This window comes from Thalassophryne amazonica, chromosome 17 (assembly GCF_902500255.1).
Source record: "Thalassophryne amazonica chromosome 17, fThaAma1.1, whole genome shotgun sequence".
NCBI lineage: Eukaryota > Metazoa > Chordata > Actinopteri > Batrachoidiformes > Batrachoididae > Thalassophryne > Thalassophryne amazonica.
Window position 1 is genome coordinate 45,930,547 of NC_047119.1, and position 72,089 is coordinate 46,002,635.

The 72,089-nt window shown below is 40.9% G+C and overlaps 1 long non-coding RNA gene across 1 annotated transcript; it reads left to right on the forward strand.

Annotated features, from left to right (window-relative positions):
- The first annotated feature begins 35,162 nt into the window (after window positions 1-35,162).
- On the forward strand, window positions 35,163-46,591 carry LOC117530066. Its single transcript, XR_004566176.1, has 3 exons — window positions 35,163-35,174; window positions 39,802-39,807; window positions 46,536-46,591. It is a non-coding gene; the product is annotated as an uncharacterized LOC117530066 (long non-coding RNA).
- Window positions 46,592-72,089: the final 25,498 nt, after the last annotated feature.

Genomic DNA, 72,089 nt, shown 5'->3' on the forward strand with positions numbered 1-72,089 from the left:
GATGTAGGAGAAGGGAAGCCTGTTTTCATCTTCTTTGGAATACTTTTTTTTTTAAATTTGAATGAGAACTAACATTGAGGAGGTACTGGAATAATGGAGTCCGTTGGGTGCGAGGAGGATTTCAGGCAGCCTTCTCTTGGTGTGGGATGTTTTAGTGAGACAACATGGCAGCTCGTGCCATGTTGCAGAACCTCTGTCAGCCTGGCTGCACTGTGCAGTGAGAGCACATCTGTTTTCACTCTGAACAATCAGCGCCGGCACTGCAGGCAGCTTGAGCCTGTTATTAAAGGCTTTCTGGGGCCTGCTGAGGGACGGCCCAGACACAGTGATTTATCCTCTCTTTGGTGAGTGGATGAGGATCGAGTGTGATGTATATTGACATGGAATTCCAATCACTCATCCTTTCCAGGACACCTACCCAGAAGGACTGATGAATCAAGCTTGTCTTCTGCAACAGGATGAAACTTTGCCCCAAATTTGCTCTTTAGAAAGAGAATTCACCAAACTTCTATATTTAGGTTGGTTTGTAGCTAACCTTGTAGAATCTTGCATCATTCAAATGTCAAACACACTCAGAATTGCACATTCAGATTTTATTGCAGCACATAATATTGCAAGGGATCAGAGCTGATCCGTGATCCCCTATTGCAGATTTGACATAATTACCTCCGCCAAGGAGGTTATGTTTTCGGTCGCGTCCGTTTGTTTGTTGGATGGTTAGTTGGTTTGTTAGCAGGATTACTCAAAAAAATCCTCAACAGATTTCAATGAAATTTTTACCAGGGGTGTATCTTGGCCTAACTTATAAGTTATTAAATTTTGGTAATGATCCGGAACACTATCCGGATCCAGTATTTTTTTAAGGATTCTTTATCATTGCAGGATAGGGCCAATTTCAACATTTTTGCATGTAACGTCATGAAGACGGGTCACAAAGGCTGAACAAAAATTAAGTTATGACACAACAATAATTTAACATTTGTTTCTCCTCATTGAATAAACTTATTAGAAAATAAAAAAACTTGTGTAGTTCATGCAGTTTCTCTTTTTTGCTGAAGATCTAAGGGTTTAAGCACTGAATCTGAAACATGATGGTAGATGCGTGAAACGACGTGGAATAAGTCTCTTTGCCAAAGGGTATTCCATGTGCGTCAGTGACCCTATGGCCTTGGCAGAGGTTTGCGCTCTCCAAGTGCTTCTAGTAAAATATGTTGTAGTGTTTTTAAAGTAATAATTGTATACATCTCAATGCAGGGTTGCACTGAAATCAAAGCAGAAGTGTGTTCACATGAATGAGGAAAAAATTTTTGCACTTTCACATGAGCAATGAATGTTAAAAGCAGACAGCCTCTGCCGTTTTGCATTTGGCTCCAGCTGAAGCAGTCTGGCGTAGTCTCTCTGCATGCCAGGACCCAAAAATGGTTACGTCAAAGTAAATGAATTTATATTTTGTACAAACTTAACATTTGAATTCTAAAATAAAATTTCAATGTAATAAAAATACTTCGCTGTGATTGCTTTGGAGTATTTCAATAATATGTGACTGCAGAGTTCATAAAACACTCATCTGCTTCTTTCTCCATAACATATTTCTAAGGGAAGACACTTTCCTAACACAAGGTGCAGAACACTAAGTTGAAAACAGCTCTTTAGTCCATTTTTGTGAAGAAAAAATAAAAATTGATAAAAATGACAACACAGTAACATATTAGTTTTGGCTAATTTGTTTACAACATACCACCACAAAATGCCATTCTTCAATGATGTATATAGTGGTGGCAAAACAAGACCTCATGATGAATTCGGCTTTTTTTCCCTTTGGCCATTAGATGGCAGTGTTCAGCCAAAAAAGTGTTCCAAGGAAACTGAAGCACTATGACCATCACAGAAACGTCCCAGTGCCCCACAATTCATGAAATTGTGATCAGATATGGAAACTACAGCAAACACCAAAAGACCACTGTTGAGGAAGAAATAATAACAATCATAATAATAAAAATAAAAAAAACCCTCTTTTGCTGTAAACGCCAACATGACAGGCCAAATCTAAGAGAGCCCCAAATTGGGCAGCCCTACCGTAGCAGAGATGAGTCTGACTCTTCCTGGATGGGATACCAGTCTGTCACAGGTTACCTCCTGAGCCAAGGCCAGAACCCATTTACAGTTGGGTGAACCCTGTCAATGTAGGAGAAGTGTCTTCTCTAAGTACACACAGATGGGTAGTTTGAACCACCATCCTATATATTGGTAGTCCAACCTCTATCCCAGAGCCACCTGCTCTAGTACTACTGAGTATGTGTCTCGATAAGTTAGCAGTATAGGTTGCCATATTTTGTCTGTGCTTTATTGTATGTAGAGATTCTGAATTAGAAGTACTTGTGATCTCCTGCACAGTATAAAATAATGTCCTGTATATTTTAAAAAGTCTTTTAACAGTTAAAAAGCTATGAAACCAAAATTACCTACCAAGAAAATCTTTAGAGCCGTCTTGTTCATCTGAATGCCATGTTTAAATAATTCTGGTGCAGTCTTATGGAGGCTGAATAATTCACTGCAGAGTGATGAAGGCTCTCGGCAGCTGGGTGCTCCATTAGCAGATTCACAACTCGACAGCTTTGCTGCCTGGCAGAGGTCGGCGGACGGAAAGAGAGCTGCAGCGATGAGTGCGTTTCTCTGAGCGGCAATCATCTGGTCCTCAGTCTGCCCACTTCAATTACATCAGCCAGAAGCTCTCAGAAGACACGTAGACAAGCATCCGTCCTCCATACTCGGGATGTGACAGACAGACATCTGTTTCACGGCAACCTCATAGAACCCATGTTCTGGACCGGATGAGGAAAGAATGAATAACACTTTGGAACAGCATGTACTCGTTATGACTAATTCGTACTGGCCACAGGTCCAGCCAAATTAAATGGGCACACTCTTGTCCAAGGACGTTTTCTCCAGGAGAGGCGAGTGTGAAATGCTGCCCTGCTGTGGCATTATCTCCTGCTCAGCACATCTAAGCTCCCTGCTGGCAGAAGAAACGGTGAAATGGCTGGACACAGCAGATCAAACGCGGCTTGGCTGTGACGAAATTCGACTTTCCTGCGAGGCATCAAAGCCAAACCGGATTTTCTCCCGAGGAGTATCTCATTGCTCACTCTCTGTCCCACATACTAATTATCTGTGATGGCTAATGACAGGGGATTGAAACATGAAACAAGCGTGGACCTGTCAGCGAGCTGAGATACAGTTTCACATCACAATCAGTTCCTGCAGTTTCTTCAAGCAGGATTTACGGCGGCACCTCGTTCCGCTGACGACGATCCATCATGTCCCTCCTGCATTTTCATATCAGATCCAGATATCACTCAGGTTAACCCTGTCTGCATTCCCAAGGCCCGTCTTCTTCCCCTGAGTGACGGTGCGGCCGCATTTACCTTGTGCCGCCTGCCAGCCTCATTCATAATATCGTCACCTTCACTTGGCCATGTCGCGCCATTTACGGGAGATGAATGTTTCCCACCCAAGGACAGCTGGGTAATGGTCCTCATCCTGACTTCAAGATGGGGTAGAATCACCTGTCATTCTCAATCTGTTTGCCAAAGAGGATGCTGTGGGTTTTCGCTGGAGGAAGGGACATGTCCTTTAGACTGCTGAGGAAAACCAGTACAGTCCATTACTCTCTTCTCATGCGCATTTTTACACACACACACGGGTGTGGTGCAGCACAATTAGCTCAGCGGCAAAAGAGTTGGGGGTTTTAATATGTAGACTCATTGTCAAGGATTGATTCCCAGTAACACTACCAGTCTGTGTCCTTGGACAAGATGTTTCTTCTGTATTGTCACAGTCCACCGAGAAGTAAATGGTATCAGCCTTTTTGAAACTGCTAGCTCATTTCATGATAAAGCATGGTCTGAAAAAAAAAGCCTAGATGGATCAAACTTTAAGGGAATATTACTTGGATCAATATCTAGAAGTGATTAGATTTCAGAGTAGTTTGGTCAAATGTCAATGAAAATACAGTCCAAAAACACCTTTTTTGAGCTATATCTTAACTACCAAGAAGCCTAGATGGATGATCTAAAGCATATGTTGATCAGAAAAATATTTGTGACTGATTGGTAAGAATGACTTCATAATGATGTTACACAGAAGGGTATGCATCAGCCCTCTGATGTCTTTCCTTATGTTATTCTATCCCTTACCCTAACCATAGCCCTAACGTGATTTTGAACAATAACTGGGAGATACACGTTGCACATGTGCATGGAAATTCATAGGGACATGCATGAAATATCACGCTTAACTTTTAGTACGATTTCATACAAAATGTGTCATGAGAATATGTTGGGAAGTAGCCTGCATTGGACTGGTATTCAATCCAGGGGAGTGTGCAATGGGCTTCAGAGCCTGTTTGACGCACACACACACACACACACACACACACACACACACACACACACACACACACACACACACACACACACACACACACACACACACACACACACACACACACACGCATGTTTTCATGACATATCAGGACATATGACAAAGAAGTGAAAAATGGGAGCATGCCTTGCCCAAGGTCCTGGAGGCCCAGGAATCAAACTCATTCTGACCCATACTTACAGGAACACGTCCATCTGTTGAGTTTTTGACTAGAGCTATATCTACCATTACTTCCTCATCACCTCTGTTCTTTTCACCAACATATCAAACCTGATTTTTATGCTACATATGAGGACACTATGTGACTTATGAGTAAAATAATATCAAACTGAAAGTGTGTGAAAAGTGTGTTAAGTTCCAAAACTGGCCACTAGGCAATGAATCTGAAGATGTGCAAAAACAACAAACACACTTATTTTTCAAAAATTGTGATTTTTACTAGGATATCAGAGATTTTTGGTCTGGGAGCTTGTTGGGGGGGGGGGTCTAGACTGTTTTAGAGTGTTTGGAAAAATGAAGACGTGGAAAATGTCCTCGTTTTTCCCCAGTGTCCTGATATTGAAGTTGTGTTATCACAAAAATCCCTGTTATCCCTGAGCCTGGTTCTGCTGGAGGTTTCTTCCTGTTAAAAGGGAGTTTTTCCTTCCCACTGTAGCCAAGTGCTTGTTGTGTGGGCCGCTGAAGAGGAGGTACTGCTGGCCCACCACCACAAGATGGCGCCCTGCTTGAAGTGCGGGCTTCAAGCACGAGAGGGCGTCGGCTTTGCTGGAGGTGACAGCTGTCATCAATCAACACAAGCTGTCACCCATCACCACCACTACAAAGACCGGACTGCAACTCCACCTCCTCGCCGAGAAATCAACTACCATTCTGGTAATTTCTCTGCTGACTGACACTTTGTGTGTAATAACCTGAACTTCTGTTGCAGCCGTTTTCCTGGAGTGTGTCCTTATCTGAGGGATTGGCGTTTGGTGTGACAGCGACGGCTTCGCCTCACACCCCAACCCAGATAAGTGGTTGACCAGGAGCTGCACGAGTGTGTGTGATTGGAGGTGGAAGTTTTCCCTCCTTTACTTAATACAGACTGTGGGATTACTGAGTGTGCAAACTCACACTCATCTGGACTGTCTCTGTTCTCTGCCAGCAGTACCGGGTCTGACTGCTGAAGACAGCGGCCACCTGGGGCGCAGGGCTTGGCGGCTCCGGTGTTCTTCAGCTCCGTTGGTGTTGGAAGCTGTGTGGGGATCCAGCTCTTCTCTCTCCAGGCGTCTTCTATCGTCGAGCCTGCCCACACGTCACCTGGTGTATGATTGACAGTCCACCATATTGTTATTGTCTGTACGTTGTTGTGCGATTCACAACATTAAATTGTTACTTTTTGGCTTATCCATTGTCCGTTCATTAACGCCCCCTGTTGTGGGTCCGTGTCACGACACTTTCACAACAGTGCTTGCTCACAGGGGGTCGTTTTGACCGTTGGGGTTTTACATAATTATTGTATGGCCTTGCCTTACAATATAAAGCGCCTTGGGGCAACTGTTTGTTGTGATTTGGTGCTATATATAAAAAAAAAATTGATTGATTGATTGATTGAAAAATGTCCTGAATTGTCATGAAAAACAGTACACACACACACACACACACACACACACACACACACACACACACACACACACACACACACACACACACACACACACACACACACACACACACACACACACACACACACACACACACTTTCAGTAATATTCTAATGAATCTTTGCATTTCAAATTACAGCCCTCTGCAGGACAGGGGGACCACATCAAGATATTACAGAAATATAAAAATATTCACTGAGGCAGCCATTGTGCTGTGTGTGTCAGCCTGATCCCACCACATCTCAGAATCTGGGGTCTGTTTAGTACTTGGATGGGAGACGTCTTCGGAACACCAGGGGCTGTGTGTATGAGTTGTGTCAAGAAGGGCATCCAGCGTAAAATTTGTGCCAAATACCAATGTGGATCTGGCTGTATCCGCTGCGGTGACAGCCAAACTAACGGGACCAGGCCAAAGGACAACAACATATAAATAAATAGGCACTGAGCCAAAGGATTCCAATATCAGTCTTGGGATTTTAAGAAACCATATTGCAGTGTTCAAGTTGAATCAAACAGAAAATGTATTTTTCCTCCCCACCACCACTCTGAAAGTCATCATTATTGGGGACCTTGGAGAAAATCAATGCTGAATAATTTACCTTAATTTCTTGGGTGCAGTGACCCCATGCAGACCTTTGTCTTCCTCGACAATCTCAGGCCTCTGTGCTATAAGTAAGTCTAGACCTCTCTGATTAAATTATCATCTGCCAAAGTTCTGTGAATCTTTAATTTTCCTCTGGGGTGCACCATGATGAGTCTACTGAACGCTAATGAACACATAATGAGCTACAAATAGCTCTCCAAATGTCTGGTTCCTTCGTTGCTTCCTGTGTCCTTAGGCTCATCCCAGCTCAGAAAAACAACAAAACAATGAAGCATAATCTTTAAGTTTATGCAGTTATTGATTATAATATAAAATGTCTCATTAAGATGGTGTTATTTGTATTGTATTTCAGATTGTTACCTCTCTGGTATAATCTAAAACTCTGCTCAGTGAGTCAAGTTGGCTGGAAATAAACTCGATGAGACATTGCTTTTCTTGCACAAAGAACAAAAATGTGACACACAATGGTAGGCTGTTTGAACAAATGCTTACTTTGTAAAATGCAGCCAAACCTTTGTGGATTTAATCCCTTATGTGTCTATTCATGAGGAGTGATGACAGCATATCCATGACTACGGGCATTTCCTCTTTGGGAGATTACTGTTAAAATCTCTTAATTTATCAGCAGTTTGCTGTTTTCTGAACACTCCTACAAGTGTTCTTTGCGTGAGGCATGAGGTTTTCTGGAGGTTTGAGCTTTCTGTGTTTGTGGGACACAGGTTGGAAAGGATGGAGAAATGACAAAGTATAAATATAGGACTGAGTGAAGGCTGTAATAATCTGGCAGTAAAGTATTTGGCTTCTCCTGCAAAGATCCTCTGTGCAAAAATATGATTTCATTTGTGCATTTTAAAGAGTACCTATAAAGCTTCAAGAAATGTATGTATTGTTGCAACATTTTCACTTGCTCAACAATGACAAATTGATATGCACAAAACGCTAAGAGCTTCAGTGATCTGGATTTGCTAATTCACCATTTCTGTAAATAATTAATTCTACGTCAACAGAAGTGGGCGATTTAGAATCATGGGTTTTCCAATCTCTTTCTATAGTCCCATAGTACCATCCTCTGGAGCAGTGGTTCCCAAATCTGTTCATCAAGGATCTTCAACATACAAATTTTTCATCTCTCCTGGCGTGACTTTAACACCAAATTACCTGTCCAGCAAACGTCACGGCTGAATTAAGCACTACTTCAGAAATACAACCCCGATTCCAGTGAAGTTGGGACGTTGTGTAAAATGTAAATAAAAACAGAATACAATGATGAACTAATGTGCACTTTCATCAAAAGCTGGCCAGAAAAATGGAATTCAACATCTGATATGGTATTCCAAAAACAGAAACAAGTGAGATTTTGAGATGTGAGACGGTAAATAGAACTTGATGACTGTATTATTGTTTTAACAGTAATACTTCAGATAAGTAAAATCTTATTTTGGAATTATTGTTTTTCATCTTTGTCATACAGGTCATAAGACAAATTAGTTCAGATACCACCTGAGAAGAGATTTACAATCCCCTGTCTTTGGTTGGCCATTTCTTATAGCAGTGTTTCTCAAACTTTTTCAGACCAAGAACCACTTTAAAAAAAAATTAATGGACTCTACAATTAGCCAAAAAGAATAATAATTTGAAAATGAGTTGAGTTAGTAATGAAAATAATGCATATATGCTACTATCTATTAGACTTTAGAGTAGCCTCTCAACAGTCTGTGAAACACTTACGGCCCCATCACACTTAGTATGAATAAGCAGGGATCAAGCCGAATCAGCCAGAATAGGAAAAAAAAATCCAAACTTTGAGGTGCAGTTGGGAGGGACAGAAATTCGGACAGCCATGTACGAATGCCTCTTGACTACTTAGAATGTGGGCGGATCACTCCTCGACTGATTTGTGCACATCCCACACATATGCTAAGGCAGATCAACTGCAGTTCGAACACAGTATGAATACCCAGAATGCAGTCAGAATGCAGTAAGAATAACAAGAATGCACTCGAATGCCATGCGGGTGCAGTCCGATCTCCAGCAGAAGTCTGGGTGAAAGACAAGCAAGGGGCGGGGGGTGGCAAAGCCAGTGCTGTGGTCTGCTATTTGTTGAAGCCATGCTATGTCTTCCTACCTGATGTCGGATGATATCCAACCTATAATCTGTGAACATGTAAACCAGGGTCCTCTGATGATTGCATAACTGTAGTGCATGGAATCTCATATGTTCGGAGTATTGCGGCCATCAGAACACCCACAACCGTTATTACCACTGCAGCCACCGGTAAAAGCTACCAGTCTGCAGTGTATCACAGTAAACCCATAATTAGGAGCCCTGGACTATGGACAGAAGGATTTGCCAGGATTTGCCATGCCTGACCATGGCGAATGTCTCTCGAGCGTGATCAGACTGTTCAGAATGCTGTTTTGATGCCGTGAGAATATTTAGAATGCAGTCAGATTACGGTCAGGCGGCACTTCGACTGCCATTCAATATAGTTCCACTTCGACTGTGCCATGATTGATTTGAACATGGGCAAAACATTCAGGGCAGCCGCACGACTGTGCCAGACTGTTTAGACTGCACTCAAAATGTTGTCTAGCAGTTGTGAATGCACCTCGACACTTCCCAAATGTGGGTCAAAATGTCATTCAGAGGGGATTCGGGCTCATACGGCCTCCAGTGTGATGAAGTATTAATTTAGAACATGATTTTAATTTAGAATGTGATTTTTTTACTAATACATTCTTGGACCATTAGAGGTCATTCAAGAAGCACCAGTGGTCCACACACCACTCTTTGGGAAAGGCTGTCTTATAGAGATGACGGTAAGCCACGTGGCTCAGTAAATGAAAGTTCTACCTTTATTTGTTACAAATACATCAATGTATCATCTACAAAGAAAAGACTTTAGCTGATGTACAGTAATGTACATCGTGTATATTATTTGAAAGTACAATAATAGACCAAAATAACTGATACAGGATTTATGGAAACCCTATGCATGTGGCTCACCCATTTCTGTTGCATAGAATTAATCGTGAAATTCAAAAATATTCAATTGGTACAAATATATTACAGCAATAGTTATATCCAGTAAATTAATTTTCCATCAATGGCGTTAATGGATTCATACATTCTTCAAGCAACGAGAAAAACGTGGGGTCATGCAGATGGGAGATAGAGATAAAAAAAAAAAAGAAATACCTTATTATCAACTAATTAGCACATGAAGGTCCAATGGTCTTTGAATGTTAATTTAAACATGTAAAATTGCTTGTCTTCACCTCACAAATTTTGTCAGAGTCAGGCAGTTTCATTCTGGGGTGCAGATTAAAGAACTAATGTGCACTTTCTTCAAAAGCTGTCCAGAAAAATGGAATTCATCATCTGATATGGTATTCCAAAAACAGAAACAAGTGAGCATTTTGAGATGATAAACAGAACTTGATGACTGTATTATTGTTTAACAGTACTACTTCAGATAAGTAAAATCTTATTTTGGAATTATTCTTTTTCATCTTTGTCATATATTGCATTTGTTACTGAATGCTTTTATTCAACACTGAAGCCATTGTATTATTAGGACTTTTTCCAAAAGCTTATTGAATGATTGGGTAAATTTTCCAAATTCTAAAACAAGATTCTTCAATATTCTCAATAATTTGATACGTTCTGTTGTTTTCATTCATTGTGACTAAGCATGCAAGTGAAACAATGTTCAAATGAGTAATGATGATGAATGTTCTCACTCTTCTTCAAGGACAACAATACGTCCGGCTGATGCAAATGTTTGGACATTAAACACTATATTGCATAAAAAATTAAGAGGAAACAATGTAAACTTATAAGAGATCAGTTCAGATAGAGGTGAATAAAATGTTTGTGGCTTACTTCAGGATTTAAATATTTATTGTGAGAGTGATAAATCGAAAGGGAATCATTTTGAAATGGAAGGAAACAGCAGACAGACACGGAATGGGATCAGAAAACGGTTGGACGAGCTTGAACAGGTGACGGCAGGTTCCACTGCTGAAAAGAACAGCTGCCAAGAAAAAAAAACAAAAACTTTAATTCCCACCAAGACACAGTGAGAGCTCAAAAGTGGCTGAAAAAACCCAAAACACAACAGGAATACAAAGTAAAGTGAGACAGCTGCCAAATGTTTTCTTTCATATTTCAACTCTCATTAGATCTTACATGAAAGCAGATAAAAATATTCCAGGAAGATAAAGAAAGAAGGAGACCAACTGCACGGTTACTTTCTTCTCATTCTAAGTCAATAAGAATTCATTCTTGTTCTTAATAGACATAACTGAAAAAGACAGCTGTTCAACATTTATATTTGAAATCACACATTCATTTTACAGAGTAAATTCAAGCAAAATACACCTAATAAATTAAAGTTATAAGATAACATAAGATGAACTTTATTCATCCCACAGTGGGGAAAATCACTTGTAGCAGCAAGAGTCGTGCAGTAGTAAAGAAAATGAAAAATATTTATATTAAAGAAAGGGGACTAAAGTACATTGCAATGTTTGCTCCTGCGACCGTGAGGCAGTCTGAGTCTGTGGACATTTTTAAGTCAAGACTCAAAACCTATTTTTATTCTCTTTCTTATGGATAGTTTTTATTTTTATTAGTTTTATTCTTTTACTTCTGTTTTTATTTATGTATTTGAATTTTTTATTCATTTTTAATTATTTATTCAATTTTATGTTGACTTGTTTTATGTAAGGCGCCTTGAGACAGCTTTTGCTGTGATTTGGCGCATTATAAGCTAATTAAATTAAATTAAATTAAATTGCTGGATGTACTTACACCATACTTATGAATTAGATTTTAAAAGATGGCTGGTGTATATATCTGCACATTAATGAGGAAGGTTATTTGCCTTATAAACAGAATAACAATAACAATACATATATGCATTGGCCTGAAGATTAAATAAACTAATGATATTTTAAGGCTGTTTAGTGAAAATATATCTGTATATTAATGAGGAACACTTACATCATATGTGTAAGAGGAGCAAATGAGCTGCTATGTTTTAAGGCTGTTTGTTGCATCTACACATTAATAAGGAAAAAACGGTATTTACATCACCTTTTTCAACCGATAGATAGATAGATAGATAGATAGATAGATAGATAGATAGATAGATAGATAGATAGATAGATAGATAGATAGATAGATAGATAGATAGATAGATAGATAGATAGATAGATAGATAGATAGATAGATAGATAGATAGATAGATAGATAGATAGATAGATAGATAGATAGATAGATAGATAGATAGATAGATAGATAGATAGATAGATAGATAGATAGATAGATAGATAGATAGATAGATAGATAGATAGATAGATAGATAGATAGATAGATAGATAGATAGATAGATAGATAGATAGATAGATAGATAGATAGATAGATAGATAGATAGATGATCGATCGATCTTAATAAGTCCCCAAAGGGAAATTTCAGTTGTGCGCTATGATAGACTTTATATTCAGAATGTTTATACTGTATGTTATGAGTAGAAACCATTTCAGAAGTAGTTTATGAAGTTGCTGATTTACAAGCAAAATATTGCAAATTACAATTCAAGTGCCTCTTTCATGTTTTTCTCAACACTGCTGTAACCCACACAAAAATCAAGCCCACCCGAAAGGTCTTTGTTGAAAATGTGGAATTTTGAATTGTGCTTTTTTGACATTTCCATCACTTAGGGGTCAGATTTGGATGAATCGCAGACAGTGATGCACAATGACTCATTCTGTTGAACAATCATTTTGCTTTTTCAGCTTTGTACAAACCTGCTAATGCCTCCCTTTATGCAACATTTTCTTTGCCTCAATAGTATAAAATACACTGAAAATGAAAATACACTGAAAATCACAGCGAAATACTTAAAAAAAAAGTTTGAATGGATTCATTGATACAGTTGCAGCAGGAAAATGTTATTCAAATCAAGGCTGTGGCATTAAACTTTACAAAACCTTTGCAGAAGTAGAATGTGTAAAAAGTTGTAATATATGTATAAAACCCCTGGAAAGATGATATTTGGCAGAAAGACATATGGACATGAATGGAAAGCAGCATGCGGTGTTGTACATAATAAAATAAAATAAAAATTCTCACCAGAAGTCATTACTGGATCTCTAAAATGTTGCTAAAATTCACTATCTCAATCATCCATTCATTTTCTGCCACTCATCTGGTTCCAGGTTGTGGTGGCAGCAGACTAAGCAGCTCATACCACACTTCCCTATCCTGTTGCTAGGTATTGTGGTGACTGTCGTGTTGTAACAGAAATTAATCCTGGTTTAGAAATGATGAAGGTTTCACTGGAACACGGCAACTTTATTCCAGCTTTGAGAACAACTTAAGGGTGTTACCTATTCGCTCAATATTCTCTGTCTCGTCTCATCATCTCATCTGTCAGCTCTCGGCATGGCAGCCTCTTTATATAGTGTGACTGACCTCTAGTGGTTACACTCAGACACAACAATGATGCAATCCTGTCTAATTTGCTTATAGCGAAGCTGAGCAGCATCCTGGGTGGAGGCTATATTGCGATAATTTTGTTAACGACTTACAAACTTGATCAGTTTGTGTTGAATAAGAGTCCTCATTTTTGTTGCTAGTCACAATACAGGATTTTTAGTTGCTAGGAAAGATCAAAAAGCCGCTGACGTCTTGGTCACACGGAAATGGAACTTTCCCTATACAATCTTTTTCTTTATCATTCTCAGAAACATGGCAACTCAACATGGCAACATTTCAAGAAATATCTGTGTACACAGAAAAACCCTTTGATGACTGAAAAAATTGTAGTATATATGCCAGCCCTGTATGTGGCGCTGTAACGCTCAAATAAAAAAATGGAGAAGACATGGAGCATGCCCATAGAGTGTGAGCACTGTATACAAACACAGAAGAAGAAGAAGAAGCAAAAGAAGTGTTGCAGCTGAGCTTCATGTTGAGGTTCGAGAGGCGGGTTTATGACGTCATCGTTTCACAAAAGCTATATATTGGTTGTACACATGAAAACATAAGGCAACATTTTTGAGATTTATCCACTCATTAAAAAAAGAAAAGCATTTTCAGACTACTGATAAAATGCAGATACGATACAAAACTTTTGCAGAGACGCCTAAATTTGTCTCCATACGGATGGGCACTAAGCACGAAGCCGCTACATTGGCAAGCGCATTCCCTTGCATAGCTCAACAGCTCTGTACTCCCCCTGCTGGAGGCTTCCAGTTACTACTAGTTCTGCTGGTGTTAGCATGAAATGAAATAAACACACACACACACACAAACATAAAAATCCTGTGTTCCAACAACTGACACCAAACCTGAAATGCGAAGAAATATGAAATTACTGAAATACAAATATAAAAATATGTGTACTAGTGGATCTGCCTGAACGGCAGGAATGCACATTATTCCATCCTTCACACATGCAGGACTGAAATAGATCTGCTGCCACATTCCTTTGGGCCACGTCCCATTCCGTTGTGCACCCGCTGTTTCCCAGTTATCATTTTTAGCATATCTTAAACATGGCGTAATTACTGTTTTGTCCACAATGAGGCGAGTTTATTCTACAGTTTTAATTTGATCGGTCTCCAAACGAACCCAGCAGGAACCAAAAAAAAGCCAGTGCCCAACAGAGGAACAGATCAAAGAATTATAAAAAAGGAATATGGAAAAAATAGACAAGGGGAGGGTGTCAGAAATACTGACACAGCTGGTGCTCTGGGTGAGGGAAACCGAGAAAAAGCTAAAATAATCAAACCTACCAAAACACTGATTTTAGACTTATGAGTGAGAAAGTATCTGCACTACAGAGTGCTAGGAGACCGCAGTCCTCCACCATAGGCAGCAGTCATCTCTTCTACAATATGTTCCCCGTATTTGTTAATTATTTGTTATTTGCTACCCAACAGTCATGTAAGTGATATCAGTCCTGAATCCACACTAATTCGTACACCTTCATAGATATGTAGAGAAAGCTGTCGAGTCTGGGACCGTGCATCTGGAGCCATGGATGGCAACTACCAGGCAGACAATCAATCCGGCCATCTCTACCTATCAAAGGTAGCCATCTGGCTGTTGCAGCCAGAGGAAATGTGTGCATGTCCTTTGCATCATGAACACTCAGGCACCTACATGATGGATCCTGCACAGAGAAATGCTCCTTATCCGAGTCTCACTAAGGAGCTATTCATTTGACATAAAGTCATTCCAGTGGTACCCAAAGGATCCTCCAAAGAGACCTGGTACCAGAGACATCCAGTCATTGCCTTAGGTCACTGGTTAATGTCCAAGTCTCACAACCAAACAGTAAGACAGGAAGTACCAGGACTCAAAAGCCGAAAGATATCAACAGCACCAAACACCTCTGTGTAGTAGGACTCCATAAGCTCTTCCCAAGTGCTTGTTTTTTGTTATGTCCATTGGAGAGCATAGCCTGGACTTTGCTGCCGTATAATTCTACCATGTGTGGTAGAATTGCCACCTGCTGACTGTTGGTGTTGTTCCTCTTGCTGTCCACTTTGTATCCTCTCATCCTCATCATTCCATCAACAAAGGTTGCCAACTGACTGTCCTGGAAGGTCGTGCGTAAACTGCGCACTTTTTAAAAATTATTTTATTGAATTTTGCTTTATAAGTAAAAGGATCTGTCAGGATCTACCCCGGCCTGGGGTTCATGTCTGGGTTTTCTCCCTATTTTGGTCTAGGCTTCCACTGAGGATTTTACGGTTTTACTTTTCATATTATTATGCACTGTCATGTAAGTCTTGGTTTGGTTAGTTTCTTTACTTTGTGTAATGCTTTTGTTACTGGTTTTATTCTGTGTATCATTTATTTATGGTTTAGTCATTCATTGCATTACCCAGTCCCTGATTTTGATTTGTTCATCATTTATTTCCTATTCTGTTAATAGCTTGTTTTGTCATGTTTAGTGTATTCACTTTCCTGTATCACATCCTCTCATTTTAGTTATTATCACTGGTTTTCCACTCTTCGACTCACCACCTTAGTTTTTAGTTTCGCCCCCTCTGTTTTGTTAGTGTTTATTATGGTTAGTCAAGCACGTCACGTTTTGCACCATTGAGTTTTCTGTCACTTAATTATCTTGCCCCAGTTCACTTTGCTTTTGCCTTACTGCACTCTCTTGCACTTACCTTTGTCTTCCCTGGTCACGCCCCCTTCCACCACTCTCTGCACACCCGTTCCTCATTTCACAGTCTGATTCTTCCACTAGTATTTAAGCCCTCACAGTCTCACAGTCCCTCGCCAGATTGTTGCATTTTGCACTTTCCAGCCTCACGCCTTTGTCCTGTTTTGCCTTGTAGTATTTCTGACCTTGCCTGTGTTATCGACCTCTGCCTCGTCTTTTCCCTGAACTCTGCTCGTATTTTTACTTTGCCTCTGTCTCAGCCCTGTGAACTCCTGTCGCCATATATCTGGAACTGTGTTTGCTTTTTAGACTCTGCCTCAGCTTGCTACCTGCCTGTACCTCCACTACATTGACTGATTTCCTGTGTACCGAACCTATTGCCTGCTTACCAGGTAAAGCTATTTTTCTTAATCCAACACCTGTGTCTTTGAGTTTGCATTTGCCTCCTACAACCTTCAGGGCCAAGCCACCACGAACCATGTCAGGGTCGTTTTGGACCTCAGCACTCACAAGCATCGACTCAGGGCTGAAACGTTTTTATAAAGGACTCTTTTTATTTATTTATTTTTATGTGGTAGGTGAGTGAGTGTGTGTGTGCGTGTGGGTGGACATTTTTGTTTGAGCAGGTTTTGATAACGTAACTTATTGGTTTAATGAAGTTACTCTCAAAGACTGTTCTTGAAAAAAACAAGTGTTAACTGTTGAAATACTGAACACAATGTGAACTTACTTTCATATTTTATTAAAAAAACTACGATAACTGAATTGCTTTTTTTTGTACTTAAAGTACTTTGTGTGTATCTCATCCTTTTATGTATTAAGGTACAAACTGTGTCTAAGGCTGAAATAAAGAGTAAAAGGTATAGTAAAATTGGATTTGAAATTCTTCATGGCTTTCAAAAATAATGCATATTTTCTCACTAAGTGGTGGCACCGCCATTTGCTTGAATTCAAGATAAAGTCTGAAAAGGAGATAATTTGTCACAGTTATACAGCTTAGTATGGTTCACCTTAATTAAGCGTATCCAGGGCTCCACCATCCTGGTGGATCTGAACTTCTCCATTTACATATGATGGAGGCCACTGTGCTCATTGGGACCTTCAAAGTAGCAGAAATGTTTCTGTATCCTTCCCCAGATTTGTGACTGGAGACAATCTTACCTCAGAGGTGTATAGACAATTCCTTTGACTTCATGCTTGGTTTGTGCTCTGATATGCACTGTCAACTGTGGGACCTTATATGCAGACAGGTGTGTGCGCTTTTCCAAATCATGTCCAATCAACTGAGTTTACCCCAGGTGGACTTCAATTAAGCTGTAGAAACATATCAAGGATGATCATTGGAAACAGGATGCAACTGAGCTCAATTTTGAGCTTCATGGCAAGGTGTGTGTGTGAGTACTTATATACATGTGATTTCTTAGTTTTTTTATTTTTCATAAAACTACAAAAATCTCAAAAAAAATATTTTTTTTACATTGTCATTATGGGGTACTGTGTGTAGAATTTTGAGAAAAAAAATAATTTCACCCCTTTTGGAATAAAGCTGTAACATGAACTGTGGAAAAAGTGAAGCGCTGTAAATACTTTCTGGATGCATGTGTGTGTGTGTGTGTGTGTGTGTGTGTATGTGTGTATGTATGCATGTATGTCTGTGTGTTGCAGTAATTTAAAACTATCCATGTGTTTGTCTGCGCGTTGGTTGTCACTTATTATATACAGAAAGTAAGTCAATACTTTTGAAGCAATGAAGCTAATAATCAACAGAAGAAAAATATTTATTTAAACCACTAACATGTATTGTTGGTAATTTTACAATGTTACAATTTAAATTCAGTATAAGTCAAATGATACATTATTAAATTTTAACTGCCCTCTCTCCCTCACAGTATTTTGCACCTCCCACCCTGCAGTATCTGAGCATCCTCCAGACTGGGAACGATTGCTTTAATTACAAAGCAAATTACTGGAACCGTTGTACATCAGTTTAATTTTCAATAACTTTCATCCGTCATCATTTCATTCAATTTCCATCCAGCTTCTTGCAGCACTCAGCGCACTCAGCACTGATGAAGTTGTCATCATTCTCCTTCCATTGCCTCACTCCGACAGCTGGCGTCTCCCGTGGTAAATGTTTGTTTTCCTAAGAAATGTAGGGCAGAGAACTGGAAGCATCCCCGTGTTGCAACACCCCCGCCTTCCCCCGTATGGCGACACCCCCCGTGAAACTGCACATATAAACACAGGAATCAAACACAAGAGACATGACTGATGCACGACAGTGACAGCACACTGCTCTGAGCGCCGATAATGAGCATTCAGCAGAAACCCGTCTGTGTGTCAGACACAAACGTGTTTTACCCACACAGTGAGGGAGTCAGTGAGAGAGTGAGTTAATGAATGAGCAAGTCAGTGAGTGAGTGTATCAGTGAGTCAGTAAGTAGGAAGGTCAGAGAGAGAGAGTAAGTCAGCGAGTGAGTTAATGAATGAGCAAGTCAGTGAGTGAGTGTATCAGTGAGTCAGTAAGTAGGAAGGTCAGAGAGAGAGAGTAAGTCAGCGAATGAGTTAATGAATGAGCAAGTCAGTGAGTGAGTATATCAGTGAGTCAGTAAGTAGGAAGGTCAGAGAGAGAGTAAGTCAGCGAGTGAGTTAATAAATGAGCAAGTCAGTGAGTGAGTGGATCAGTAAGTCAGTAAGTAGCAAGGTCAGAGAAAGAAAGTCAGCGAGTGAGTTAATGAATAAGCAAGTCAGTGAGTGAGTGTATCAGTGAGTCAGTGAGTAAGCAGGTCAGACAGAGTGTAATACCCCCGTCACACATAAGCCAGAATTACGCAGAGTGGCATCGGACTTATGAATCGGCGCACATCCAAAAAGTGTTGGATTTTAGTTCCAAAACATTCTGACAGCCATCTGCGGAACTCGACACAGTTGGTCGGCCCCAAGTGTGATCCATATGTTCAAAACTCTCCTGGCGCTGTCGAGATGGGACACCTATCCGACGGCGGTCCATGTGTAATCTGACAACCATCTGACTGCAATTTACATATTCTGATGGCATCAAAACAGCATCTGAAATGATCTGATCACGATTGAGCTCTGAGATCAATCGGTCACAGCGAAGCCTGCCGACATGCTGTGCCACGTTTGTCCACCTCCACTGGACCCTGGCCAGGGAGGGCGAAGGAAATTTTGTTATGTAATAACATGCATGTGGCACTGTGCGCGTGTCAGAGGCTTGTGCAGCACCCAGCAACACAGCTGAATGGGATATCACCGCTGTAATGCATGTATTATTACACGTTCACCTCCTAAAATCTGTAGCAGGTATGGTGTGGAAATGTTTGCCCAGCACATGATGACATAAATAAACATGAAACTCACCTCCAGTACCTCGTGCTCCACAGCGCAGTGCAGACAGCTGGTCAAGTTCCTTTCACTGGCTGCACTGTGTGCTGGCAACGCCGATCAAATGACAAAAGCATAATCCACCTCTGTTATGAATAAATCCCATGTGAAGTGTCGTCAAACAATGATAATGCAACTACAGTTGTGTTAAGATGTGTATCAAGTAAAATGACAACAAAAAAAGAGTTAAAAAAAAAAGAGAAAAGAGAAGGTCCACTGGCTGCATCTCAAAGTTGCACACGTGGGAAGTTGGCATACTGCCAGCACAGTTCAACAGCAGTTATAGAGTCCAGCTGGAAGAATAAAATCTAGCAATGCAAGTACATCCTGATCAAACACCTAAAGGGATTTTTCACCAGACTAACAGCAGGCGGTCACTGACAGTTGTCAGCCTGTTTGTGCGCTCTCTGGGTGGACAGCTCCTGTGCCCGAGGAACACCTGAGATTCATCATCTCCTCTAACCTGACGCTCATGAGCTCCTGATAATGAGCGGGCTAATTAAACCCCTGTTCTGAGCTCAGTCTTTGCCAGAGTCTGCCGTGACCAGGCCAGAGTCTTCTGTGACCTTGACCTTGCCAGATTCTTCCTTTCTATGAGGCCAGATTCTACATTGATTCTCCATGATCGTTATGGCATCATTCCTGCCACTTGCATGCACTCTGAAGTCTGAGTTTCCCGCAGCTCATCTCAAGGTAACTTGGCTACCTCTAATTTCCATATTAGAGCTTGTTGATCTTTTGGTGTTTCTAGACGCCTTCCTGCGCAACTTCCATGCTGCACTGCTCCTGGCTCCTACGGCACTACCAAGCACTATGTCATTTTGGAACTCATCTGCTCTCAGCCTCAGAGGGCACTGCTCCACCATGTTCTGCTAAGTTCCTGCATGAGAGAAGTAACAGGAAGACAGAGGACAGGGTGAGATCCCGCTCTCATCCTGCTCCTGTTTGTGACTGTGCATGACCAAGAACTGTTTCCAAGAACTATATTCAACAACTATTTCCAAGAACTGTTCCAAGAACCGTATGAACCCTGATGCTAAACCTTTACGAACTTTCCAAGTCATTTCTGATGCCAAACCCTGCTTAATTGGAACTGCGTCATAAGACACGCAGCACCTGACCTCTGAGGATAATTCATGAACTGTGATCAATTCCTGAACAGTGAACCTTATTTCCTAAACAGTTAACTTTATTTCCTGAACTGTGAACATTCCTGCTTTAACCCTACAGTGAACTATGTGTTGTTAACGGCTTCCAGTGTTACGAGTGCAATCACTCACCTTCTGTTCTTCTCGTCCTCGGCTCTTTGTGTTCCTCCTAGCTCTGGTTCCAGTCCTATATATCCAGGATTCCAGCTCGTTCTCAGACTCCCGAGTCTGGCCCTGTGTGCACTCCAGTTCCCAGATTTCCACCGCTACAAGCCGGCCCTGTCTTGGCTCTGCCGGCAACCTAACCAGCTCAGCACTTTAATTCCTCATTTGGGTGATTCTTAGACTACGGGCACTTATTATGTCCTTTGATCATATTGTATGAAAAACAGAAAAAAGGGGAATTTTCACACTTTTATAGTTATCTTTACAATGAAAGTGTGTTAAGAAATTTGTTCTAGTACTCTATGATGACTTTTTCACCTTTTTTCAGCATCATTATATGCAAATATTGCCGTTTTGTGCTTGTCCCACACCCAGACTTTTGATCTTCAATGATAAAAATGAATGGTAAAGAAACATTTTTCTAATGTTTTAAAATATCGCTGAATAAAATATCAGTAAAATAATCAAAACATAATTGGGGTATTCAATGTCATACAACTGTTGTGATTTTTTTTAAACAAAATGTAGTTGTCCCACACTATTGCCATAATTTCCACCACAACACTGTAATATCCCTTTAAACAGTTTGTATGAAAGATTGTTTGGGTAGTTTCTATGGAGATAAACAGTGACATCAGAGCACATGTATATAGCGCCAAATCACAACAAACAGTTGCCCCAAGGCGCTTTATATTGTAAGGCAATGGTGTGGTGGAAATTACATTTACAAGGCCAATAGTGCCCGTAGTTAAAGAATCACCCATTTATTCCTTGTTGTAAACAAATCTGTTTTCATTCACAACCTGTTCTTGTCTGTGCTCCCAGCGTTTGAGTCCATCGCCTGTAACGGTCCGACCCATCCAGACCCCTAACCACAACGGAGTGCATGTGAAAGTGAATAAATGACTGAGTGAATGTACAAGTGATTATGTGAGTGAACGAGTTAATGACTGAATGAATTAATTAACTGAGTACAATAAAGAGTGACTCAGTGACTGAATACACTACTAAGTCACTGACTAAGATAATGAATGCTTGAACAAATGAATGGTTGAATGAGCTCCCAAGTGTAATGATTAAGAGTCAGTGAATGAAAGAGTGAGTAGTTGAGAGAGTAAATAAATGAATGAGATAGTGTATGTAAAGAGTGAGTGAATGAGTGACTAACTCATGCAGTCAGTAGTGAAAATGATCAACTAAATCAATGAACAAGTGAATAAGTGAGTAACTAAGTAGCAGAGAGAGGGCACCTGTGAATGAGTGGGTGAAAAAATGAGTGAGACAGTGAGCATATGAGTGAGGGTTTGCATGAGTGTGTGAACAAGTGAATAAATCAGTAAGTAAATGAATGAGTGACAAACATTTTTACTGAATTTAAACATTGTCTGATGGAAGAGAAGACTCCGCCCCTTCATCAGGACTTATTCAGGGAATTAACTGACACATAAACATTTCGGACAGATACTGTAGTAAACGTGCACGGCCTCCAGGCTGCAGTGCCCGTGCACGTACGTGCATTCATCATGATTCATTTGTTTGAAGGTCGAGCTGCAGACGATGCGTCAGTGACCAATAGTCCGTCACTACAGCGTAAACACGCTCGGGATGTGACTTTGAGTCAGGCTTTCTTCCACTCAGATGGCAGCTGGTTTGTGCACGTGTGTTTATTTTAATAAACTGTTTCATCATCGTGAAAGCTGAAGAGAAAATGTCCCATTTTTCTGTTATGTGAACTGGGCCTGTATGTGGCCCAGATTCTGACCAATCAACATTTCAAAAAAAGTTACTCAAAGGTTTAGCTTATAAAGATCTTTTCTTCTTCTTTCAATCATTTCATTCTGGTGACTAAATGCAAAGCAGAAACAAACTTAGAGATCCATTTCTGCTTCTAACTGAAAAAAAAAAAAAAAAAATCTTGACAATTCTTTTTATTTTCCTGTTTGTTCATTTTGACTTACTTATTTCATTTTATTTAATTTGTACATTTTGTTCTGTACTCATAAAGAATGAAGTCAAATACAGGATTTCAAAGTTCTGAGGATGCTGTTTCTATAATATTCGGATAAACCCGTGATTATGATTAGTCAGTGTGCTTAAAACAATTCAAAAAGGTTACTGATGAAGACTGAACAATTTCTTGTTAAAATAAATAAATTAGGTTTAGTGACTTGTAAAAAAAAGTGACTGCAGACAGTAGAAATGTTTGGAGCAATTGAAGAAATTTACACTCACCCCAGGTGACCCCAGGTGCATTTTTCTGACCCCACTAACTTTCAGGGTTCCAGCTTATTTGTGACCTAATTCAGGCATGTACCTGGCAACACCCATCTGAACCTCTGTACTGAATTGGACTGAGATTAAATTAGATTAGATAGAACTTTCGTGATCCCTTGGGAAGACTCCCTCAGGGAAATTGAGGTTCTAGCAGCATTATATAGCATCACATAGGGTAAGAAGCACACAGAGCATCAAAAGTGAAAGTAAAAAAAAGAAAAAAACAGTTTGCAAATAAATATAAATACACAATATAAATACCAGACACACTGATCAATACTGGTTTACTCGCTACTACTGTTCCTCTCATTCCTGTCCTCTGTCTTCCTGTTACTGCTCCTCCCCCTGAGTGAGGAGTTGTACAGTCTGATGGCATAATCCATAATGTCCAACAGTTTGTCCAGTGTTCTCTTCTCTGCCACCATCAACAGAGAGTCCAGAGTCCATAGGGAAAAAGTGTGTATTTTTCTTACCCAAATAACTTTCAGGGTTCCAGCCCGATTGGGATGATATTGAAATATGCACTCCTCCACCCCCCCCCCCCCCCCCCCCCCCCCCAGCCAAACCTGCAAGCCATGTTTCGAGCAGATCGACCCAGTGATAGATGGACACACTGATGTGTAGCAGTTGTAATTATAAGATGATCTACTATTTAGTAGTCAAAATCTGGTTCCACCACCCAACATTTGTGCTTTAATAAACAATTAATGTATGTTTCAGTTTTATTAAATGTGATACTTCCAAAAAGAACTTATTCACAGTGACACATTTTCCTACAATAGAACTGAAGATTTATTTACTAAAGGTTTGCATGTGTAAAAATGTCCACAAACACCAGTACACTCACAAATACATCCCATCTCTACTAGACCAACATGCCCACGGCCGCATAAATGACCTTGATTATTCTGGGTATTTACACAACATGTATGATGGGCTTGACAGCATTTGATCAATTCAGACTTCAGCATGAGTAATTTCAAAATGGGAAGGCCTTGTGTCCACCGTGGCTCACTGATTGCTGACCTCCTTCAGAAGAAGGTCTGTATATTTTTACCCCATGGATAGCCATGATGGATGTCTGCATGAATGACCAAGTGTCTGGGCACATGATGGGCAGTTAGTTTTGATAGTTCATCATGATAATAAGCACTTAGTACCTTAGCTGTGCTATTGGGTGCTGATCCATAAGAAGAAGTGGTCTGTGTATGGCACAGGGACGGGGTCGGGGCAGATAACAGCAAACGAGAGAACCAGCAAGGTGACGATAAGGTCAAGGATGTTGCCGTGATGGGCTGAGTTGGCTGTGTGATACCCTCTCTGAGGTGGTGCTTATCACAAGGTGCAGGAACAAAATGGTTATCTGGTGGCATATTGAAGTCACCTTTAAGAATAAGACCATGGATAAGTGGTGCAACTATAGTGGCCCTGTAGTCAGCCCGTGGAAAGGTATTGTAAGTACTATGTTTGCCAGATTTTTTTTGCTGTCACCTTGGAAAGTAGGTCAAGGTCACACATCATGAAACTCACCAAAGACCTCCAAGTGCTGCATATGTGGTGCAAACCTAGCGACCCTGCACACAGCCTGTTGAAGCTTTCCCCTGTGTGTCCTTGGAAAGTTGCATAATTTCACTCATCATCAAACACACCTAAGACTGCCATGGGATGCATATGTGGTGCAAATATGATGGCCCTGCACCCAACCCCTGTGAAATTATTGCATTAATGTTTTTTCTCTATGACCTTGAAAATTAGATGAAGGTCACTCATCATCAAACTTACCTAAGACTGCCATGGGATGCTTATGTGGTGCAAATTTGGTGACCCTGTACTCATCCTGTGGCAAGTTATTCTAAGTACTGTATTTTCCATTTTTTTTGCTGTGTGACCTTGAAAAACAGGTCAAGGTTACTCATCACTGAACTCATCCAAGACCTCTAAGATGTTCATAAATGGTTCAAATATGATGGCCCTGCACCCAACCCATGGGAAGTTATTGCAATTATTGATTTTTTTTCTGTATGACCTTGAAAATTAGATGAAGGTCACTCATCATCACACTTGACAAAGATCCTCAAGAGGTGCATATGTGGTGCAAAGTTGGTCTTGCTGCAATCGACATGTGGACAGTTATGGTAGTAGACTAATTGTCTGGAATGCTGGGTGACTGGGAGAACAACAGCTGTATTTTTTTTTCAAAAGATCGAGCAGCAATGTGATTCCCACTGACTGCCTGGCTCAAAACTCACAGCAGGAGCTTGAGCATCCTGCTTCCTCCAAGTATGCTTCCAAATGAACACTTAGCAAATAAGAGCATCTATTTTTCAAAAGGTAGAGTGGTAATGTAATTAAAACAGCTGCCTGTTCTGTGTTTGAACAAACAGCCAGCCACCCATAATAAAACAACGTCATCCATCAATCTTTGTTTGGGCCAAGAGGTAAAACGCGAACTCACCCAATTATCAATCAATTTAAAAAAAAAAAAAAAAACTTTTGTCACTTTTCTCTACCCTTAGTGTGCATGAAAAGGGCTTTGATTTGTCATGTGAATTTTTTTTTCCCATTTTATGAGTCGTTCTTGAAGGCAAGCAAAGAGGTGCATTATGCATGCCATCACTCTGACTCATGCCATTTATTCACCAAGAGCATCCTCGTGAGCGTAAAGGGGAAAAAAGACGCCCTTTATCCTGCTTCTTCACATGGAGTATTGATCGGAATTAAAATGACTTATGCAGCAGAACGACTTTTCCATTCATCAGAGCTGAAGAGGAGAGCCATTCCATGCACACCACAATTGATCACGCTGGCAGAGGAGGACAAAGCGAAGCACCTTTAAAGAGTGCCGTGCATCCCACCTCAGCCGCTGCAACACAACGGATCGCTTCATGGACAAATTCACAACAACACACAACACAAGAACAGAACAAATCGTTATAGGATATGGCAGGGAAATGTGCATTTTAGAAAGAGATTTATGCGGATAAAGTTGTGCTGCACTCGCCATTCCCATGATCAAAATATGCACATTTTTATAGTTTCCTCTGGTGTCAAATGCTACGTTTTGCAAAGCCTCACTCTTGGCATCAGACTCTGCCTCTTTGGTTTGTATTGACTTCAGGCATCTAAATGAAGGAAAACTTTTCTGTGGTATTGGCAGCGCAGCGAACGAGGTATATAAAGGAACAGGCCAGCAGCAACAAACACTCGAAGGCTTGTATTTCTAACAAGAGGCCCACTTCATGATGTGACCTCACCAATGACATGAAAAGTGGGATTAGAAAGGCAAAAACACATCGTGGATTGTGGCCGCACAGAATCAGATTGGTTTCCAGATGAGAAAGCATTTTTCCTGTATATATATATATATCCTTTTTTCCATTCTTGCTGCCTCCACAAAGGTCTTTGTCTTTGTTATCTAGATACCAAAATTTCAAGATACCAAGACATGAATACACTGTAATGGAATGTGGTATTAAAAAAATCCTAGTATCAAAGAAAACAATCAATGGCAACAAAAACATGTCTATGGTGAGATTCAAACATCAAAGATAAAGTGCTTGTGATCAATGATAAGGAATGATGATAAAAAAAAATCAGCATAAACATTCAACAAATCAGGATCCAGTGATAGGATCTGAGATGAGTAATCAAGATGAGAGATAAGAAATCATGATCAAAGATCAGGATCAAAGTTCAACAATCATTATTTCATTACAAGATCATTGATGAGTGATCAGGCTCAAAGGTCACAATCAATGAGCAATCATAGATGGGTAAGTCAGTCACAACATTCAGATCAGAGAGTGCTACATCAATAATGGGGTATCCCAGGTCTTTATATTAGTCCCACTCTTGTTCTTAATCTCTACAGATGAGGAATTGTCTTATTCCAGTTTGACCTGCTCCTAGTTCAACCAGTCGTCATTTCCGTCCTCTGTGCATTGTCTAAAACCTTGTAATTGTACACCACTACTGTGTTGGGAAAGTGTAGTGACACAGACCCACAACAGGGGGCGCAAATGATCGGACAATGAAAGAGTTGAATATGAACACTTTACTGTTGTGAAAGAGCACAACAAAAACACAGAGGATTACAGAATTTGAGCAAACAGTCAATCCACAAAGGTGACGTGTGGGCAGGCTCGAGGATAGAAGACGTCTGTCCTGAGAAGAACCAGAACCACACGATTTCCTCCGCCACGAACCTGGAGAATACGGGAGCCGCCAAGTTCCGAGTCCCCAGGTGGCCACCGTCTCCGAATGTCGGATCTGGTACTGCTGGCGAGGAGCAAAAACAGTCAGATGTGGGTGCGTGCACACCCAGTAACAACAATGGTGGGAATTCCACCTCCACCTCTAACACATACTCGTGCAGCTCCTGTCTAACCACTTATCTGGTTGGGGTGTGAAGCGAAGCCGTCGCTGATCACACCAAACGCCAATCTCTCAGATAGGGAATACCACAGGAAAGTGGCTGCAAAAAGAGTTCAGACTAAGACACAGTTAAGGCTGAGAATATTACCTTCACAGGTAGACGATATCTCGGCAACGAGGTGGAGATGACGTCCGGTTTTTATGGAGTGGAATGATGAAGTGTAGATGGATGACAGCTGTCATGAGGTAATGAGTAACAGCTGTCACCCCCGGCTGTGTCCGTGGCGGCAGCGCCCTCTCGTGCCTGAAGCCCGCACTTCAGGCAGGCCACCCTCTGGTGGTGGGCCAGCAGTACCTCCTCTTCTGGCGACCCACACAACATACTGGGTGGTTCTCCCTATAATTGTCTAGTCATGCCTTGAACACATTTGCCCTTGGTTCTGTTACAGTCTCCTTGCAGATGACCTTCCATACAAACTACAGAACCCAGCAATTTTCTATGCAGATGATTTGTTTGTAGTCAGCATTGTTAAGGACAAACATCTGAGGTAAGCACCTTGAGGCAACTCTGTTGTGATTTGGCGCTATATAAATGGAAAATAAATTGAAATTCAGGTCTACAGCAGCATTGCCACTCACTGAAGTTTTCAGTTTGGCAAACAGGTAGAAGGTCCTTTTTGGAGCAGAGACATTAAATGCAAGCGCATCCACCACAACCTTCTATCCTTCTAATCACCAGCTATCCACCACAACCTTCATGAATGCCATCCAAAGTGAGGTGGAAGAAGTTTAAGTAATGGAAATTACAATCTGCTGAGCTATAATGGTCATTCTTGACTTTAGTGACTATACTATTCATTGAGTTTACCCCAGTCGCTACAATGATAGCTAAAGGGAAGTCTTTAGATTTTTTTCCCTGTGCAAATCAGCTCAGGGATTCATTGGGTAATGTTAGGCTGACACTTAGGCTGACAGTTGTGACTTGTTGGAACCAGTGCTGCACATTCTCAGAGACAGCGCATGTAAAACTTGTGCTGAAAATGTGATTTTAATAACAGGCTCTGCTCTTCAACTCAGTTAGAATCAAGGCTTTGAACCAGTTCATGGAACAAAACAACAACAACAATGACAAAAAAAACAAAAAACAAAAAAACAGAACTTATTGGTATTTCTCTAGGAACAAAAACAAAACCAGAAACTTTATGTTCCGGAACAGAACCATTTATTTAAAATAATGGTAACCAGATAATACTGTTATTTATTTCATTCTTTAAAAAGGTTTCTGTTTGCAATGACCCAGTGAGGACGTCAGACTCTATTAATGCTCCACACCCAAACAGCTGGTGGTGGTAATGCACCATGTTAGTTTGCGAACTGCCAATAAACATGACAGAAGAAGACCAGGCGAGGTTCATTTCCGCCTGTTGTACGTATTTCGGATGTTGTTGGCCAGACAAAGTGCTGCAGTCCCGTTTTCACACTGAGAAATGCACCCGGAGCAGACAAACATCGAGAGACTTCTTTAAAAACACTGCATTTATTCAGGTCATTATTATGCTTTTTTGTCTTGGTGGATCAAATGGGATTTATTTTTGTTGCGAGCAGAATGCTGAAGATACGTTAGATGGTTGAATGCTGGTTGAAATATATTTCAACTTTTAAAATAACTTATTTTTCTTGTTGATGGGCCAAAGTGCTGGAGTTCTCTGGTTCAGGCTAAGAAACACCCGGAGCAGACAAACACTGAGGGGCTTCTTTAAAAATTCTGTGTTTCTTCAGTAATTTCCACAATAAGGAATTAACCCATTGTGCCCCACTGGCAACAATTGTTGCCGAAGTGTATCACTGTCATTTTCTACTCACAATAAAAAAATCTCAAAGATACTAATGCAACTTTTATCACTTATAAAAAAAAATCTGGGCATAAACAGGTTAAAGTATCTCCCAGACGTTGTCTTCCAAAACAAGAACGACTTCTCATCAGGCTGTGATGATGAATCTGACTGAAACAACATAAGTCAGATTAAGACTTTATTTTTGCTCAGTGTATGAATGGTTTTAGGAAGTGGCTCTTCACACATAACCATATTAATAACATTCATACAGAGCGCAGCCTTCTTATGGTTATGGTTGTGTGAGGACTGTAGCTTTTGCTGCTGAGCCAGTCAATGGCACTAGTGGGTGCGGTCCATTATTTTGGTACCACAGGCCTCTCTGCAACCTGGCGTTGTCCATCCATCCATGCATTTTCTTCCGCTTTATCCGGAGTCGGGTCGCGGGGGCAGCAGCTCAAGCAAAGCCGCCCAGACCTCCCGATCCACACACACCTCCCCCATCTCCTCCGGGGGAATCCCAAGGCGTTCCCAAGCCAGCCAAGAGATGTAGTCCCTCCAGCGTGTCCTGAGTCTTCCCCGGGCCTCCTCCCAGTGGGATGTGCCCGGAACACCTCTCCAGCGAGGCGTCCAGGGGGCATCTGGAAAAGATGCCCGAGCCACCTCAAGATCCCTGCCACTGCTCGCTCCTCCCCTTAGGGGCCGTGACCCAGGGTGGTGTGGTTCTGAGGTGCCACCTTTTGTGTTCCTATGCCGGCACCCCCTGTGCCTCCCCTGGTGTGTGGGGTTCCTTCCTGTGTCTCCATGAGGGGGGGAGCAGTTTGGGGGTGCATTCTGCTCCGCTTGGCCGCTCCCCTGGTGGTTCATTGGGCTGCCCCAGTGGATCTGGTGGGTGCCCTTCCTGGCCCCTGTGCCCTTCTACTGTCCCTTTTCTCCTTGCTTCTCCTGGGGCCCTGCATCCTGGACTCATTTCCGTGTGTTACGTGCAGTCGGCCGTGTGGCTTCTGACATGCCAGAGTGGTCCACGTCATATTGTTTTGGCCCAACAGACCAGCCACAGTAGTGCTCAGTAGTAGTGGCAGATCAGCTGTGATCTGGGTCTCTGTGTGTGGATGGTTCGGTGTTTGTGGCCGTTACCACGATTCGGTTTTAGGTGTTCTCAAGGGGATCAACACTCTGGTGTCCTGGATTAAGGTATGGATGCTCACTAAATAGACAACAGACTGTTGCTGTCACTGCTTGTGCATGTGTGGTTGTTTGTCCTGGTATGTTGTATGGCTGGAGTCCCGTCTCCTTGGTGTCTCACTTTTCATCACTTCATGGTTATTGCTGTCACCACTTGTCTTTCGTTCTTGTCTGTCTTCATGTTGTTTTGGTGGTCGGCTTTTCCTGATAGACCTTGTCTGTTGGCTTTGAGTAGGATGTTGTTGGCTGATCGGGAAAGGCATCACACATGCACACCACGTTCACTCACGCACTACATACTATCTGTCTTGCAAGAACAAATTGCATATATGTGTATTCGTGTATATAAATGGTTCTGCCAGTGTGGCATTTACCATTACTATATATGCAGACAGAGGAAAAAACATCCGATAGGTTCCAGCTTCCAAATTCTGCAGACATAACAAGGCACAATATCATGATACAAACAATCCAGACTGGGCACACAGGCCGCAGTAATTAATTCCATTCCAGGTGGTTTCTAAATCCTCAGATTGGTTACAGGCCCTTAACAGTTACAGTTAAAGTCTAATTATTAATTCTTTTGTGGATGATCCTTCATGAGTCATATTTTATTCCAGGCACTGCCAGGCAGTTAGGGAATAATCCTGTTGTGTCTGATGATTTGCTGACGTTCATGCTGGTTATATGGTTGCAAATTAAGCTTTACAGTAAAAAGGAGTTTTACTGGCGGCGCGTTCGTGGAGCCGGTAAAATGGATATTTGTGACTGTATAACAGCCTGAACGTCCGCAAATCATCAGACACAATGGGGTTATGCTCATTCTAAACCAATTCCATTGTTTGTACCAGTTTATTTTTCTGTAGTCAATTCAGTCGACGAGGCTTACCGTCGAGGCAACGTCGCTCTAACAGTGGTCAGGGCGCGGAATAATCCATGAAATGTGAAAATTCATCAAATGTGAAATGGTAATTCTGTATCAGAATCCATATCAGTGCTTTTGTATGGTAGCTTAAATTCACACTTTTCGGCGTCGTTGTCGGTACGCGACTTTCTCTCGATCTCAGCTAACAGTGCCATTATGATATCTGCGTAGCAGCGTGTGCAGCCGGTGTTCTGTCGAGATGTGTGTCTTGTCGCATAAATTGACAGTTCCGCATCCTGACAATATTGCAATATTATGCAGTTGTTTGCAGTTGCAATTGTTTCTGTGAATTGTTCTGTAATTTATGTTTGTAGCATGGCCCAAGCAGAGGGTCACCCCTTTGAGTCTGGTCTGCTTGAGGTTTCTTCCTCAGAGGGAGTTTTTCCTTACCACTGTTGCTCTGGGGGTTAGTAAGGTTAGACCTTACTTGAGCACCTTGAGGCAACTCTGTTGTGATTTGGAGCTATATTAATGAAAATAAATTGAAATTGAGTCTGAAATCTCACACGATTAACCAATCAGATTTGCGGAAAAATGTAATTGGATTAGAATATCATATATACAGTAGTGTTCAGAATAATAGTAGTGCTATGTGACTAAAAAGATTAATCCAGGTTTTGAGTATATTTCTTATTGTTACATGGGAAACAAGGTACCCGTAGATTCAGTAGATTCTCACAAATCCAACAAGACCAAGCATTCATGATATGCACACTCTTAAGGCTATGAAATTGGGCTATTAGTAAAAAAAGTAGAAAAGGGGGTGTTCACAATAATAGAAGTGTAGCATTCAGTCAGTGAGTTCGTCAATTTTGTGGCACAAACAGGTGTGAATCAGGTGTCCCCTATTTAAGGATGAAGCCAGCACCTGTTGAACATGCTTTTCTCTTTGAAAGCCTGAGGAAAACCGGGTGTTCAAGACACTGTTCAGAAGAACAGCGTAGTTTGATTAAAAAGTTGATTGGAGAGGGGAAAACTTATACGAAGGTGCAAAAAAATTATAGGCTGTTCATCTACAATGATCTCCAATGCTTTAAAATGGACAACAAAACCAGAGACACGTGGAAGAAAATGGATAACAACCTTCAAAATGGATAGAAGAATAACCAGAATGGCAAAGGCTCACCCATTGATCAGCTCCAGGATGATCAAAGACAGTCCGGAGTTACCTGTAAGTGCTGTGACAGTTAGAAGACACCTGAGTGAAGCTAATTTATTTGCAAGAATCCCTGGCAAAGTCCCTCTGTTAAATAAAAGATGTGCAGAAGAGGTTACAATTTGCCAAAGAACACATCAACTGGCCTAAAGAAAAATGGAGGAATATTTTGTGGACTGATGAGAGTAAAATTGTTCTTTTTGGGTCCAAGGGCCGCAGACAGTTTGTGAGACGACCCCCAAACTCTGAATTCAAGCCACAGTTCACAGTGAAGACAGTGAAGCATGATGGTGCAAGCATCATGATATGGGCATGTTTCTCCTACTATGGTGCTGGGCCTATATATTGCATACCAGGTATCATGGATCAGTTTGGATGTGGGCAATTCTATGGTAATGGAATTACAACAGCAGCAAAATCTGGACATATGGCATCTAACATGACAGATTAGCTCAGATTGTAATTCCATTACCGTAGAATTGCTCTTATGTCAAAATACTTGAAGAGGTCACATTGCCTTATGCTGAAGAGGACATGCCCTTGAAATGGGTGTTTCAACAAGACAATGACCCCAAGCACACTAGTAACCAAGCAAAATCTTGGTTCCAAACCAACAAAATTAATGCCTCGCAGATGTGAAGAAATCATGAAAAACTGTGGTTATACAACTAAATACTAGTTTAGTGATTCACAGGATTGCTAAAAAAGCAGTTTGAACATAATAGATTTGAGTTTGTAGCGTCAACAGCAGATGCTACTATTATTGTGAACACCCCCTTTTCTACTTTTTTTACTAATAGCCCAATTTCATAGCCTTAAGAGTGTGCATATCATGAATGCTTGGTCTTGTTGGATTTGTGAGAATCTACTGAATCTACTGGTACCTTGTTTCCCATGTAACAATAAGAAATGTACTCAAAACCTGGATTAATCTTTTTAGTCACATAGCACTACTATTATTCTGAACAGTACTGTACATGGTTTACAATTTTTTATGCATTGCACAGACATGATGCCATACAAGATTAACCAAAACTACTTACTTAAGGAATGAAATGTTGTCTCCCTTCTTCCTCCGGTTGTGGCATGGCCAACATACGCAATGTTCCGGCATTTTTCAGCTGTTTCTTAACAACATTTATGAGCTACGTTAGTGCGCACTAGCCACTGAGTTGCCCGGTGTCAAAATGGCGACCACGCCTCCTTGCCAACATGTCTAGTACTCATCATATACGGCTCTATGGTCAGTGGTTATTTCCACAGTCAAGACTGGAACCCGTTCATCGTTGGGTGGACTGAGACAATGACAGAGGAATTGTCTTGTCCAAGGACAGAGACAGGTAGTCTGAGTGGGAATGGAACTCCTATTAACACAGGTCACTCAGAGAATTAACAAAAAATTCCAAGGGCGAAATCCCCCGAGAATCGACTCTTCTTTCACCATCTAGTGACATCTGCAAAATATAACGGAACATCTGAAAACTTGATTCAGCAACATCCATCAAATATCAGTTACCATGACATTGTGTTTCAGTGTAAACTGCAGTGCAGCGTGCACAGCCACGCGTAAACCACGTAGTTTGACTTCAGTGGAAGCACGTGACACATGATGTGCTGCAAAGAAATGTGAAAGACGCTTAACAAAGACACTGCACACTGTCTGGAGTGACAGCTGTCAGTCACAGTGCACTCGAGCTGGAATGAAGACACGGAGCTAAAAATAAGAAGACGGCACAGCGTGCACGGGAGCAGGTGTCAGGACTGATCAGTGCACATATTCTGTTTTGAGGTTCCCTTATGTTCATCATAAGCCCACTGAGTATAACGTAGGTCAGTGCTGGTTTCAGTGATGGAGGACGTTCACCCGGGCACTCCAACTGTGGGGGGTGGGGGGGTGTTGTGTTCATGGATCATAAATCATTATATCAATACATGGATTTAGCGTCAGGTGAAGAGGGGGTCCAGTAGCATAATGCCCTTTCCCCAATTTTTCTTTTTTTTTTTTCATTTTTTAATCTGTAGCCTTTTTCTTGCTTTCTAAGGCAAATTAGGAAGCAAAATACTGCCTGACTGTCATTTTAATAAACACTGGAAATCGTCTGAGGACGATGACATCAGTCCAGCTAGCTGAGCCATCCACTATAGCAACTCATTCTGCAGCCTTTGTTTATGCAAGACCTTTCTTATACGAGGTCTATTAGAAAAGTATCCTACCTTTTTATTTTTTAAAAAAACTATATGGATTTGAATGACATGCGATTCCACCAATCATGCTTGAACCCTCGTGCACATGCGTGAGTTTTTTCACGCGTGTCGGTGACGTCATTTCCCTGTAGGCAGGCCTTGAGTGAGATGTGGTCCCGCCCTCTTGGCTGAATTCCTTTGTTTCACACGCTGCTCAAGACGGCGCGCGTTGCTTTATCAAAATTTTTTCTGGACCTGTGAGGAATATCCGAGTGGACACTATTCGAGAAATTAAGCTGGTTTTCGGTGAAAAGTTTAACGGTTGATGAGAGATTATGGGGTGTTTCTGTCGCTGTAAGGACTTCCCACGGAGCGAGACGTCACGCAGCGCTTCCAGGCACCGTCGTCGGCCTGTTTCGACCTGAAAACATCCTAATTTAAGGCTTAATTCACCCAGGACGTCGTGAGAGAACAGAGAAGATTCAGAAGAGGCCGGCATGAGGACTTTATGCGGACATTCCACTGTTTAAGGACATTTTGTAATGAAAGATGTGCGCGCAAATTCGCCGAGTCGTTTCCGTGACGACTCGGAAAACCTGTGTGCGCCGCGACAGGAAAAACACCTCCGTGTTGAAAACCATTTGGTCCAGCACGATTCACAATTCAATTCAATTTATTTTCATTTATATAGCACCAAATCACAACAAAGCTGCCTCAAGGTGCTTTGCATAAGCAAGGTCTAATCTTACCAACCCAGAGAGCAAGCACACAGGTGACAGAGGTAAGGAAAAACCCCCTCTGATGATTTGAGGAAGAAACCTCAAGCAGACCAGACTCAAAGGGGTGACCCTCTGCTTGGGCCATGCTACTGACACAGTTGACAACACAAATATACAGGAAATTTTGGGAGTACAAGCTGGTGTCTGCAGAAGAAGACACCCACTGCCAGCTGGATGCAGCCGCACCTCAAGCAGAGAGAAAAAAACAGAATCAGGTGGCAGAAAGACTACAAATACAGTATAATTTTGTCAGCATTAAGCAAGAAGAAAAACAGAAGAAATACTAAGGTGATTGCCGGTGTTGCAGACCGACTGGTCCACCCGTAAAATTGGTCCGCCTTTTGCATCTGTGCATGCGTCATTTCGGACCACAGCAGCACGTCTGAGACGGAGTCTCTTCACCCAAAGCAGTCAAATGGATTAATGGGATTATTAACCATCAGATGATAAAGGTAAAACCCCTTAAGTCATTCTAAAGTCAGTTTTAAGCAGAAACGAGGTGAAATTCTGTGACGCTTTGAAATGTCCGACGGACAGTGAACGCATCAGTTAGGAGCTCATTTAGCAGCAGCGCTCTGATCGCGTCTGCCGCCTTTTTTGATGAAATAATGCTGAATTTATGTGGAAATGATTGTTGTACAAAAGCTTCAGATATCTGTCGTTGAGGTCGATGATGACTGGAGTGCAATTTGAAGCAGAAACGAGGTGTTAATCCGTGAACTCCTTCATCGGGGGGACCGATTTTTAGGGGGACCGTTCGGTCGGTGACACCAGTCACTAGCCCTAAGCTTCACTAAAAAGACCCAGACTTTAAAGTTGAGACTGCGACCCGCTCTGTTTACTAATAAAATGAAATTAAAAGGGAAGTGTAGTACCTACCCTTTTCATCTAACCTGCATGACTTTAGTGGAGTGATGCATGTAAATTCCACATAGAAAGGACCAGGGGCCTCATGTGCAAAGGTTGCGTACGCACAAAAACGTGACGTACATGAGTATATGTTCGAATGCCATTACATGAGCCAGAAAGTGAAGCGTTAATGCATGCATTCAGTTGTTTTTTAAAGTTGCTCCTGTATGTGTGATACTAGCTGCTCGGATGCTGGGTACTTTACAAGTCTGGTGCTCGTTTGGCACTGGCTGGTTTTAACTCAGAACAGAAGGTCAGCGAGAGGGTAACGTCTTCAAACTGCTCATTTGAGGAGATAATGGATTCACATTAGAGTGTTTTCTGCTGTGACAAAGCCCCAGTCGTGACCGTGTCAACTGTAATGTTCTTGTGGATAAAAGGTCTGGTTTACACCGAACACTTTTAACTCCACCACCAGACGAGTGTAAAGAACGAGAGAAAGGGAATCAAGTTTTAATCCTGTACGATAGAGTTTCACTGTGGCCCCAATAAATGTAGATTTTTGTCCTTGACTGCAGTCGAAAATGATCCTGGAAGAAAGGAGCTTTGACGGTATCACAATGGCGACTCCGTAACGTCACACTGCACGACGGTTCCACGCCGGATTGTGCAATTGATGTCTTATGTTGCGGACACACTTTCACTCCCTGTGCCACTCTCCACGTGGTTTTCCCACAGCCTGCACTTTTCCTCCTCGCTCATGTGGTTAATGTGGTTGATGGTGTGCAGACATCTTTGTGCAGTAAGGGGAAGTTTGGGGGAGGGGGTGTGTACAAGTTGCTGTTGACTTAAATAACAAAAACCTCCTGCAATTTCTCAAAACAATGGCTTCTTGACTTCTCCATGACCCCCTTGGCTTATCTTTTTAGGGTCACAGCCCCTAAACTTGAACATGCCTTGAAGCTTTTGGTGCGTCGCCACCTCAGGTGAACCACATAGCCGGCAACTCGCCACGAGAGCTACAATCAGTCTCAGTCAACAACCACCCACTTCAGTCCGCACACTTCCACTCTCCATTTTAGTCTGTTGTTTCCCGAATGCAGCAAAAAAGATCAGTGTTAAAAGAACTCTGACAGACTTAACAGTTTTTCCAGAGTTAAAGTAACACTGTCAAAAGAGTGAAAAGTTCAACACTCTGCCACGCTTCAGATGTGTGACTCCAAACTGCATGTGTCAACACAACAGACACACAACAACACAACGCAGCTTTAAGAGTTTTTGGATTTAAATCAACAACCTTCTGGTTACGATGTAAGAGTGCTATCACGGTACCACTATAGTATATATAAATGAATGAAATAAACACCACTGTTGAAAACTCATAACCTCCATCACAAGAAGGCATTTCTTACTCAATTCACTTAATTTATATGGTGCCAAATCACAGCAAAAGTTGCCCCAAGGTGTTTTATAAGAGTAAACTCAAACCTCTGTAGAGTTAATCATCACATGTGGAAAGTTGAATCAACACTGATATGATCATCTGTAAGAAATAACTCCAACATTTGTAAGATTCATCAGAGTGTTAAAAAACATGTTAAGGGCCCTATCTTGATGATACATAGTGTACAGTCTAAAAGTGTAGTCATACTATGACGGATTGAGAAAACTGATTAGTTATGCGCTGAAATAATTTGTCCATTGGCAAATATCACTTAATCCATTGGTCTTTTGGATTTGGGGCCCTGTTGGATGGATGACATCACATTTCTACATTTAAATGGAATTCACCAAGGTCTGAATGCAAATGTGTCTATAATCCAGCTCACTCAGGGATCATAATGTCAAACTTTGTCACTATGTTTGTGTGCAGATAGCATCTTCTCACCATGCCAATGTTCAATACAGTTGCAACAGTGAGGACAACAAACAACCTTCTTTTAGGGTGGCGCCTACTCACCCAGGCAATCTTCCCGGTATGGTCCAACGTTCAGATAAAAGCGCACACAGCCGCACTGTCTGACCTTAGTGAAATGAAGAGCCTTGCTGCATGTCGCCATGTCAAGAACTGTCTTCTCTCCCCGGTACTGAATTTAAACCACACGTTGGAGCTTTGGCCAATCAGAAGCTCAGCGTGAAGCATCAGACAGTCACAGGATATAAATGCATAATTATTGTAGACGTAACAAAGAAGTAGAGGACAAAATTGTAAACAAATATGCAACCAGCTCTCCATCTGATGTCTGTTCAAAATTTTGAACACGCACAAAACTTTACAACAGACTCGTTGGGCATCAGCTGACAAGGAACACATTTAATAAATGAGATGAAGGACTTTTGCAGGACAACATCTGAAGTCAAGGCAAGGCACATGATGCAAAAGGTTTGCATTTAGCCCGATAATCACAGGTTTCCTTTGGACGTAACACGAAATAAAATAATCAGCAATCTGTTATTGACTTTAAGAGCTGTAAAGAAACTGACTGGAGACTGATCCAGTCCAGACTTAAACCTTATTCCTTATTCCTTCAGACATTGTACTATAAAGTCCAGACTAGTACTTGTTGCTATTTTAAGAGTACGGTGGCTTTTTGTAATGGCCGGAAGCACATATGAAAGAGTCATATCTGCTGCCCTCTTCCATAGCTGAGACCGCACGCTCATTATACTCTAATAATATCCAGCACAAACTTACTTAAACTTACTTAACTTTTATTGTTCACTTACTAAAGGCTATGATTATTTCACTTTAAAATACAGAAAGCGCCGGAGCACAGATTCCCTTCGACATGATTTCACACTGATGGAAAACACAGAGACAACCTCGTTATTACCTGTCAGCAAACACCACTTCATACTCTAGTGCTGCTTCTACCCGTGAGACAAAGAGGGGTTTTGTTCGGTGCGTCTCCCGCTGCCAAACACAATACCATGTGGAAGTTTGTACGGGTCTGCTCACGTCCTGACTCGTGTCCAGCTTCTATTTACAGACTGCTGATGGTGCCGACTCACCTGCTTTAACCAAACATTTTCAGCGGCCGACGCTTTGATTCTGTGTGCAGTGAAGAGGTCAAATGCTGATGGGTCACAGGTCCATGACAGAAAGGGACGGAGAAGGATTCAACACAAGAAAACATTAAATCTAAACTTGAGTGTCCCAAGTGACTTCTAGCAAACAGTAGATGAAATTATACACAGGTAGCTCAGCGGGTTAAGGAGTTGGTTGAAGTAGAGCTGGGTTTGGTTCCCAGTCATGCATCCTGCCTGTGTACTTGGCCAACAACGTTCATCGGCATTGTCTCAGTCTACCCAGCTGTAAATGGGCATCAACCTATGTCGGACCGGGGTCCTGTCCAGGGAGGAGTTGCAGACGCTCATTTGCTCAACACTAAGAAATATGGGGATAAACACAACCACCCTATGAAATGCCTATGCAGGATTGCCTTTTGATTGACTCCTCTGCTACTCCATTGTGAAACTAGTAATGTGCAACAGAGGCCAGCAGGTGGTGCTGTGCAGAAGAAGTTAATTAGCCCACACTTCCCATGGCCAAAAGACACTCTAGCAACAGACGCTAGAGCCCACAGGTTTTAGCCTCATGGTTAGACCGCCTGTCTCCCGTCTTGGTCCCCAGGGAACTGAGCCCAGAGTGGGAAAGGTTACAGATGCAACAGACAAAAGTTACACTGTTTCTCCAAACAAAGCCACAGAAGCCTATAAGTCCCACAGAGCTGTTTTTGTGGCTTCCCTCACTGCCCTTGAACAGTTAGCTTTTGAGAGCTGCTGACTTCAAAATGGTTTACCATACTGTCACGGCCAGGCCTGTCACCTTGCCAACTAAAACAACAACAACAACAAAAAAACTAACCCCCAAAAAGTCAGATACGAGGTCTGTTAGAAAAGTATCAGACCTTTTTATTTTTTGCAAAAACCATATGGATTTGAATCATGTGTGATTGCATCAGCCAAGCTTGAACCTTCGTGCGCATGTGTGAGTTTTTTTACGCCTGTCGGTCGCCCTCAGCCACTGTGGGCCATCTTTAATCCGGTTGTAATGCTCCTTAATCTGTGTGATGCCCATAAGATCTTCACCGAAAGCCATCTGAATTTTCCAAATGGTTTCCACTTGGCTGTCTCTCACAGTTTCTGAAAAAATTTTGATGCAGCAAAGCGGCAGTCGATCAGCCATTTTCCTGACAATGAAAATCCGCTGAGGGGGCTGGACCACTCCTCCCACAAAGCGTGCTCACAGGCGAATGACGCAACCGACAGGCATGAAAAAACTCACGCATGTGCACGAAGGTTCAAGCTTGGCTGATGCAATCACACGTGATTCAAATCCATATGGTTTTTGCAAAAAATAAAAAGGTCCGTTACTTTTCTAACAGACCTCGTATTTCACCTTGTTGTTGCTGTCCATTCGGCTGCTCCCATTTTTGCTCGGGGTCACCACAGCGGATACACCCACAACTGCATTGGTATTTTTGCCTTGCAAACTAAAAATAACTATCCTCCAAAAAGAAGTTAGTTAAGGTCAGTTATACCACGGTCAGTGAGAATTCCATGTCTAACTGGCATGCATTATTTTCATGTATACGCACACGTAGTTCAGCGAGTTAAGTCACTGTTATAATCACTCCGCTCTGGTCGTCACCATAGCAACGTGCAAATTAGTTGGCGCAGATCAGCTGTGTTTTGACAAGTGAATGACAGAAACATGATAAAAACATGGCTTTCCAAGTGAATTTTATTATTTTTGGCCAAAATAAAATGTTTGAGGAATGGAAAGAGGAGGAGAGCAAACAAGAAGAACAGCAAAAGCAACGGCATAAAGATTTAACATCAGATGAACTGGACAAGATTGAAGACGGGAAAGAAAAGAGAACGGTTCTATCCTTGCGGGCTGTCGGAGTGCTCCGCATCAAAACAGCGAGCGTAGTTTCTGGACCTGTTGCCAGAGTTGGCCGCAGCTCGACACAGCAGAGGGGGGCGGTGTGAGTGTCCTGCTGCGGCGCGAGCCCACAGACTCGGTAAGCGCATCTGAGACAAAATATCTTGAGACTGGTATAAAATAGTCCCAAATACTCATACATTTTTATCAAGTTCTGTTAACTTAAATAAATATTTGTGTGTTAGCTCACTGTGTGGGACCATGGTATAAGCGGATTAAACAACTCGAAGCCGTGCATTATACGGTTTGAATGCACTTTGCAGAGTAACACCACTCCGCTTCGCCTCATGGTGTTTTAGACTCCGCGTCGTGCATTCAAACCGTGTAATGCATGGCTTCTCGTTGTTTAATCCTTACGTATGTCAACTTGGGAACTAAAACTAACTATCCTCCAAAAATAAGTTAGTTAAGGTCAGGTTTGTCACCTTGGGAACTAAAAATATCTATCCTCCAAAAAGAAGTTAGTTAAGGTCAGGTTTGTCACCTTGGAAACTAAAAATAACTATCCTCCAAAAAGAAGTTCGTTAAGGTCAGGTTTGTCACCTTGGGAACTAAAAATAACTATCCTCCAAAAAGAAGTTAGTTAAGGTCAGGTTTGTCACCTTGGGAACTAAAAATAACTATCCTCCAAAAAGAAGTTAGTTAAGGTCAGGTATGTCACCTTGGGAACTAAAAATAACTATCCTCCAAAAAGAAGTTCGTTAAGGTCAGGTTTGTCACCTTGGGAACTAAAAATAACTATCCTCCAAAAAGAAGTTAGTTAAGGTCAGGTATGTCACCTTGGGAACTAAAAATAACTATCCTCCAAAAAGAAGTTAGTTAAGGTCAGGTTTGTCACCTTGGGAACTAAAAATAACTATCCTCCAAAAAGAAGTTAGTTAAGGTCAGGTATGTCACCTTGGGAACTAAAAATAACTATCCTCCAAAAAGAAGTTAGTTAAGGTCAGGTTTGTCACCTTGGGAACTAAAATAACTATCCTCCAAAAAGAAGTTAGTTAAGGTCAGGTATGTCACCTTGGGAACTAAAAATAACTATCCTCCAAAAAGAAGTTAGTTAAGGTCAGGTATGTCACCTTGGGAACTAAAAATAACTATCCTCCAAAAAGAAGTTAGTTAAGGTCAGGTTTGTCACCTTGGGAACTAAAAATAACTATCCTCCAAAAATAAGTTAGTTAAGGTCAGGTATGTCACCTTGGGAACTAAAAATAACTATCCTCCAAAAAGAAGTTCGTTAAGGTCAGGTTTGTCACCTTGGGAACTAAAAATAACTATCCTCCAAAAAGAAGTTAGTTAAGGTCAGGTTTGTCACCTTGGGAACTAAAAATAACTATCCTCCAAAAAGAAGTTAGTTAAGGTCAGGTATGTCACCTTGGGAACTAAAAATAACTATCCTCCAAAAGAAGTTCGTTAAGGTCAGGTTTGTCACCTTGGGAACTAAAAATAACTATCCTCCAAAAAGAAGTTAGTTAAGGTCAGGTATGTCACCTTGGGAACTAAAAATAACTATCCTCCAAAAAGAAGTTAGTTAAGGTCAGGTATGTCACCTTGGGAACTAAAATAACTATCCTCCAAAAAGAAGTTAGTTAAGGTCAGGTTTGTCACCTTGGGAACTAAAAATAACTATCCTCCAAAAATAAGTTAGTTAAGGTCAGGTATGTCACCTTGGGAACTAAAAATAACTATCCTCCAAAAAGAAGTTAGTTAAGGTCAGGTTTGTCACCTTGGGAACTAAAAATAACTATCCTCCAAAAAGACATTAGTTAAGGTCAGGTATGTCACCTTGGGAACTAAAAATAACTATCCTCCAAAAAGAAGTTAGTTAAGGTCAGGTATGTCACCTTGGGAACTAAAAATAACTATCCTCCAAAAAGAAGTTCGTTAAGGTCAGGTTTGTCACCTTGGGAACTAAAAATAACTATCCTCCAAAAAGAAGTTAGTTAAGGTCAGGTATGTCACCTTGGGAACTAAAAATAACTATCCTCCAAAAAGAAGTTAGTTAAGGTCAGGTTTGTCACCTTGGGAACTAAAAATAACTATCCTCCAAAAAGAAGTTAGTTAAGGTCAGGTTTGTCACCTTGGGAACTAAAAATAACTATCCTCCAAAAAGAAGTTCGTTAAGGTCAGGTTTGTCACCTTGGGAACTAAAAATAACTATCCTCCAAAAAGAAGTTCGTTAAGGTCAGGTATGTCACCTTGGGAACTAAAAATAACTATCCTCCAAAAAGAAGTTAGTTAAGGTCAGGTTTGTCACCTTGGGAACTAAAAATAACTATCCTCCAAAAAGAAGTTAGTTAAGGTCAGGTTTGTCACCTTGGGAACTAAAAATAACTATCCTCCAAAAAGAAGTTAGTTAAGGTCAGGTTTGTCACCTTGGGAACTAAAAATAACTATCCTCCAAAAAGAAGTTAGTTAAGGTCAGGTTTGTCACCTTGGGAACTAAAAATAACTATCCTCCAAAAATAAGTTAGTTAAGGTCAGGTATGTCACCTTGGGAACTAAAAATAACTATCCTCCAAAAAGAAGTTAGTTAAGGTCAGGTTTGTCACCTTGGGAACTAAAAATAACTATCCTCCAAAAAGACATTAGTTAAGGTCAGGTATGTCACCTTGGGAACTAAAAATAACTATCCTCCAAAAAGAAGTTAGTTAAGGTCAGGTATGTCACCTTGGGAACTAAAAATAACTATCCTCCAAAAAGAAGTTCGTTAAGGTCAGGTTTGTCACCTTGGGAACTAAAAATAACTATCCTCCAAAAAGAAGTTAGTTAAGGTCAGGTATGTCACCTTGGGAACTAAAAATAACTATCCTCCAAAAAGAAGTTAGTTAAGGTCAGGTTTGTCACCTTGGGAACTAAAAATAACTATCCTCCAAAAAGAAGTTAGTTAAGGTCAGGTTTGTCACCTTGGGAACTAAAAATAACTATCCTCCAAAAAGAAGTTCGTTAAGGTCAGGTTTGTCACCTTGGGAACTAAAAATAACTATCCTCCAAAAAGAAGTTCGTTAAGGTCAGGTTTGTCACCTTGGGAACTAAAAATAACTATCCTCCAAAAATAAGTTAGTTAAGGTCAGGTATGTCACCTTGGGAACTAAAAATAACTATCCTCCAAAAAGAAGTTAGTTAAGGTCAGGTTTGTCACCTTGGGAACTAAAAATAACTATCCTCCAAAAAGACATTAGTTAAGGTCAGGTATGTCACCTTGGGAACTAAAAATAACTATCCTCCAAAAAGAAGTTAGTTAAGGTCAGGTATGTCACCTTGGGAACTAAAAATAACTATCCTCCAAAAAGAAGTTCGTTAAGGTCAGGTTTGTCACCTTGGGAACTAAAAATAACTATCCTCCAAAAAGAAGTTAGTTAAGGTCAGGTATGTCACCTTGGGAACTAAAAATAACTATCCTCCAAAAAGAAGTTAGTTAAGGTCAGGTTTGTCACCTTGGGAACTAAAAATAACTATCCTCCAAAAAGAAGTTAGTTAAGGTCAGGTTTGTCACCTTGGGAACTAAAAATAACTATCCTCCAAAAAGAAGTTCGTTAAGGTCAGGTTTGTCACCTTGGAACTAAAAATAACTATCCTCCAAAAAGAAGTTCGTTAAGGTCAGGTATGTCACCTTGGGAACTAAAATAACTATCCTCCAAAAAGAAGTTAGTTAAGGTCAGGTTTGTCACCTTGGGAACTAAAAATAACTATCCTCCAAAAAGAAGTTAGTTAAGGTCAGGTTTGTCACCTTGGGAACTAAAAATAACTATCCTCCAAAAAGAAGTTAGTTAAGGTCAGGTTTGTCACCTTGGGAACTAAAAATAACTATCCTCCAAAAAGAAGTTAGCCAGGTGTAAAATATCTGGTCATGTTTGAGTGACAGCACCCCCCTCCCTGGTCTCTCTGTCTCACACACACACACACAAAAAATTGCTGGATTAGAAGCAAAGATCCTCTGACAGCCAGTCCAACTGCACAGAATGTAGTCTTTGACTGCCTGAGCCACAACATTTGCTTGAAGTCATTATCGGCACAGTAGACTCTGTTATTAAGCGTCATCAGACGACCAGACGTAGCAGATGATGTCCATGACGGCGCAACAGAAGAGGCCTTTTTAAAATCCTCTGTCTCTCTTTTCTGCCCACTCCACAGAAGAAGCAACATTAAGCTCTCAGCCGTTCGGAGCGGCGCCACCGACTGGGCCTCAGGAAAGCTGGGCGGAAAAGCTAACGTGGGAAAGCCGCTTCTCTCAGAATGGAAGCATGAACATTTTACAACGAGTCGCTCATAATTTTTACACCACCTTCTGAATGATACATTCCCCACATGTCCCTGAGATTTATATTCTCGTCACAAAGTCTCCCAGAACTCTCTCCTGTTTGCATGCAAAGGAGCGGCTGCCGATCAGCTCGCGCCTCTCTACCTCTTACATAAATAAATTAAAGTTTAATGAGGCTTCTGTTTATCATTCCTCCCGTCTTTCTCCTTCTGTTGCCAACTCTTTGCTCACTCACACATTCAGGGACTTTCTCTCCTCCCGCCGTCTCTTTCACCCAAGAAGACTTTTCCACGTTTAGCAGAAAAAAATAATAATTTCCCTCAATTTCCATTTAATTTCAGTTCATTGAGTAGTACTTTCTCATAATTACAATATATTAAGTTATAATATGTGAAATATGTTCATATGATTGTCACTTTTGACTAATCTCATATTTTTTTCCCACCATGCTTACAATCTCTTGGAATCATCATTTAACTTCACATAATGTAGGCTGACGATGTAAGTATGACAACATTCCTCTTTAATACAGTGACTTAGCATGTTAGTTCGTTATGACTTAGCATTCTTTTATTATCTTCTTATTAGCCTGCAAAATGTATACTCCATCTCACACTCTCAGGTGATGCATTGCATTGTGGGAGAGGTGAGAGGTCATCTGACCCAAACATAGCCGAAGCAGCGCTATTTAAATCTAAGTAATTTCTCTCTGTTTATCAGTATTTTGTGTCTGTCTGTTGCCAGCAGCTGTGGTAATAAAGTTGCTGCAGTTAAAAAGCTCATAGTTGGATCTCGGTGCTCTTAACTGAGTGTCCGCAAGGTCCAAAGCATTTTTTTAGGACTTTATTAGAGCAAAAAAGAACAAAGGAATATAGTGACAGCTCTCAGTATGTATAACAAAGAATCAGATGTAATAACGAAACGATTATGAACCTCCAAAGAAAATACAATCTGCATTACATCATTTCATCAATGAGTCGGGTTTATTGTATCCGTTATAATGCGGTCTGAAGCGTTTACTTTGAAAATTACAGTGTTTAAAGCGGGACACCTGGATATCCTAATAATAATGGAAGAGGACTGCGGTTCTATTTTGTGGCTTTTCTTCTCTTAACTGGGGCCATGATTAAGAGGGACGGCCGGGGGCTTGAGGTGAAGTTATTGGACCAAGAATGTTTTCATTAATCAGGAACGAAAGTCGGAGGTTCGAAGACGATCAGATACCGTTGTAGTTCGGAGCATATGCGATGCCAACTTGCAATCCTGCAACGTTATTCCCGTGACCCGCCCTGGCAGCGTCCGGTGTACCGGTTACACTGGGAAGACGGGTAGAGATAGAAGGGCACTGCAGATTAATTTGACTCGACATGGCCCGGACACAGAAAGGATGAACAGAGAGATCACTCTTTTGCTTCCATCAGCTCCTGTCAGTGTTTATTCTCACCGTTCTTTGTTGGTGGAGCAATTTGTGTGGTTAATTTCAATAAAGAACGAGACTCCAGCATACTAACTAGTTATGTGGTCCTGAACGCTTGGCACCAGCTTCTTAGAGGGACAAGTGGCGTTCAGCCACACGAGACTGAGCAAAAACATGAGTAATTTTGACAGTAGTGAAGAAGAAAGCAAACATTCAAACTCCAGTCGTATTGTTTAAGCCTGCAGCAAGCCGGCTCCCCTGACCGCTGACCCGGAAGTGCTATAGGCTCTCCCAGGCATGCACAATCGTAACTGTGAGATGGCTCATTTAATTATGACTTAGCATCTCTAACTGAACATCTCTTGCTATTATGACTTCACATCATGTTATTATTGTTATGAGCATGAAAAACGTATATAATTATGACTTAGCATGTTGTTATGACCTCATTATTAGCCTGTACAACTTATGTAATTATGACTTAGCATGTTGTTATGACCTCATTATTAGCCTGTACAACTTATGTAATTATGACTTAGCATGTTGTTATGACCTCGTTATTAGCCTGTACAACTTATGTAATTATGACTTAGCATGTCTACGTAACATTTACCAAGACTTTGCATCTATTTATTATCTTGTCATTAGACTGAACAACAGATAATTATGACATAACATCTCTAACTGAACATTTCTTGCTATTATGACTTCACAACATGTTATTATTGTTATGCGCCTGAACAACTTATATAATTATGATTTAGCATCTTGTTATGATCTCGTTATTAGCCTGTACAACTTATGTAATTATGACTTAGCATCTCTACATAACATTTACCATTAAGACTTTGCATCTATTTATTATCTTGTCATTAGACTGAACAACAGATAATTATGACCTAGCATGTTGTTATTATCTCATTATTAGCCTGTACAACTTATGTAATTATGACTTAGCACCTGTACATAACATTTACTATTACAACATTGTATCTATTTATTATCTTGTTATTATGCTGATCATCTTATATAATTATGATTTAGCGTCTTGTTATTTTCTTGTTATTAGCCTGTGCAAACTTTTGGAATTATGACTTAGCATCTCTACGTAGCATTTACCATTATGATTTTGCATCTATTTATTATCTTGTTATCAGACTGTACAACTCATAATTATGACTTAGCTTATTATTATCTCATTATTAGCCTGTACAACTTATGTAATTATGACTTAGCATCTTGTAATTATCTCATTATTAGCCTGTACAACATATGTAATTATGACTTAGCATCGCTACATAACATTTACCATTACGACTTTCCATCTATTTATTATGTTGTTATTTGGCTAAACAACTTTTATAATTATGACTTAGCATGTTGTTATTATCTTGTTATTAGCCTGCACAACAAAGTAATTCTGACTTATCATCTCTACTTATCATTTACTATTGTGATTTAGCATCTTCTTACAATCTTATTATTCGGCTGAACAAATTCTGACTTGGCATCTTGTTATTTTCTCCTCATTAGCGTTAACAACATATAATTATGACTTGGCATGCCTATCCCAGTGGTATTATATAAATTAGCATTTTGTAGTGATGATTTAGATTTCATATGTGAGGTTGTGAACAATTTAATATTTTTATTTATATAAAAGTAAATCAGAGCATAAATAATCTCACATATGATATATCCTCCTGACTACTAGGACACACACACACACACACACACACACACACACACACACACACACACACACACACACACACACACACACACACACACACATATATATATATACACACATACACACATATATATGTGTATGTGTGTGTCCTGGTATTCAGGAGGATATAAGAGTAAAGTGTTGACATTATTCACTTCATGAGGAAGGACACTGATGAGAGGGATAATAAAATACATACTTACTACTTACTACTACTGTTGACAGTTCCTATGGTAAAGACTATTTATGTCTGTAAACAGTGATTTTATGGGACAGGAGGGAGGAAAAAAAAAATCATTCATGTTTTACTTAAATTGCAGTTAAAGGCCGCCACCTACTGGCAGTGTTTGTTCATGACAAGATTTATTTCATATTTCGACTGGCTCAGAGACATGCCTCTCAACAAAATGTCCCAAGGACAAGTTTTACAGGTGGAGGGACACGACCCCCCCCCCCCCAAACAACAACAACAACAAAAAACCAAAACAAAAACAAAGACAAAAAAACAACACCAAACAAACAAACAAAAACAGCGACTCTACTTAGAAAACTGAGGGTCGAGTTCTGAAACAGTGCAAGATACATTGACACACACACACACACACACACACACACACACACACACACACACACACACACACACACACACACACACACACACACACACACACACACACACACACACACACACACACACACACACACACTGCATGTATATCCACTGTAATCTTGTTGAAATTCCCCAAATAAAAATATTTAAAATATTTCATTAAATTTATTAAATTGATGGACATAAAATATCCAAAATAACAATACCTAAGTATTTTAATAATTTTCTTTTTTCATAGCATTTATGAAATATGAGTTGATAAATACAATAAGCTTTATTATGATCACGGGGAATATTTTGTACATAATCTGCTGACATAGTCATCTTTCCTGTACTGAGAAACATGTTCCAAGGTCATTGTAAATTATATATATTTAAACCACTTGCAATTCGTATTTGGTAAACTCTGCTATTGTGTTGCAGTACGGCTTCTTTATTTTAGTTACAGTCTTTATATAATGTGTTGTATAACTAGGCTAGCTTGGCGTCACAGCCCCCGCTGTGAACAATGAGATTTATAATGTGTTTAAAAAATACTTACATGCTAACATAAACACATAAATGCAAATGTTAGCTCATTAGCAACACAACACCCAATATGAACATGCACATGACACCGCACTGGCAGCACATAATGTAATACTAACATTAGCATTCATAAATCCTGTTGCTCATATGATCAACAGGATTTATGATGTGCCAAAATTTGTTTGTCTGTGTAAGTATATACTGTATATTTATACTTAAACTGCGATTCTACCAGATCGATCACAATCTCTACCAGTAATTGATATGTGTCAAAATAAAATTTCAGTAGTTGTTTCTTCTGAATGGAAGTGGACTTAATGCTTTGCTTGAATCTGAATAAAATGCATGATATTAATCAATTACATTTCCTGTATTTTTGCCTTCTCTTACTAAGAGTACTACTTTGACAACATTTGGATCAGAGTTCCTATCAGTAGGGACTGCAACAACAGTGATCAACTATATTTGAACAAAGTAAACACTGATCAGAAATGTAATGAGAGCAGTCACGGTCTTGTAGTTGACCATTTTGTTAAATGGTGTGAGGACTCATATCTTCAGATCAATACATCAAAAACTAAAGATATGGTCATTGATTTCAGGAAGCATGGTAGCACACCTGACAACACAATAATTAATGATCAACCAGTTGAAATTGTGCAAACGTATAAATACCTTGGGACTATTATTGATAATTCGCTGAAGTCTGAGGCAAACTGTGAGGCGGTGTGCAGGAAGGGACACCAGCGCTTGGTTTGCTTCAGGAAACTGTCGTACTTCCACATCGGCCGAACCATGTTAACACTATTTTATCGTGCTTTTATTGAATCTGTTTTATCTTTTTCTTTGGTGGCATGATGCCACTGGCATGGTTTGGCAGTCTGACACTGAAGGACAGGAACAGACTGGATCAGATTATTAAATGGTCCAGTCGGCTGATTGGTGAGTCACAGCTGAGTGTAGAGTCCCTGTACACCAAACAATTACAGCAGATAACCAGCTGCATCACAGTTGATGACTTCCACCCTCTGGCTAATGAATTTTAGCTTCTACCTTCTGGCCATAGGTTTAAAGTCCCAAGGTGTAGGACAAAACACTACAGGAGTAGTTTTGTCCCAGCGGCAGTTGTGCATTTGAACAAATCTTAGTAGGTTTTGCACATATTTATATATTTATTTGCCCTTTGCACATCAGTTTTATGCTGACCATCTTTTAGTGGTTTTTCCAAATGCTTCTTTTTTAGTGGTTTAGTAAGCTTGTGAGTCCCCGGTGGTGTTTGTGTTACATCTTGTTTTGCATATGTTCTTCGTTAGTGTTTTTAGTGTTTTCATTGTTATTGTTGTGTTTGACTAACATGGATGCCCTTTTTGTTTGCCGCAAGTCAAATAAAGTCACCTGACCTGACCCTAATAAAATATCAGGATACTGCTATATTCAGCAATTAAAACAGTGCAGAGATTATGATCACAGTCTCTACTGGTAGAAACTGTGATTCTACCAGCTCGCAGTTTCTACACACACACGCACACACACACACACACACACACACACACACACACACACACACACACACACACACACACACACACACACACACACACACACACACACACACACACACACACAGTTGTGCGCAAAAGTTTTCATACCCTGGCAGAAGTTTATTTTTTTTGGCCATTTTTCAGAGAATATGAATGAGAACACAAAAACTTTTTTTTCACTCATGGTTTGTGGTTGGGTGAAGCCATTTATTGTCAAACAACTGTGTTTCCTCTTTTTAAATCAAAATGACAACACAAACTACCCAAATGACCCTGCAGGTTCAAATGTCAAAAGTTTACATACTCCTTTTCTTAATACTGTGTATTTCCCCCTTTAACATCACTGACAGCTTGGAGTCTTTTGTGGTGGTTGTGGACGAGGCTCTCTGATGGTAAAGCTGCCACTGAATATGTTTTGGACTTTATTTAAGCCACCAAGACACCCAGAAGAAGTTATGGGCTTATGTGGCTATGATTGGAGAAATTGTGCACAGTGCAAGCTTTGCATTTTGAATCACTACTCTGAGCTTCATAGTGGAGTAGAGCAGAGAAGGATTTTCTTTCACCAAAACAGATCAAATCCAGGTTTGCATCTCAGATGTACCTTCTGGCAATTTGTAGCTAAACTTTCAGGTCTTCTTTTTAAGAAAATCCTCCTCTATACCACTTCATCATGAAGATGGATAACTGGTGATACAAGACTCCAAGCTATCATTGATGTTAAAGGGGGCAACACAGTATTATGAACAGGGGTATGTAAACCTTGGATCAGGGTCATTTGGGTAGTTTGTGTTGTCATTATGATATAAAAAGAGTAAACCTGGTTGTTTACCAATAATTGGCTTCACACAACCACTAACCATGAGAAAAAAAAAGGGTTTGTGTTATTGTTCATATTCTCTGAAAAATGGGAAAAAGAAAATCTGCCAGGGTATGTAAACATTTGAGCACATCTGTATATATAAATTGTCAGCCCAGTCTCACATTTTCTTTCGTGCTCCCGTGACGAAATGAGTCAAATTTTGGTGGCAGGGTTTTTTTTTTAAACTCACAATTACTAACCCTACTCCTACCCCAAACCCTAACCTTAACCATAACCTAATCTTACTCACCCCCCCCACCCTAACCATAACCCCCCCCCCTTTTTTTAATTTCGTGCAGCCATCACGGAATGAATTAGAATGAATTCAGGCTAGTGGCCGGCGATCACTTTAGTATTTCCTGTTTTTCTTGTTGTTTAATGCTGACAAATTATACAGTATTTCTTGTCTTTCTGATGTCTGATTCTATTTTTTCTCTCTGTTTAAGGTGCAGCTCCATCCAGAGATGGCAGTTGTATTTGTGCTGGTGATCCTCCTGTCCTGTGCACCAACAGCATTTCCTGTATATTCGTTCTGTGAATTGTTTCTCTAATTTATGTCTGTAGTATGGCCCAAGCAGAGGGTCACCCCTTTGAGTCTGGTCTGCTTGAGGTTTCTTCCTCGGAGGGAGTTTTTCCTTACCACTGTTGCTCTGGGCAGTAGTAAGGTTAGACCTTACTTGTGTGAAGTGCTTTGAGGCAACTCTGTTGTGATTTGACGCTATATCAATCAATCAATCAATTTTTTTTATATAGCGCCAAATCACAACAAACAGTTGCCCCAAGGCGCTTTATATTGTAAGGCAAGGCCGTACAATAATTATGTAAAACCCCAACGGTCAAAACGACCCCCTGTGAGCAAGCACTTGGCTACAGTGGGAAGGAAAAACTCCCTTTTAACAGGAAGAAACCTCCAGCAGAACCAGGCCCAGGGAGGGGCAGTCCTCTGCTGGGACTGGTTGGGGCTGAGGGAGAGAACCAGGAAAAAGACATGCTGTGGAGGGGAGCAGAGATCGATCACTAAGGCCTGGGTTTTAGCTTTTTAGAGTCCACCTCCCATGCCAGAGATCATGAGTTCACCTCCTGAGTTAATTATTAGTGAGTGGGAGTGGAAGGTGGAGAGATTATATCTCCACACCGGCCTGGGAACACCTTGGGATCCCAGGTGGTCAATGTGGCATGGGAAAGGGAAGTCTGCGGTCTCCTGCTAGAGCTGTTGGCCCCGCGATCCAATCCCGGATAAGCGGTTGAAAATGAGTGAGTGAGTGATGAGGGAGGAGTCAAACACACAGCACAGAGAGAGAGAGAGTACTAGCTACTACACATAGAAGCAGAGTGTCCCATGTGTCTTGTTTCAAAGTGGCGCTACAACCCCAATTCCAATGAAGTTGGGACGTTGTGTAAAATGTAAATAAAAACAGAATACAATGATTTGCAAATCCTCTTCAACCTATATTCAATTGAATACACCACAAAGACAAGATAATTAATGTTCAAACTGATAAACTTTATTGTTTTTGTGCAAATATTTACTCATTTTGAAATGGATGCCTGCAACACGTTTCAAAAAAGCTGGGACAGTGGTATGTTGACCACTGTGTTCCTCCGTCTAACAACCCTCAATAAGCATTTGGGAACTGAGGACACTAATTGTTGAAGCTTTGTAGGTGGAATTCTTTCCCATTCTTGCTTGATGTACAACTTCAGTTGTTCAACAGTCCGGAGTCTCCGTTGTCGTATTTTGCACTTCATAATGCACCACACATTTTCAATGGGCGACAGGTCTGGACTGGAGGCAGGCCAGTCTAGTACCCGCACTCTTTTACTACAAAGCCACGCTGTTGTAACACGTGCAGAATGTGGCTTGGCATTGTCTTGCTGAAATAAGCAGGGATGTCCCTGAAAAAGACGTTGCTTGGATGGCAGCACGTGTTGCTCCAAATCCTAGATGTACTTTTCAGTATTGATGGTGCCATCACAGATGTGTACGTTGCCCATGCCACGGGCACTAACACACCCCATACCATCACAGATTCAATTCAATTTTTTTTTTTTTATATAGCGCCAAATCACAACAAACAGTTGCCCCAAGGCACCTTATATTGTAAGGCAAGGCCATACAATAATTATGTAAAACCCCAACGGTCAAAACGACCCCCTGTGAGCAAGCACTTGGTGACAGTGGGAAGGAAAAACTCCCTTTTAACAGGAAGAAACCTCCAGCAGAACCAGGCTCAGGGAGGGGCAGTCTTCTGCTGGGACTGGTTGGGGCTGAGGGAGAGAACCAGGAAAAAGACATGCTGTGGAGGGGAGCAGAGATCGATCACTAATGATTAAATGCAGAGTGGTGCATACAGAGCAAAAGAGAAAGAAACAGTGCATCGTGGGAACCCCCCAGCAGTCTAAGTCTATAGCAGCATAACTAAGGGATGGTTCAGGGTCACCTGATCCAGCCCTAACTATAAGCTTTAGCAAAAAGGAAAGTTTTAAGCCTAATCTTAAAAGTAGAGAGGGTGTCTGTATAATATATAAAGGAAAATAAATTGAACTGAAAAAAATTTGTGCTGTCATGACGAAAATGAGGCACTTTTCATCACAATATCGCAAACCAATAGATTAATGTATATTTCGTGCTGCTGAATCACAACTTGCCATGAAACTGGGTTGAAATTGTCCCTCTTAACCCCTTGGGGAGGGTGGTATGTGTGTTCCTGAAGCTTGGATCCGCTACCAGAGGCTTGGGAGTTTGAGGGTTCAGTGCAAATATCTTAGCTGTTCCTAGGACTGCACTCTTCTGGACAGAGACCTCTGATGTTGTGTCTGGAATCTGCTGGAGTTAGTCTTTCAATCTGGAGGTTACAGCTCCTAGTGCTCCATTGGGACCATTTTGGACTTCACCTTCCACATCTGCTCCAGTTGCTACTTCAGCCCTTGGTACTTCTATGTTTTCTCACGCTCCTTCTTTCTGCTGCTGTCAGCAGGGTTTGCCACATTGATCACAACTTTTCTTTCTTTTGTCATACAGCACCATGTGTGATTGGTTGGTAAGCAGCCATCTTATCTGTCTGGAATTTGAAGGCCCACAGGACCTTAGCCCTGTTGTTCTCAATCACCTTTGGTGGTGTCTCCCATCGGGACCTGGGGACTTCTAATCCATATGCAGCACAGATGTTCCTGTACACGATTCCTGACACTTGGTTGTGCCTCTCAGTGTATGCTGTCCCAGCTTTCTTCTTACGTCCTGCTACTATGTGCTGGACTGTCTCTGGAGCACATTTACACAGCCTGCAACTTGGGCTCTGTCAGCTGTGATAGACTCCTGCTTCTGTGGATCTGGGGCTTAGGGCTTGTTCTTGTGCTGCCATGATCAGAGCCTCAATGGAGTCTCCTGTGGTGAGTGTGCATACAGGCCATGGTGGTTGAGTGCATTACTTATTTTCTTTGAAACAATTGCACCTGCTAATTCCAAGTCTTTGTGAAGCTCTCTGCAAGTGATCCTTGGCTCTTGGACAACTGTTCTGATAATTCTTTTCACTCCACTGTCAGAAATCATGCAAGGAGCACCTGGTCCTGGCCGATTTATGGTGAAATAAATATCTTTCCACTTTCACTGGAACATTCAGAGGTTTAGAAATCCTTCTGTAACCAATGCCGTCAGTATGTTTTGAAACAATAAGGTTGCGAAGACCTTGAGAAAGTGTTTGCTTTTACTCATCATGAGATGTTTCTTGTGTGACACCTTGGTAATGAGACACCTATTTATAGGCCATCAGCTGGGACTGAACCAGCTGATATTAATTTGCACTGACATGGGGCAGGATTTCTTTCTAATTACTGATAGATTTCAGCTGGTTTCTTGGGCTTTCATGCCTTTTTGCACCTCCCTTTCTTCAGGTGTTCAATACTTTTTTCCTGTGTCATTTCACATTATTACACATAACTAAATTTATGGACATCTGTGGTTTGATTTCTTTGTATGTGTGGATTACTTGGGTTGTTACTGTTTTTTCTTTTAATGGAAATCCTTTGTGTCAATCACACCTTTAGAAATATATTTACTGAGAAAAATGGTGTTCAGTACTTATTTTACCTGTTGTGTATACACACACACACACACACACACACACACACACACACACACACACACACACACACACACACACACACACACACACACACACACACACACACACACACGGGTCTCAGTATTTGTTTGAGTGGTTTTCATACTCATCAAAACATGGAAAGGAGAATAATTGTGCGCCATTAGAATGACTGAAATAATTTAACTGCAAAGCAGCATCACAGTACACGCGGTCCTGCCGGAGGCTGGCATGTTGATTGAAGCAGTAATGCTGACAATAAAATCTTAAATTTGTCTTTTCCTGTGTTGCTCCCCATGGTGTTGTTACCTGACAAAACACGTTGCAAAGATTCGAAATGCAGGATAATCTTCATGTCAGCTATAAATGATAGAACCTAAAACATGCCGTGACACCACGTGCATGTGCATAGTAATACTGAACAGTAAAGTGAGTTGAGTTTCTACAGCGACCGCTCACTGAGGAGGCAGATGGAATATTTTTTATGGACTCGATGGCAATAGTCGACTTTTCCCTGAAATGTCAGAAGCACAGCAGTGTATGCGTTTCGGTGTTGTTATTGTGCACACTGGCATGGGCTGGAGTCTGGAGACATGCTGGTTGATGCATTGATGTGTTGTGCTGATTGACATCTTCAGGTTGGAGCAGCCTAAACGGCACTTTCAAAAATGTAACAAAATGAATAATTCAGCAAAAACTGTTGTAGCACAGGAATGCATGAAAATACATTAATTTTTTTTATTTTGGAAATGGGTAGCTGATACTACAAAATCAAAATAGGCAGTTCCGTGATGGAGGCCTGCAGGAGTCGCTATGCATATGGTAGTCAATAGGCCTCACTCCCCCAACCACTAAAGGATTCTCTGACCATTCAGGCCAGAGGCCTGGGTTTTAGCTTTTTAGAGTCCACCTCCCATGCCAGAGATCATGAGTTCACCTCCTGAGTTAATTATTAGTGAGTGGGAGTGGAAGGTGGAGAGATTATATCTCCACACCGGCCTGGGAACACCTTGGGATCCCAGGTGGTCAATGTGGCATGGGAAAGGGAAGTCTGCGGTCTCCTGCTAGAGCTGTTGGCCCCGCGATCCAATCCCGGATAAGCGGTTGAAAATGAGTGAGTGAGTGATGAGGGAGGAGTCAAACACACAGCACAGAGAGAGAGAGAGTACTAGCTACTACACATAGAAGCAGAGTGTCCCATGTGTCTTGTTTCAAAGTGGCGCTACAACCCCAATTCCAATGAAGTTGGGACGTTGTGTAAAATGTAAATAAAAACAGAATACAATGATTTGCAAATCCTCTTCAACCTATATTCAATTGAATACACCACAAAGACAAGATAATTAATGTTCAAACTGATAAACTTTATTGTTTTTGTGCAAATATTTACTCATTTTGAAATGGATGCCTGCAACACGTTTCAAAAAAGCTGGGACAGTGGTATGTTGACCACTGTGTTCCTCCGTCTAACAACCCTCAATAAGCATTTGGGAACTGAGGACACTAATTGTTGAAGCTTTGTAGGTGGAATTCTTTCCCATTCTTGCTTGATGTACAACTTCAGTTGTTCAACAGTCCGGAGTCTCCGTTGTCGTATTTTGCACTTCATAATGCACCACACATTTTCAATGGGCGACAGGTCTGGACTGGAGGCAGGCCAGTCTAGTACCCGCACTCTTTTACTACAAAGCCACGCTGTTGTAACACGTGCAGAATGTGGCTTGGCATTGTCTTGCTGAAATAAGCAGGGATGTCCCTGAAAAAGACGTTGCTTGGATGGCAGCACGTGTTGCTCCAAATCCTAGATGTACTTTTCAGTATTGATGGTGCCATCACAGATGTGTACGTTGCCCATGCCACGGGCACTAACACACCCCATACCATCACAGATTCAATTCAATTTTTTTTTTTTTATATAGCGCCAAATCACAACAAACAGTTGCCCCAAGGCACCTTATATTGTAAGGCAAGGCCATACAATAATTATGTAAAACCCCAACGGTCAAAACGACCCCCTGTGAGCAAGCACTTGGCTACAGTGGGAAGGAAAAACTCCCTTTTAACAGGAAGAAACCTCCAGCAGAACCAGGCTCAGGGAGGGGCAGTCTTCTGCTGGGACTGGTTGGGGCTGAGGGAGAGAACCAGGAAAAAGACATGCTGTGGAGGGGAGCAGAGATCGATCACTAATGATTAAATGCAGAGTGGTGCATACAGAGCAAAGAGAAAGAAACAGTGCATCGTGGGAACCCCCCAGCAGTCTAAGTCTATAGCAGCATAACTAAGGGATGGTTCAGGGTCACCTGATCCAGCCCTAACTATAAGCTTTAGCAAAAAGGAAAGTTTTAAGCCTAATCTTAAAAGTAGAGAGGGTGTCTGTCTCCCTGATCTGAATTGGGAGCTGGTTCCACAGGAGAGGAGCCTGAAAGCTGAAGGCTCTGCCTCTCATTCTACTCTTACAAACCCTAGGAACTACAAGTAAGCCTGCAGTCTGAGAGCGAAGCGCTCTATTGGGGTGATATGGTACTATGAGGTCCCTAAGATAAGATGGGACCTGATTATTCAAAACCTTATAAGTAAGAAGAAGAATTTTAAATTCTATTCTAGAGTTAACAGGAAGCCAATGAAGAGAGGTCAGTATGGGTGAGATATGCTCTCTCCTTCCAGTCCCCGTTAGTACTCTAGCTGCAGCATTTTGAATTAACTGAAGGCTTTTTAGGGAACTTTTAGGACAACCTGATAATAATGAATTACAATAGTCCAGCCTAGAGGAAATAAATGCATGAATTAGTTTTTCAGCATCACTCTGAGACAAGACCTTTCTAATTTTAGAGATATTGCGTAAATGCAAAAAAGCAGTCCTACATATTTGTTTAATATGCGCTTTGAATGACATATCCTGATCAAAAATGACTCCAAGATTTCTCACAGTATTACTAGAGGTCAGGGTAATGCCATCCAGAGTAAGGATCTGATTAGACACCATATTTCTAAGATTTGTGGGGCCAAGTACAATAACTTCAGTTTTATCTGAGTTTAAAAGCAGGAAATTAGAGGTCATCCATGTCTTTATATCTGTAAGACAATCCTGCAGTTTAGCTAATTGGTGTGTGTCCTCTGGCTTCATGGATAGATAAAGCTGGGTATCATCTGTGTAACAATGAAAATTTAAACAATACCGTCTAATAATACTGCCTAAGGGAAGCATGTATAAAGTGAATAAAATTGGTCCTAGCACAGAACCTTGTGGAACTCCATAATTAACTTTAGTCTGTGAAGAAGATTCCCCATTTACATGAACAAATTGTAATCTATTAGACAAATATGATTCAAACCACCGCAGCGCAGTGCCTTTAATACCTATGGCATGCTCTAATCTCTGTAATAAAATTTTATGGTCAACAGTATCAAAAGCAGCACTGAGGTCTAACAGAACAAGCACAGAGATGAGTCCACTGTCCGAGGCCATAAGAAGATCATTTGTAACCTTCACTAATGCTGTTTCTGTACTATGATGAATTCTAAAACCTGACTGAAACTCTTCAAATAGACCATTCCTCTGCAGATGCTCAGTTAGCTGTTTTACAACTACCCTTTCAAGAATTTTTGAGAGAAAAGGAAGGTTGGAGATTGGCCTATAATTAGCTAAGATAGCTGGGTCAAGTGATGGCTTTTTAAGTAATGGTTTAATTACTGCCACCTTAAAAGCCTGTGGTACATAGCCAACTAACAAAGATAGATTGATCATATTTAAGATCGAAGCATTAAATAATGGTAGGGCTTCCTTGAGCAGCCTGGTAGGAATGGGTTCTAATAAACATGTTGATGGTTTGGATGAAGTAACTAACGAAAATAACTCAGACAGAACAATCGGAGAGAAAGAGTCTAACCAAATACCGGCATCACTGAAAGCAGCCAAAGATAACGATACATCTTTGGAATGGTTATGAGTAATTTTTTCTCTAATAGTTAAAATTTTGTTAGCAAAGAAAGTCATGAAGTCATTACTAGTTAAAGTTAATGGAATACTCAGCTCAATAGAGCTCTGACTCTTTGTCAGCCTGGCTACAGTGCTGAAAAGAAACCTCGGGTTGTTCTTATTTTCTTCAATTAGTGATGAGTAGAAAGATGTCCTAGCTTTACGGAGGGCTTTTTTATAGAGCAACAGACTCTTTTTCCAGGCTAAGTGAAGATCTAAATTAGTGAGACGCCATTTCCTCTCCAGCTTACGGGTTATCTGGTTTAAGCTACGAGTTTGTGAGTTATTCCACGGAGTCAGGCACTTCTGATTTAAAGCTCTCTTTTTCAGAGGAGCTACAGCATCCAAAGTTGTCTTCAATGAGGATGTAAAACTATTGACGAGATACTCTATCTCACTTACAGAGTTTAGGTAGCTACTCTGCACTATGTTGTTATATGGCATTAGAGAACATAAAGAAGGAATCATATCCTTAAACCTAGTTACAGCGCTTTCTGAAAGACTTCTAGTGTAATGAAACTTATTCCCCACTGCTGGGTAGTCCATCAGAGTAAATGTAAATGTTATTAAGAAATGATCAGACAGAAGGGAGTTTTCAGGGAATACTGTTAAGTCTTCTATTTCCATACCATAAGTCAGAACAAGATCTAAGATATGATTAAAGTGGTGGGTGGACTCATTTACATTTTGAGCAAAGCCAATAGAGTCTAATAATAGATTAAATGCAGTGTTGAGGCTGTCATTCTCAGCATCTGTGTGGATGTTAAAATCGCCCACTATAATTATCTTATCTGAGCTAAGCACTAAGTCAGACAAAAGGTCTGAAAATTCACAGAGAAACTCACAGTAACGACCAGGTGGACGATAGATAATAACAAATAAAACTGGTTTTTGGGACTTCCAATTTGGATGGACAAGACTAAGAGTCAAGCTTTCAAATGAATTAAAGCTCTGTCTGGGTTTTTGATTAATTAATAAGCTGGAATGGAAGATTGCTGCTAATCCTCCGCCTCGGCCCGTGCTACGAGCATTCTGACAGTTAGTGTGACTCGGGGGTGTTGACTCATTTAAACTAACATATTCATCCTGCTGTAACCAGGTTTCTGTAAGGCAGAATAAATCAATATGTTGATCAATTATTATATCATTTACCAACAGGGACTTAGAAGAGAGAGACCTAATGTTTAATAGACCACATTTAACTGTTTTAGTCTGTGGTGCAGTTGAAGGTGCTATATTATTTTTTCTTTTTGAATTTTTATGCTTAAATAGATTTTTGCTGGTTGTTGGTGGTCTGGGAGCAGGCACCGTCTCTACAGGGATGGGGTAATGAGGGGATGGCAGGGGGAGAGAAGCTGCAGAGAGGTGTGTAAGACTACAACTCTGCTTCCTGGTCCCAACCCTGGATAGTCACGGTTTGGAGGATTTAAGAAAATTGGCCAGATTTCTAGAAATGAGAGCTGCTCCATCCAAAGTGGGATGGATGCCGTCTCTCCTAACAAGACCAGGTTTTCCCCAGAAGCTTTGCCAATTATCTATGAAGCCCACCTCATTTTTTGGACACCACTCAGACAGCCAGCAATTCAAGGAGAACATGCAGCTAAACATGTCACTCCCGGTCCGATTGGGGAGGGGCCCAGAGAAAACTACAGAGTCCGACATTGTTTTTGCAAAGTTACACACCGATTCAATGTTACTTTTAGTGACCTCCGATTGGCGTAACCGGGTGTCATTACTGCCGACGTGAATTACAATCTTACCAAATTTACGCTTAGCCTTAGCCAGCAGTTTCAAATTTCCTTCAATGTCGCCTGCTCTGGCCCCCGGAAGACAATTGACTATGGTTGCTGGTGTCGCTAACTTCACATTTCTCAAAACAGAGTCACCAATAACCAGAGTTTGATCCTCGGCGGGTGTGTCGCCGAGTGGGAAAAAACGGTTAGAAATGTGAACGGGTTGGCGGTGTACACGGGGCTTCTGTTTAGAACTACGCTTCCTCCTCACAGTCACCCAGTCGGCCTGCTTTCCCGGCTGCTCGGGATCTGCCAGGGGGAAACTAACGGCGGCTAAGCTACCTTGGTCCGCACCGACTACAGGGGCCTGGCTAGCTGTAGAATTTTCCACGGTGCGGAGCCGAGTCTCCAATTCGCCCAGCCTGGCCTCCAAAGCTACGAATAAGGTACACTTATTACAAGTACCATTACTGCTAAAGGAGGCCGAGGAATAACTAAACATTTCACACCCAGAGCAGAAAAGTGCGGGAGAGACAGGAGAAGCCGCCATGCTAAATCGGCTAAGAGCTAGTAGCTGCGCTAAGCTAGCGGATTCCTAAAAACACGCAAAGTGAATAATGTGTAAATAATTTAGAGGTGATTCAGCAGAAGGAGTGCTTTAGTTAAGGCACGTGAAGATTACACTGTGAAACAAATCGTAATCTAGATAACTAGATCAATCTAACTGCGCAGATTAAACAGCTAACAGATACAGCAAAACACCGCTGTGCTCTGGAACAGGAAGTGATACAATACCGCAGTGAGAGCCAACCACCAGTAGAGGTGGTTGGCTTTTGAATTTTGTGCTGGTAACAATCTGGATGGTCTTTTTCCTCTTTTGTCCAGAGGACACTACGTCCATGATTTCCAAAAACAATTTGAAATGTGACTCATCAGACCACAGCACACTTTTCCACTTTACATCTGTCCATTTCAAATGAGCTCGGGCCCAGAGAAGGCGGCAGCATTTCTGGATGTTGTTGATGTATGGCTTTCACTTTGCATGGTAGAGTTTTAACTTGCACTTGTAGATGTAGCAACGAACTGTGTTAACTGACAATGGTTTTTGAAGTGTTCCTGAGCCCATGCAGTAAGATCCTTTACACGATGCCGGTTTTTAATGCAGTGCCGCCTAAGGGATCGAAGGTCATGGGCATTCAATGTTGGTTTTCAGCCTTGCCGCTTACGTGTAGAAAGTTCGCCAGATTCTCTGAATCTTCTGATTATATTATGGACTGTAGATGATGGAATCCCAAAATTCCTTGCAATTGAATGCTGAGAAACATTGTTCTGAAACTGTTGGACTATTTTTTTCACGCAGTTGTTCTCAAAGTGGTGATCCTCGCCCCATCTTTATTTGTGAATGGCTGAGCCTTTTGGTGTTCTTTGAGCATTCATCAACTTTCCCAGCCCTGTCCCAACTTTTTTGAAATGTGTTGCAGTCATCCATTTCAAAATGAGCAAATATTTGCACAAAAACAATAAAGTTTATCAGTCTGAACATTAAATATCTTGTCTTTGTGGTGTATTCAGTTGAATATAAGTTGAAGAGGATTTGCAAATCGTATTCTGTTTTTATTTACATTTTACACAATGTCCCAACTTCATTGGAATTGGTTTTGTAACATGAATCATGTCTTCTTTTAATGAAAAACCTTCTCTTTTCCACTCTACCATGAAGTTGTACAATGTACACTTTCTCCAGTCAGAGCCACAGAAGCCTATAACTCCTGTCTTGGTGGCTTCCCTCAGTCACATCTTGACAAATGTAGCATAGCATAAGTTCTGCCCGGAACCATCTTTTCAACCAACCATGAATTCATGACCAACACATAATGTGCACGTAACTTAAAAATGTCACTTCCAATGTATCTCTGCTGCTTGCAATCGCTGTCCTGATCACTACCTCCTCCACCCCACTGCCACCTTTCAGTGCCTTTCCCTTTCTGACATCTGGGGGTAGGTTATTGTCATATATATATATCCTATTGTCAGAAGAAGGCAGGGGCCTTCTTCTGACAATAGGATTTGAGAGCTACGTATTCCTGCACAGTCATGGCAGGGACTTCTGCCCAAAGACTGTTCAAACACTCTATCAAATATCACTGCAGGTTCAAATCTTTAACTTTAACTTTTCAAACAGCACTGTTGCTGTTTACATTTCTTAAATGAAGTCTGACATCTTCATATACCTGAAAATCTTCATGTATCCACTCCCTGACTTATTGAAAGTAGATGACTGCAAAAGTGATGACTTTACTGTCAATCCTTCAAAGTGTTCAATAACTGTGCCACACATATTTTTATTTCACTGTAGGAAGGCAGTTTTTTGGTCAGTACCTTTGAACACTGTATTATTTAATATACCTTTATTTCCAGCTTCCTCACACATCTAAAGACATGCACGTTAGGTGATTTGGAAACTATATAACTGTCCAGGTCTCCCTTGTAAAAGACATCTCGAGCTCAATGGGGCTAACCTGGTTAAATAAAGGTTAAATTAGAAATTAAATGTATCAACATATTCTGAATTCTGTACAGCAGGGGTGACCAAGTTTGGTCCTCGAGAGCCACATTCCTGACACTCTTAGTTGTCTCCCTGCTCCAGCACACCTGAATCCAATGAAAGGCTCATTAAAAGTCTGCTAACAAGTCTTTCATTGGATTCAGGTGTGTTGGAGCAGGGAGACAACTAAGAGTGTCAGGAATGTGGCTCTCGAGGAATGAACTTGGCCACCCCTGCTGTACAGTTTCCATCATCATTTATTTCAAGATGGTTACAGCTAACGTGAATATGCTACATATTACTTCAAGAAGTTTTACAATAAAGCATGTGTGTCACAGTTGTCAAATTGTGTTTAATTAACTCAAATCAAATCGAAATTCAAGAGGATTGATGAATTTTTCAACCTGAACTCTATTTTTTAGGTGTTTCAGGGTTCATTTAACCAATTATAGCAAAAATGTATTTTGTTAGGTCTTCTTATTGATGCATCAAACATACCTCGAGACCTTTAGCACAAAACAAACAGTCATTTATTTACAGCCAGCACCCAAACCACCCAAACACCCCACAGGGCCACCATCACTGTACTTATAAATAATGACCTACAATTTCAATCATATGATTACAGGTTGAATTGGTTTAGAAAAGTACAAAATTAACCTTTCATATATTAAATGCCAAGTGGCCTCTGTGTATGCACGTGTGCGTATGCGTGTATAACTTTGATCATGGACAAACTCTGGAGCGCTGCCGTTTGCCGTTTGGTGTGCTTATGTATTTTGGGTCTAGAATGAATGCCGCCAAAACAGAACATTGATATGACTAATATTTTTGGAGAAACTATGGATATTAGGTAACAACACTGAACAATGAACATTGATAATTACATTCTGGACTCACATGCCATTCTAGAAGGGGGCGGTAAATCACCTTTATATTACTGTAAAAGCATGCCTGCATGATTTTATTTAGTACGTTCAATGAAAGTACTTAATATAATGTCTATTAGACCCCATTCCTACCAGGCTGCTCAAGGAAGCCCTACCATTATTTAATGCTTCGATCTTAAATATGATCAATCTATCTTTATTAGTTGGCTATGTACCACAGGCTTTTAAGGTGGCAGTAATTAAACCATTACTTAAAAAGCCATCACTTGACCCAGCTATCTTAGCTAATTATAGGCCAATCTCCAACCTTCCTTTTCTCTCAAAAATTCTTGAAAGGGTAGTTGTAAAACAGCTAACTGAGCATCTGCAGAGGAATGGTCTATTTGAAGAGTTTCAGTCAGGTTTTAGAATTCATCATAGTACAGAAACAGCATTAGTGAAGGTTACAAATGATCTTGTTATGGCCTCAGACAGTGGACTCATCTCTGTGCTTGTTCTGTTAGACCTCAGTGCTGCTTTTGATACTGTTGACCATAAAATTTTATTACAGAGATTAGAGCATGCCATAGGTATTAAAGGCACTGCGCTGCGGTGGTTTGAATCATATTTATCTAATAGATTACAATTTGTTCATGTAAATGGGGAATCTACTTCACAGACTAAGGTTAATTATGGAGTTCCACAAGGTTCTGTGCTAGGACCAATTTTATTCACTTTATACATGTTTCCCTTAGGCAGTATTATTAGATGGCATTGCTTAAATTTTCATTGTTACGCAGATGATACCCAGCTTTATCTATCCATGAAGCCAGAGGACACACACCAATTAGCTAAACTGCAGGATTGTCTTACAGACATAAAGACATGGATGACCTCTAATTTCCTGCTTTTAAACTCAGATAAAACTGAAGTTATTGTACTTGGCCCCACAAATCTTAGAAACAAGGTGTCTAACCAGATCCTTACTCTGGATGGCATTACCCTGACCTCTAGTAATACTGTGAGAAATCTTGGAGTCATTTTTGATCAGGATATGTCATTCAAAGCGCATATTAAACAAATATGTAGGACTGCTTTTTTGCATTTACGCAATATCTCTAAAATTAGAAAGGTCTTGTCTCAGAGTGATGCTGAAAAACTAATTCATGCATTTATTTCCTCTAGGCCGGACTATTGTAATTCATTATTATCAGGTTGTCCTAAAAAGGTCCCTGAAAAGCCTTCAGTTAATTCAAAATGCTGCAGCTAGAGTACTAACGGGGACTAGAAGGAGAGAGCATATCTCACCCATATTGGCCTCTCTTCATTGGCTTCCTGTTAATTCTAGAATAGAATTTAAAATTCTTCTTCTTACTTATAAGGTTTTGAATAATCAGGTCCCATCTTATCTTAGGGACCTCATAGTACCATATCACCCCAATAGAGCACTTCGCTCTCAGACTGCAGGCTTACTTGTAGTTCCTAGGGTTTGTAAGAGTAGAATGGGAGGCAGAGCCTTCAGCTTTCAGGCTCCTCTCCTGTGGAACCAGCTCCCATTTCGGATCAGGGAGACAGACACCCTCTCTACTTTTAAGATTAGGCTTAAAACTTTCCTTTTTGCTAAAGCTTATAGTTAGGGCTGGATCAGGTGACCCTGAACCATCCCTTAGTTATGCTGCTATAGGCTTAGACTGCTGGGGGGTTCCCATGATGCGTGTTTCTTTCTCTTTTTGCTCTGTATGCACCACTCTGCATTTAATCATTAGTGATTGATCTCTGCTCCCCTCCACAGCATGTCTTTTTCTTGGTTCTCTCCCTCAGCCCCAACCAGTCCCAGCAGAAGACTGCCCCTCCCTGAGCCTGGTTCTGCTGGAGGTTTCTTCCTGTTAAAAGGGAGTTTTTCCTTCCCACTGTCGCCAAGTGCTTGCTCACAGGGGGTCGTTTTGACCATTGGGGTTTTTACGTAATTATTGTATGGCCTTGCCTTACAATATAAAGCGCCTTGGGGCAACTGTTTGTTGTGATTTGGCGCTATATAAATACGAGGTCTGTCAATAAAGTATAGGTCTTTTTTTATTTTTTTCAAAAACTATATGGATTTCATTCATATGTTTTTATGTCAGACATGCTTGAACCCTCGTGCGCATGCGTGAGTTTTTCCACGCCTGTCGGTGACGTCATTCGCCTGTGAGCACTCCTTGTGGGAGGAGTCGTCCAGCCCCTCATCGGAATTCCTTTGTCTGAGGAGTTGCTGAGAGACTGGCGCTTTGTTTGATCAAACTTTTTTCTAAACCTGTGAGGCACATCGAAGTGGACACGGTTCGAAAAATTAAGCTGGTTTTCTGTGAAAATTTTAACGGCTGATGAGAGATTTTGAGGTGATACTGTCGCTTTAAGGACTTCCCACGGAACGGGAGGTCGCACAGCGATCCCAGGCGCCGTTGTCAGCCTGTTTCAAGCTGAAAACCTCCACATTTCAGGCTCTATTGATCCAGGACGTCGTGAGAGAACAAGGAAGTTTCAGAAGTAGTCGGTTTCAGCATTTTATCCGGATATTCCACTGTTAAAGATTTTTTTTAATGAAAGACGTGCGGGCGCATTGCAGCGTCGGCTCGCAGCCGCTGCGACGCTCCACCACAGGAAAAACACCTCCGTTGGAAGCCTTAAGGACAAGTTGGAACATGTCCAGCTGTTAATTTCTCATATACTCACTCCACTGAAAGCCATCAAAAGCCGCCTGGAATTTACAAATGGTTATCAACACGGAGGTGTTTTTCCTGTGCCCCCGCACTGCGCCGGCTGCGTCCCGACACGCGGACCCGTCCGCACGTCTTTCATTAAAAAAATCTCCTTTAACAGTGGAATATCCGCATAAAATGCTGAAACTGACTTCTTCTGAAACTTCTCTGTTCTCTCACGACGTCCTGGATCAATAGAGCCTGAAATGTGGAGGTTTTCAGCTTGAAACAGGCTGACGACGGCGCCTGAGAGCGCTGCACGACGTCTCGCTCTGTGGGAAGTCCTTAAAGCGACAGTATCACCTCAAAATCTCTCATCAGCCGTTAAAATTTTGACCGAAAAGCAGCTTAATTTTTCGAACCGTGTCCACTTCGATGTGTCTCACAGGTTTAGAAAAAATTTTGATCAAACAAAGTGCCAGTCTCTCAGCAATTTCTCAGACAAAGGAATTCCAATGAGGGGCTGGACGACTCCTCCCACAAGGAGTGCTCACTGGCGAATGACGTCACCGACAGGCGTGGAAAAACTCACGCATGCGCACGAGGGTTCAAGCATGTCTGACGTAAAAACATATGAATGAAATCCATATAGTTTTTGAAAAAAATAAAAAAGACCTATACTTTATTGACAGACCTCGTAAAATTGATGATGATTGATGATGATAATTGTAAATACATTAAAAATACATGGATGACACAAGAAAGTTGAAAACACGTATTGATCCATTTAAAAATCAAATGACCAAATAGAAGTAATAATAAAGTAATAATAATACTGATAATCATCATCATCATGTGTATATGATAACAAGAAACTAAACAATTTATAAATACATTAAGACAGCAAATTAACATTAAAACAATTATGTAATTAACAGGAAATAAAAGGGTTGAGTTCATCCTCTAAAAACTGTTGAGATCTAAGGTTCTAAAACCCTTCTGGACTCACACGCCAGTTGTTGTTTTGCATCTGATGGAACCCAAAACTGCAGACAGTGACCACAAAGGATGTAAAGGAAAATGATTCGTTATGCCAAAAATTCTGTCCTGTCCAACAAACTGGGGATGGGGGGGATGTATACAGCAGGCAGGAATGAGGAGATGACGAGCTGATAACTAAACACACTTGGATGACGGGACACAGGAGCCAAACAGCAGGAGCAACAATCAACACTTAGCAGTCACAGTGTAGGAGTCAACCCTTCAAACGCAAGGAGGGAGAGTGAAGTAGTAAATACTGACCCAGAGACGAGTAGACGGGTGACAGGTGGTGTGATTGGGAACGTGAAACAGCAGTGAAGGACAACAGGTGACAAGGACATGCCTACAAACACACACACGCACACAAGGACAGACAGAGACACTGTGAAACAAACCACAAAGAACTCAGGGGGTGAGTAGAAACAAACACACACCATAACTAATTACCAAACCAAAAGGAAGCCACAAAGTAACAAAGTAACAAAACCAAGGAACAAAAGCTGAAAACTGAAGTGGCACTCAAGAATGGCTAAAGTGTGCAAACCAGGAAAACACCACAACTAACAGACAAGACACAGACAGGGGACTGACCACAACAGGTGTAGCACAAGATCTGAGCCAACTGGTGCATCTCATAAAGCACAAATATCCAAATGAAGATTTGTCCCACATAACTGCAATATTCAATCGCACCTGTTGTGCAAAATGGTGAACCACAGCTCTCTGGGGCAAAATTCCATGAGGCTCAAAATCTAGATTTCCTTAGAATATTTCAATTTGCATGTGTGGCAAATCTGGTGCCATTACATGAACACACGAACTGTTTCTAAATCAAATAAAAATAAATTTGAAGAAAAGTTTGTTATTGAGCTTCTAGAGTTTTCTAATTTATCAGAAGATGGTTAAACATAACAGATATTATTATTATTATTATTATTATTATTATTATTATTATTATTATTATTATACTTTAGAGGTGGCAAGATGACAGCAAAATCTGGCCATGCAATATTTTAGCTCAGAATTAAAAATTTGCTCTGATTATAATTCTGTTCCTGCAGAATTACCCTATTTTAGATAAATAGAAAATTACTTTATTTATTTGGGATCATGCCACATGCCATAATAATACAGGGAATAATAATAATAATAAAGTGTCACCACAACAACAGCATAATCCAACACAAATGACAAACTCCCTCAAAGTCTACAAGACAACTACTATAAATAAATATCAATCAATCAATCAATCAATCAATCAATCAATCAATCAATCAATCAATCAATCAATCAATCAATCAATCAATCAATCAATCAATCAATCAATATAATTGCTGACATCAAAAGGAGGCAGGAAGAAGTTAACACAATTTTCTGCTACTTCTATCTAATTCTGAAATGTGACCACATGGAATTTACTTTTTAAAGTAAAATTGAACTTCAAGCTTGGGTTCTTCTGTTGAATGACAGCTGAACAACAGATCTCACAGGATATGAAAGCACCACTGTGAAGCCCACTGGGACCAGAAAGAAATCATCTTAAAAACTTACTTTTTCTTTAAGAAATAGAAAAGAAACTAATTGTTGCCTTCAGTTGTTCTGTGAGCATGCAACATCCTCTCTGTCTGCAAAAAACTGATCATCAACACGGTGACAAAATAACAAAACAGGTTTTCTTACCAGTTAAAGATATCTTTACTCATATATCTGCCTCAGATGGTCTTCGGACAGATATTGATGTTAAATTGCTGTTGTCAGTTACAGAGAGACAAAACAAAAAGAAAGAAAAAATTGGGTTAATGAGCATGCACAGCCAGCAGGTGGCAGGATTGCTCCGCTATAGCTGCAAGAAAAGCACGTGTCATAAACTAAAATCCCAGTGGACAGTAGATGGCAGTCGAGCTTCATTACCCTATTTGAGTGATCTTACTTATTTTTTCAAGACACTCTGGAGGATAGAGAGGATTCCAGTTTGATACAGGATCACTTCTCTGCAACAGATGGCGCTCATGTCACAGCGTTTCCTCAAAGATGAACACAAAGAATTGAAGTGGGGGGACTCAGGGTTGGAGGTCAGACAGAAGGTCACACGGTGTGAACACTGGTGCTGAGGATGGCTGGACGTGATGTGACAGAGGTGGGGTTTGACGTGGGTCACCTTGTGTCTGAGTGCATTATTAATGGCTTTTGATTACACTGCCAGTGCCCTTTTCTTGAGGTGCCATGTTTGATTGTTTATCAAAATCAAGCCAGTCACTGTGAAAAGGTGTGATTACTTCCACCGCCAACGTTCTCACACTCAGTGTGCAACCTGATGCGCATGGTGGGAAGTAAAAACAACCGGGTCTTTGAAAACAGGACCTAAAGAAATGATTTATCTCTAGAAGACGTGCACGACAAGCACAGTGAAATTAATACATATTATTGCATTATTACGAAGAAGATTTCCATTTTCATCTACACACTCATTTGCTTTGCATTTTGCAGCTTGTCCTGAATGAATGTATGGACCAAAAAACAAAACAAAACAAAACAAAAAAAACAAAAAAACAAAACCCAAATCATTGAATGTTAATTTTTACAAGGCATCACAATACTCCCAATTTACAGTGCACCCTGTAAGTGTGACCAACACTTCACTTTTTCCATTTATTTTATTACAGCCTTATTCAAAAATGGATGAAAGTAATTTTTTTCCTCAACATTCTACACACAATACCCCATAATGACAATGTGGAAAAAGTTTTTTTTAGTTTTCAAAATTGTTACAAAACCTCCCCTAAGAAATCACATGTACATAAATATTTACAGTCTTTGCCATGAAACTCAAAATGGAGCAGGTGAATCCTGTTTCCACTGATCATCCGTGAGATGTTTCTACAGCTTAATTGGAGTCCACCTGGGGTAAACTCAGTTGATTGGACATGATTTGGAAAAGCGCACACACCTGTCCGCATATAAGATCCCACAGTTGACAGTGCATGTCAGAACACAAACCAAGCATGAAGTCAAAGGAACTGTCTGTAGACCTCAGAGACAGGATTGTCTCCAGTCACAAATCTGGGGAAGGGTACAGAAACATTTCTGCTGCTT